The 72,089-nt window shown below is 38.3% G+C and overlaps 2 protein-coding genes across 4 annotated transcripts; one reads left to right on the top strand and one right to left on the bottom strand.

The window, feature by feature from the left end:
• The first annotated feature begins 26,547 nt into the window (after positions 1 to 26,547).
• LOC110735098 (DNA (cytosine-5)-methyltransferase DRM2-like) lies at positions 26,548 to 36,751 on the top strand. 2 transcript variants are annotated; one of them, XM_021915245.1, is made up of 10 exons: positions 26,548 to 26,655; positions 27,232 to 27,268; positions 27,389 to 27,520; positions 28,865 to 28,961; positions 29,049 to 29,095; positions 34,141 to 34,359; positions 34,594 to 34,693; positions 34,909 to 35,009; positions 35,193 to 35,906; positions 35,997 to 36,751. In XM_021915245.1, exons 2-10 carry the CDS (start codon positions 27,266 to 27,268, stop codon positions 36,429 to 36,431), a joined length of 1,848 nt encoding a protein of 615 aa, XP_021770937.1. In that variant the 5' UTR covers positions 26,548 to 26,655; positions 27,232 to 27,265; the 3' UTR covers positions 36,432 to 36,751. The 2 variants fall into 2 exon arrangements, with proteins under 2 accessions (XP_021770937.1, XP_021770938.1); XM_021915246.1 differs by lacking the exons at positions 26,548 to 26,655; positions 27,232 to 27,268 and having other exon boundaries at positions 28,870 to 28,961.
• Positions 36,752 to 38,001: 1,250 nt separating this feature from the next.
• Positions 38,002 to 44,176, bottom strand: LOC110735100 (ureide permease 2-like). Of its 2 annotated transcripts, XM_021915248.1 has the most exons (9): positions 43,814 to 44,176; positions 43,193 to 43,293; positions 42,678 to 42,962; positions 40,826 to 40,964; positions 40,526 to 40,700; positions 40,379 to 40,422; positions 40,201 to 40,304; positions 39,355 to 39,729; positions 38,002 to 38,919 (listed from the first exon to the last, which is right to left on the bottom strand). In XM_021915248.1, the coding sequence occupies exons 3-9, from the start codon at positions 42,912 to 42,914 to the stop codon at positions 38,677 to 38,679; spliced, it is 1,317 nt and encodes a 438-aa protein (XP_021770940.1). In that variant the 5' UTR covers positions 42,915 to 42,962; positions 43,193 to 43,293; positions 43,814 to 44,176; the 3' UTR covers positions 38,002 to 38,676. The 2 variants fall into 2 exon arrangements, with proteins under 2 accessions (XP_021770940.1, XP_021770939.1); XM_021915247.1 differs by lacking the exon at positions 43,193 to 43,293 and having other exon boundaries at positions 43,814 to 44,173.
• Between the last annotated feature and the right edge of the window lie 27,913 nt (positions 44,177 to 72,089).

Genomic DNA, 72,089 nt, shown 5'->3' with positions numbered 1-72,089 from the left:
TCAAAAGAATTAGCGTGGCACAACAATTTCTGCCGTGACACGGTATTTTTATCGAGGCATGATACTTTCCAGTTTTTACACGTTTTTAAAAATTCGATAACTTTTGATCCGTAACTCGGAATAAGGCATATAATATATAGTTGGAAATATATTCAAGTCTAATTTCCAATCCAATTTGAATCAGGTCAAAATCGTTTTTAGATTTTAAGATATGGCCTTTTTAGTGTAAGGGTGTCAGTTTTGGGCCGAATTTTTGTGTTTTGCTCATATCTTCTTCGTTTTCAATCGGAATGGGGCTTATGATAAACCATTAGAAAGCTTATTACAGGGCCAAGAAATCAGTTTATCTTGGTTTTGTGATGTGGACACAAAAAGAGAAAAATAAGTTATGGTTTGGGGAATTGGCTAAGAATTGGGTTGGTTTATGAAATGTATTGGATTGAATATGGATTTAAGCACTCCAAAGATTAAATACTCAACCCGAACAATTATGGCATTGAAAGATTGTTCATCATTGGGTTTGGGTTTGGGTTTGGGGAGACATTTCTAGATGTCTATAGAGCTTGTTTCAAACCATAGAGTGATTTGCGCAATCTGCAAAGCAATAAGGAAGGATTCGAACTTTCAAAACCTGGTGCAAATTTCTTGTAGACTTCCTCATCAAGATCACCATGTAAGAAGGCATTATGAACATCCACTTGGTGTAGCTCCCAATTCTTCGAGGCGGCAATACCAACACAAGTGCGCACCGTTATCATTTTATCCACCGGAGCGAATGTTTCATCATAATCTACCACCTGCCTTCTGGTGATTTCGATAAACAACCAACCGAGATTTGAGACGCTCAATGTCCCCATTAGACAAAAACTTGGTCTTGTAGACCCATTTACTACCTAGAGCTCTTTTTCCTAGAGGGAGATGCTTCAAGGTCCAAGTACCATTGTCTTCCAAAGCTCGAATCTATTCTTTCATAGACTTATGCCACCCATCATACTGCATAGCCTCTTAGAAAGTTTTCGAATCTTTGCTTTGAACAAAGGCTGAAATAAATTTTCAATAGTTCACTAAAAAATTCTCACAATGCATATAATGTGCTAAAGGATACAGAGTACCTGAAGACTGATTGGAAGGCGGATACGGACTTTTAGCAAAAACCGTGTAACATAATCACAAAACAAAACTGATGGAAATTTATCTCGAAAACCGCGCCCCATATCGAGCTGATGTTATATCGTAGTGTTTGCGGTGTTGGTCCCTAGATGTTGTGGTGCAGAGCTAGAGGCCTGTTGCTGTTGTGATGCTTCGTTGTTGCTGCTGTGTGGGGTGCTAGAGCCAGCCCCCACAACATTCCCAGCGGGCTAGTCAGTAGCTGGTGGTGCAAGCTGGCTTGCTGTCCCTGCGCCCGCAGCATTCCTAGCGGGCTAATCAGGCCTGGGATGCTGGGAGCTTGGCGGGGAGCCTACGACAACTGACTCGGAGTCAACGTTAACCCCCCTGTCGTGGGCTCCCCCTCATGAGCACCAATATTTTTGCAATCTTCTTCACAACACCAAATTCCGCAAAGTCAACATGAATACCATCCGTTACATCAAACACATTCAAATCTATATTCACATCATCCGAGCAACCAAACGGAAAGACATCTTCCACAAATTTCACATTACGAGAAACAAAAAATTCCTTAGTGTCAAGAACATACAACCTCCAACCCTTCTTCCCAAAAGGATACCCCAAGAAAACACATTTATGACTTCTACCAGCAAACTTATCCCCTTTGCTCTTTTGATTATGAGCAAAACACAAGCACCCAAAATTATGAATAGCATCAAAAGAAGGAGATTAATGAAAGAGAATTTCGAAAGGGGTTTTATTTTGGATAAGAGGTGTTGGAGCTCGGTTTATCAAATGAGCTGCCGCTAAAATACATTCCCCCAAAAAATAAATAGGCAATTTGGCTTGAAACCTCAAAGCTCTCCCAACATTAAGAATATGTTTGTGTTTTTGTTCTACTCTCCCATTTTGTTAAGGAGTTCCCATACACGAGATTTGAAAAAGAATGTCATTTGCAACAAAATAATTAGTCAAGCAATTGAATTCAGTTCAATTGTCACTTTGCAAAATTTTAATTGTTTGATTAAATTGTCTATCAACCATAGCAACAAAATCCATAAACATATAAAAAATTCGGTCTTATCAATCAACAAATAAATCCAAATAGCTCAGGAATAATCATTAACTACGGTAAAAAAAAAAAAAAAAAAAAAATAACGAGCTCCACCTGACGAAACATGTCTATATGAACCCCATAAATCAAAATTATTTCCTCAAAAATTCTACTAGATTTATTTTCACTCAAAGGAAACTTGTCTCTAGGATGTTGAGCACGAAAACACACTTCACATCCCTTTGCTAAACTACTTTTATTATTTCTAATATGAGGAAGCAACTTAACTACTCTCTCCGAAGGATGTCCTATTCTTCTGTGCAGAGCTCAAAATCTGATGTCGCTTCAACCACAGACACTTGCTGCACCACATCTGATTTGATAAAATAATAAAGTTTGTCCCGCCTAAGTCCCGTTCCAATCAGCTGCTTCAGTCGGACCTGTATGGCACACATATATGAGTTAAATTGGACAACAACATTTAATTGATCACTGATTTGTGAAACGAATTTTAAAGTGCAAGTAAGATGCGGCACAAAAAGGACTCCGGTAATAGGGATTTTATCAAACAATCGAACAAAACCTTCCAAAGTAGCAAACACTCTACCACCATTCAGCAAAACAATGGGACATTCAATATTGTGAGTGCGTGTCAAATAACTAAGATTTGTTACCGGTAACATGATGCGTTGTTCCGATATCAATAATCCAACAAGAATCATCAAACTTACCACTTAGGCGATTTTTAGGAATATGTGCATTACCCATAAAACCCAAAAGTGTCTTCCATTGTTCAATAGTGAAAGCCTGACCCAAGGGAGAAGTCACACTCTTAGGCATGGTTTGGTTATCCCTGCCGTGGCTACATTTACCAGCACCCCCCCCCCCCTCGACCTTGACTAGTCAAACTATCATGTTGATGGCCACCTGACCATCCGCCTATGTGCCACACCACTTCATAGCAGCGCTTAGGGTCATGACCCTTCTTCTTGCAATGAGGACACGATGAACAAAACTAACAATTCGAGACTTCATGTTCCGGCTTCATGTAGTGAGAACACATCGATGAGCCGCGGCCTGAGCTAGCACGAACAACAAATCCAAGAGCCTCATAGGGTTTGGTCTCGGATTCCTGTCTAGGCGTGCGAACACGTTCATCCTGCACCACAAGCTGGTATGATCTATCAAGGCTCGACAAAGGATCATGCGGTAGAATATTTGTTCTGAGAGATGAATAATAGTTCGAGCACAGCCCCATCAAAAAATATGAAGGCGTGATTGTTCTCTTCGTTGTTCATGAAGTCGACCCGCCGTACACGAAGAGCAACAAGCACAGGAAATTAGAGGTTCATGGTGGTCTAGCTCATGCCAAATAGCATGTAATTTGCCTTAGTTTATAGAGACAGACATCGACTTGGTCTGCTTGCACTTGGCAAGTGAAGACCGAAGCTGTTAGATACGAGGACCGTTAGTTTGAGCAAAACGCTTCTTGTAATGGTCACAAAATGGCTTGACTTCCCTGAACTACGATAGAGAGGATTCAACCTCAGGACCAATGGTATTCGAAAGCCAAAAAATTAACATAGCATTGATGGCAGTCCAATCGAACATGGTACATTGGGGTTTAGGTTCGGTAATCGTACCATCTAAAAACTCAAATTTTCTTCTTGCTTCTAAAGCAATCTGTATATTAGCTGCCTATTCAACATATTATCGCCTTTGAGACGAGTAGGTGTTATAGGGAGAATTTGGTTCAATTTTAGGTGGTGGTGGCAGTGGTGGTGTATCATCATCGACCATTGGTCATCATGTGAGAAAAAAAATAAACCTGCTCTTGATACTAGGGGTGAGCATGGGACGGGTATTAGTACCGTTAGTATTAACGGTTTGGGTAACTGATAACCAATATCACTAAAAGTGATATCTATAAACCGAACCGATAAGTTTGGGTACTCGGACTTCGGGTACCCGAATTTTCGGATCGGTTATCGGGTACCCAATAAGATTTCCAATGATGATGATTAAACTTAATAATGTAGTTATTACGATAACATTTAACACTAATTAACAACAATACCACATGATCTTGACCAATTTATTAATAATATTACTAATCATTGATATTATAAAGGGATTTTGAAGTAAGTAAGAGTTTAGATTTTGGAAAAGTAGATTTAAGTAGGAAAAAACAAAACAAAAAATTGCTTATCGGATCGGATCAGGTAACCGTTAATTTTAAAATGATACCCAATAACCATACCCGATAACAAATTATCAGAATGGATACACAAATCGTTATTGTTATCGGATCGAGTACCCTAATCTTTGGAACGGTTACAGATCGGATTTTCGGGTTTTCAGTTTTTCGGGTAGTTTTGCTCAGCCCTACTTGATACCATGAAGAAATAGAATGATAACGGTTTGCCTTCTTATTAATCACGATGCAATATATATATAAGCATTACAATCTTCCTAGCCCTATAATCAAAGATAATCTAGAGTCTTATGAAGTTGACTAAAATATACAAGATAATATTTGCTAAAATATATCCTCACAAATATAGAATAATATAATATCAAATAATATACAATCATATCTCATTAGGTATACACAATAAGTAAACCTAACATAATAATAATATTAGAAGTAACCTAATATACTAATATTACAAATAACAAATAAACTTTATTATAATATAAAATTAGGTAATAACATAAGGTTACTTTTAATATTATTACCTAATCGTACCTAATATTATTACCTAATGTTACAAAAATTTTATTTCTTTAATATTATAATAATATTTACACTATTATTAATTTATTTATAATATTAACCTAATATTATCACCTAATAATCCAAGTAAAAGTAAAATAATAGTGAAAGTTCTGTTTACTTGGAATAATTAATACTATTAACACTATTAAATAATAATAATTAACACTATTATTAATAAGTAAGTAATACTTAATTATTAATAATAGTGTTAATAATACTAATTATTACATTAAGTAAATATTTGTTATAGTGTTTGTTATAATATTATTACCTCAAAGTAAACCGAACTCTTACTATTAGTAATTATAATTAATATTACTAATAAGGTTAATAACCTCATTAGTAATATTATTACACTATAATTATAACAAACATATAACAAATAATTACTATTATCAATTAAGTATTTGTATTATAATATAACTTTACTATTTTATTAGAGTTTATTACCTAGGAGGTTATTATTAACACTAAGGCTATAAAGAATATTATCTTAACCTCACATTAACTATTAGAATAGTGTTTATTAAATTATTTTAACTAATATTAAAATAAATAATTATTATTAATTGATAATAATAACTTTATTATAAACACTAAGGTGAAATATTACTATAATAAACTTAATTTATACAAAGGGAGTAGAAGGTAAAAATAAAGTAATTCTCCAACTTAAGCATATTATTATTATATTTATAGTAAATATGCTATAGTATAAAATAAGTTTATTATAATAGTGGTTAGATATAATTACTCCGTTAGTAAGTCTTGTCGTTAGTATATTATGGTGTATTATTAATTTATTATTGATAAAAGTTAATTTTATAACTTTTGAATAACTTTAATCCTCCAACTTTACAGTAGAAAGTTTATTAGCTCAAAGTGTTATACCAACATAATTATTACCTCAAAGTAGAAAGTTTAACGATCAATAATTATTATTAATACCAACTATAACTCGTTTACAGTAGGAACTCGTAAGAATACCAACTTGAAGGTTATAGTGTTTCTTATTATTTCTAGACTAAAGTTCATTTGAATATCATGCTATAACTATTACTTTTTCTTTACGAATATTCATATATAATAGTTGAAAAACACGTTAAATTTAATCATAATTAAATTAGATATATAAACAATAGTAATGATAGTAATTTTAGACTACATATCATAAGATGTTGATTATACAAAATTATATGGAAAAAAGGGACACAAAGGAAGCTTGAAGCGCTCTTGATTTATTTACCAAGTTAATTTATTTAATTAAATCAAGACGATTTACGAGTGTGAGGCAACTATACGATATACGTACTTAGCACTTTCGTAAATAATTAACATATTGTGTTTCAAGGAAGAATATGCTTATACTAGCTATTGTTATTATAAATAATTCAAAATAAGGAATGGTGAAAAGGAGATCACTTATGTTAATAGATTTACTTTAAAGATAGAAGAGATAGAAAGTAAAAGCATTTACTTGGGTGGCATAGCCTTACAAAGTGAGGTGATAGATGATAAACAATAATTAAAAAAAAAGGAAATATAACATTAATTACACTGATTTGCCATGTTTTTGTCATTCATTCCTAAATTAATACTAAATAAGGAAAATTATCAAATGCTTATTCATAGCACTAAGAGCTACATATAGCATTTTTGGAAAATTAAAACGTAGATATTATAAAAATAAATAAATAAAGTGAATACAACTTTAGAAAATTATGGATAATAGATATTTCGAATGTATTTTAATTTGGCCCGAGCTACTATTCCCAATATTTTTTTCCTAATATTTATAATCTTTGTACAAATTGAGGGATAGTTTTGAATTATTCTCAACATACATCCTGTATTTCCTTTTAGTTGACACGTTTTGACTTTTTACACTATTCATAAGCTTTTTATTGATTTTGCATTACTTTTGGACTTTTAATCAACTTTGTGGTTTTAAGGGGATCAAATTTAAAACTTAATATTAATAGAGTATAAACGTGCGGATGCATGACGTCAAATATCTACATTTAGGAAAAAAATTATATTAAATCTCATTATAGTAGAAGAAGTTATGTGGGAAGTAATTTTTTAATTTTAACTAATTTATGTAGGAGAGGGGGGGGGGGAAACTTAAAAAAAAAAATATTAATTTCACGAAATATCAAATATTTAGTATGTATGCCTCTAATAGTTAGAGATATTAATTGTCAAATACGTAAGTAAACAAATGTGCATAACTAAACAATAACATAGAAAAGAAATAGATGCAATAATTTTTACTGGCCTACATTGATTATTTCTTCATCTTATCTATTAAATACTTAATTTTCTTTATTTTGGAATCAAATCATTATTTAGATTGGATTACTATAGCACGTAAAAATACTACTGTATCTGTCTACAAAATCACCTTTTGTTTTTACAATATATGCCACTACTTAAGCTACTATATCTGTAATTTTTTCCTTTAATGCTTTTCTTACAATCCTCTTAATTGTATTTTCTAATTTAATCATAAAAAATAGTTTAAAATCAATTCTTATGTAATATTGCTAGCTTAGCTTCAATGTGTGTCAAATTTTTAGGATATTTTATTAATTAATGATTGAAAATATTAATAATTAAATTTATGCATTTGCAAACATGAAAATAAAATATGTGTTAACTCAAAAAATAAAAGAAGTGTATTACACTATGAGTACATATTCTTTTACATACCCTTTTTATCCCATAAATGTAAGTGCTTATTCCTTATAGGGGAATTAAGGGTAGTGAAAGAAGATGTAATATTCTTAAAAGTAGAGAGATTTTTATATGAAAAAAGGTAAATAAAATTCAAAATAAATAATGACATTTATAATGAATAAGATTTGAAAGTGAGGTAATTTATATGGAATTTTTTTATTTTTTTTTTCAAAAAAAAAAGGTATGTATGTAATGACACAAAGATTTGGGAAATAGAGGATTACTTTAAAAGGAAAAGGTAAAAAGTACATTATGATTAAATTATATTATAAATATTTTATTTTAAAATAGCTACTTAGGCCCTATTATCTTAACTAATTTATTTTTACTAATCCTCTATATTGCTTGATACTAATTAAAATTTATTTTAACTAAATCGATTTATTTTTTGATAGAATTAACTTTTGTGTACTAAACTGGAATTAATTTCATGGAATATAATTTAATTTTACTCATTATTATTTGAAGAAGATAAAAAGAAAATAATCTTAATTTTGTTACACACAATTACAAATTCAGTCAATTAATAATAGAATAAAGTAATTTTATTTACCTAGGAAGTTGGTTGATGAGTGTGTAGCACGTGCCGATCCAACTAGTAGGCTATAAAAATATTTACTTCCTATCCTTATTAATTAAAGGTATACATAATCAAGCCTACATCATCGAAATTCAAGTAAAGATATGCAAAGCGTATCTTTCTTAATAATTATTTATAATCTGTAGGATCTTTGACTATAAAGTTTGTAGCATATAATTGATGTACAATTATATAGTATATCCCTATCCCTACCTTATTAAAAGTTATGAATAGTGGTTTGACAATTATATACTCTAAATTGTTTATTTACTTATTTGCCCTTATTAATGTCAAATGCTTTTTATTTAACTTTTTATATCCTCTAAATTGTTTATTTACTTATTTGCTCTCATTAATGTTAAATGTTTTTTTTTTAAAAAAAAACTTTGAAGGATAGTATGCGGACATTTATGCCCCTAAAAAATATTTGTTTATATGGATAGTACGCGGACATTTATGCCCCTAAAAAAATCTGTTTATATATTATCCCTCATTAACGGTATCAATAACTAAAGTTGTGACACAAGGCCAAACTAAAAGAGTTCACGAGCATGGCTAGCTATGCGCGTGCGTTAGCTACCTTAGTTCATTTCAAAATTACATAATCCCTCCCTACTTCCTTATAAAAAGTTTAAGAAAACTCTTATGAATAGTGTAACGACATTTATATCCCTAAATGTTCTTTTATATATTTGCCCCCACTTGATTTCAAAAATCTTATAATTGTCTCTTAAATTCCCTAAATTGATTTTAAAAGCTAGGTTCAAATCCATTTTAACTCTATATTTGTTTTTGTTTTAATTTTCCTATTTAGAATTTATTAGACATTTATATATCTACATTGAACTCAATATCATTTTACCGTTTAATCACTAAATCAAAGTAGCTAAACTAAAGTTTAGAACATTGCATAACCACACAACATCCAACACATTTATCATCTATATGCAAATAGTTTTGATAAAATATTATACACACCGGCATAGGGCATAAAGAAAATCGATAATAATTCTTCTCAAAAGACTAACTATACCGCACGCATCGCATGCGTGTTTTGCCTAAATTTTTATCACAGGTTCACATGTTCGTAGGTTGCCAGATTGCAGGTTGCAAGTTACATCACTGTAATACTCCGTATTTTTATAATATTTATATATATAAATTATCTATTTTATTTATTTTTATAAATTAAAATGATTTATTTCATTTTAAAAAGAAATTAATAATTTAAATATTATGTAAGTGTGTATAAAATAATATGAGTTATTAATTGAGGCAATAAAAGTGTTTTGAATTGAGTCATCTTTATTTAAATAGTTGCATCAACTTGATGGAAAATTAAGGACAATGAAGAGCCTAACAAGTTGGCCCAAAGGAAGAAGTTAAGGGGAAGTAGGATTGAGTAATATCAGTCTTGTAATTATGAGTTTTTGTTTCAAAAGGGGAGTATAAATACTTCAAAACCCCAAAAGTTTTCTCTTTATTTTCTCTCTCCTTTTTCTCTTTATTTTTCCACGCCTCTCTCTTCCTCTTTTCCTCCCTTCACGACCGACAACCACCGGCGGCCAGCAGCAGCAGCCAGCGACCACTGCCGGCCACCCTCCTTCTGTCTCCTTTTGTTTTTGGTTGGGTATTATTATAAAAAAAATAATAATAAAAAAAAAAATCTTTTTCTCTTCCTAATTTAATCTATTGTTTTTTTATTTTTAAAGCATGATTTTGATTGTGTTTTGGTATGAATTTGATGTTGTTAAATTATTTACATAATTTTTAGATTTTTATTCAATAAAAAACCCTAAATTACAAACCCTAGAATTTGGGAATTTATGGTTAGGGTTTGATCCTAGGTTATTGTTGTTGTTGTTTAATTAATGGTTTAAACATCTTTGTAACGAGTTTAAAGCCCTCAAATTAATGCTGGAATTTATATATGCACACTACTTTTTAATTATTGTGTTAGGGTTTGATTACCCATAAAAGGGGAAAATGTTTTAATGATTTAAATATGATTTCCTAATCCATTAGTGATGTTTTATATTAAATAAGTATGTTAGAATTTAATTTAAATCATAAAAACTAAGCCTTTTTGAAAGGATATGAAGTACCCACTTAAAGAAAAGGTTTCATGGCTTTATGTCATTAAATTGGGTTGATTAGTAGGGTTTAAAGTGTATTATAGTTGCTGGAAATTTGTGAGAATAGTAGATTAATTATAGCTATGTATTCTCATTTGTAGGAAGCTCCGAGCTAGGTGATTTCTAGCAAGTGTGGCCGAGTTTAGACATTATTCAAGGTACGTATGTGCACAAGAATATTTGTGTATGCGTAGTATCATGCTAGGATTGTAAAGTATGATTTAAGTGATGAATTAGTAGCATGTTTGGTTGATTATATGCTTAGAATTGATGTTGGTTGAGCATGAATTATTATGCAAGCATGTGAATATGCTATTTGAGGCATGATACAAGTTGAATATGTAGGAATCATAGAACTATGTTTTATTTTCAAGTATCAAGAAGGCATGTAATTAATAAGCAAGGCTTATATATGAATTAAAGAGTTAAAGTTAGAATTATTGAGCATGATTCATGAATCTATTTCTCACCCATTTATTATTAGTGTTGAGTTAATAAGTTAATTTATTTATTTACTCGCTCATGCAAGTTGAGTTCGAGTCAAGGAGGTTTAGTAGTGCATTTTATGCACCAAGGTAGTAATCATGTAATTTTGTGCACAAAACTAGGCAACGAACCTTAATTAAAATAAATAGTATGCGCTCACTAATTAATTCAAGAATGAATTGAAAGTATGTGTTGATTGTTGTCATGTTTATTCTTAATTGATTGGTTGGAGTCATCACAAGTTAAATTGGTAAATCACGTAAAGTGTAAGAGGATACGCACCAAAACTCTTGGAACGTATATACCTTGAGTATGAACATATGGGGGGAGTTATGGGGTTTTATATTTAACCATAGTTTCTACAGGGTTACAGGGCGTTGTACTTTTTTTTTTTATTATTTATGCGTTGGAATTCGGTCATAAGTGTGACATAGTAGGTGCCAATTGGGGTAGCTCTCTGATTGGAAGCTCAATATTTAAATGAGCTATTTTCAAGGAAGGAAACCCATTCTGTTTAGGGTAAAATACCCTGTCCATGTGGCCCAATAGCATGCTGACACGTGTCAGCCTCAGAGAGGCCCAAGGGGATTCAATCCTCTGCTGATACGTGGCGCTTAAATCCTAAAAGGGGAACTGATCCCCTTTCACTATAAATAAAGGAAAATCCTAATTTATTACACATTCATAAATACAGACACAAAAAATCGAGTAATATTAATTGCAGAATTCTCTCTGAATCAGAGAGAAACCTTTACATTTCGCACCTTTATACATTCGGAAACGTTCTAACTTGATCGTCGGAGGCGGAACTCCACCCAACCGGAGTTTCCGTGGTTTTGCGGGTACAGATGGTCGACGCGCATTCTTGGAATTGTAACTCTCCCGAGGGACACCAAAAGGCCCGAAACATTTGGCGCCGTCTATGGGGAGAGTACTTTTAAGATGGCATCCGAATCTGTAGCGCCTGTTGAGGGAAAATGACCTATGACCGAGACCGAGGTCCACACGGACCAAGATAGTGGTGACGACTTTGAGGTCGACACCTACGTGGCCCCAGACGGGTCATTCAGAATAAGACGCTCCTGTTCCAAAGAAACAAGGGAACGGGGCAAAGATAAAGCTGGTCCTAGCAGCCCAACCGTCAAGCCGGCTGGGAGACCCCAGGCGGTAAAAGGAGATGCCCCCGTAACTAGAGATGAACTCATGAAATTCATGACAAGTTTCAAAGGGGAGATTAAGGACCTGATAAGCAAGTTAGCTGGCACCAACAAGGGTCAGCCGGCCAAGAAGTCTTCTCCCTCCAGGAAGAAGCATATCAAAGATCGTGTGCCTACTCCTCACCCTAAACCAAAAGGGGCGGACGGGCCCATGATCGACCTATCCAAACTTTGTTTCCCTGAATCAGGGCGAAGGAAGGGCATCCGGCAAGTTCAGCCGGATGGGTAAAAAAAGACTTACTCAGACGCCCGGATGTTCATCCAGGAGAAGAGAAGTCAACAATTGTCTGAGTCGGCCTCAACGTCAACTTACCCAGACAGTTTTCGGAATACTTCAATGAAGTATTCGGAAACAAACCGAGAGAGTCAGTCACACGGCATGTCTGCACGTACTGGCCCTCAGATTATCAAGCCGGCTCTGTATGTGCCTCAACAGCCATACATGACGTATGGATCACCATACATGCAGTCGGTCCTCTTTGGGGGTCAGGCGGCACAGCAGGTCCAACCCATGGACTAGCAGCTTCGGCTGCTAAACCTTAGGGAACAGCTGTCGGCGTTCTCTAAGGAGATAACCGAGGCGGATAAGCCGACCAAGGTTAAGAACGTGTTTATTGGTACCTATGATGGTACCACCAACCCGAAAGACCACCTCATGGCTTACACCAACCTCATGTACTTACAGGGGTTGGATGATGTCGCATGGTGCCGATGCTTCCCGGCAACATTGAAGGGTATAGCCTAACGATGGTTTGGCAATCTGACAGCTGGATGCATCAACAACTTCAAGACGCTAGCATACCAATTCGCGTCCAACTTCTCCATGAACATCCCTGCCAAAAAGACAAGTCTCGACTTGGGGCTATTCAGCAGGGAGACAAGGAAGCACTAAGGTCTTATGTCAGGCGGTTCAATCTGATGAGAATTCAGATCCAAAGGCTGTCTAATGAAGTTGCCTATACAGAGTTCTTCAAGGGTCTGAAGGACGGGTCAACCTTTAAGTCCGACCTAGTCAGAAAGAGGGTTGCTACCCTCCAAGAGGCGTTGATGGAAGCCGAAGCCTATATATAGGCGACGGAGCTCTGTGCCATCGAGCACTCGTCGGACCCTAAAAAGTCTAACAGAAAAGAGAGTCGGTCTACTCAGTCGGCTAAAAAAGAAGAGAGCAAGAAAAAAAGAAGTCTGGGCGGCAGACCATTCTAGTCAGCCGTCCCAGAAGAAAAAGAGAGAGTTGAAGCCGTACGTCCGCAAGTACAAGTTCAACAAGGACTGCTCCTCCATCCTCATGGAGATCAAAGACCGGTTGAATATTGAAAAACCAGCAGCAATGAAAAGTCCCATCAAAAGTCGGGACAAGAGCAAGTACTGTCAATTCCATGAGGATATCGGCTATGACACCAATGGCTTCTATAGCCTCAGGCGGCTACTAGACCGTCTGGCTGATGAGGGGGCTTTGAAGTCCTATATGATGAAGTCTAAGGGTAACCCCAAAACAAGCAATGGACAACCGTCCAAGAAGCCGATTGTGAGCTTTGACACTGATGAAGAGCAAATCTTCACCATATTAGGCGATTTTGCGGGAGGGGGTCCTACCATCCGAGGTACCAAGGACAACATCAGGAAACTGGTCAACTCAGTGGATGAGGGCCAGGCGTTGAAAGACACCTTCCCTGAGGTCCTCATCACTAAGAAGGATCGGGGCAAGGTCAGGCGGCCTCATGATGACCCTATAGTCATCGAATGCAAGGTTGCCAACTAACGCGTAGGCCGGATTCTTATTGATACCGGGAGCTCGTCAGACCTTATAAGCTATCAGTGCTTGGCGAAGCTCAAGTACAAGCCTGGCAGCATGCACAAGGCCTCTCACCCCTTAGTTGGCTTTGGGGGAGGGCTAGTGCATCCGGTGGGGAGGATTGACCTACCCATCCGGCTAAGTGAAAAGGGGGAAGGACGGCACATAGTCATCAAGTTCTTGGTGGTCGAGGAATTGACCACCTATAATTTGATTTTGGGCCGTCCAACCCTCAATGAGTCCAAGGCAGTCATCATCCCATCCCTCAAATTTGAGAGGGATGATGGAACAGTGGGTTCTCTGAATGGGGATTAGAAGACGGCAAGGGAGTGTTATCTCTCAAACGTCAAGCCTACTGTGGCCGCAGCCGACCAAGGTGAAGAACCCATCGACCTTGATGACTTCAAGGAAGCCGCGCCTGCTCCCAAAGCAGCCGACAAAAAGAGAAGCAATAACAATCACTGATTGGGGAACGATCCGATGATCTCCTTCCCTATCCAGCTGGTGAAAATATTGACATTGTTCTAGATGACAGCCCTCCGGAAAAAACTGTCAAAGTGGGGACGGTTGCTTTTGCCAAGTTGGGTGCTGATTTGCACCAACTGCTGAAGGAATTCAAATACATTTTTTCCTTTGAAGTGGAAGAGATGCCAGGCGTCAGCCCGAATCTTGTTGTCCACAAACTTGCCGTGGATCCAAAAAAGAAGCTGGTTAGGCAAAAGAAAAAGAACCACGACGAGGAAAGATCTCAGGCGGCAGCCGCCGAGGTCAAGAAGCGACTGGATGCCGGGTTCATTCGGTAATGCTACTACCCGGAATGGGTAGCAATGTTGTCCTCATGAAAAAGTCGAATGGTACTTGGTGGATGTGTGTTGATTACACAGATCTGAACAAGGCATGTCCGAAGGATAGCTATCCACTTCTAAAGATCGACAATTTGGTCGACTCTACAGCCGGTCATGCCTTGATGAGCTTCATGGAAGCCTATTCAGGCTTTCATCAGATACCCTTGTGGAATCAGGCTTCCATCAGATACCCTTGTGGAAAAAAGATCAAAAGAAGACGACATTCGTCACTGATCAAGGGTTATTCTGTTATACGGTGATGTCGTTTGGGTTGAAAAATGCGCCTGCTACCTTCCAGCGGATGATTAATACGATCTTCATTAATCAAATTGGGAGGAATTTAGAGGCGTACATTGATGACATGATAGTCAAATCTAAGCTTCAGACGGATCACCTTGCTGACCTCCGAGAAACCTTCACCACCCTCAGGCGGCATAAGGTCATGCTTAATCCCAAAAAGTGTGTCTTTGGTGTTGAGTCTAGGAAGTTTCTCGGAGTCTTGATTGATCAAAGGGGGATACAGGCCAACCCGAAAAAGGTACAGGCGGTGATTGACATGAAGTCACTCCACATTGTCAAGGAAGTCCAAAAGCTTACCGGTTGTCTGGCGACATTGGGGATATTCCTCAGCTGGTCAGGCGACAAGTGCCTCTACTTCTTCCAGGCAATAAAGAAGAAGACTAGATTCGAATGGGGGGGAAATGCTGAGGCGGCATTCCAGAAATTGAAGGAGCACCTTCACTCATTGCCACGGCTAGTCAGCCCTCTAGCAGGAGAAGTTCTCTATATGTATTTGGCCGTCTCAGATCATGCCCCCAGTGCCGTTCTCCTAGCTGAGAGAGATGGCATACAGCTCCCGGTCTATTTCATTAGCTATGTTCTTCAAAATGCTGAGCTACGGTACCCCTTGGTTGAAAATTTTCGCCTCGCCCTGTTCATGGCAGTCAAGAAATTGAAATCATATTTCTTGGCACATCCGGTGGTGGTCTACACAGATTAACCCCTCAAGCGGCCAATGACAACCTTGGAGTCATCCGGCAGAATGCTCAAGTGGGCTATTGAAATGCAAAGTCTGGAAATCACCTTCAAACTAAGAAAGGCAGTGAAGGGTCAGGCGTTCGCCGACTTCATTGTGGAAATGACAAGGCAGGCTCAGCCGGAAAATGTTGATCAGGTCTGGAAGGTTTATGTAGACGAGAGCTCTACTATGAATGGTTATGGTGCAGGTGTAATTTGCAAGTCTCCGGAAGAGGACCAATATGAATATGCACTACGGTTCAAATTCAAAGCCTCTAACAATGAGGCGGATTATGAGGCCCTGCTAGCCGGTATCCGCATGTGTAAGGCGGTAGGGGCAAGAAAAGTTGACGCCTGCTCAGATTCTCAGTTGATCGTTGGCCAATACCATGGTGACTACGAGGCCACCCATCCGGCTATGATCAAGTATTTGCAGGCAGTCAAAGATGAGACCGGGACACGTGACAAATTTCATCTAAGTCAGGTGCCCATGTCGGAAAATAATTAGGCGGATGCACTGTCTAAGTTGGCATCGTCCGCCACTTGTGATGCGCCTAGGTCAGTCTTTTGGCAAGTCATGGAAAAAAGAAGCATTGAACATGATCCTATTAAAGTTCTTGACCGAAGCTCTACCTGGATGGATGCCTGACAAGGGTAAAATCGATCGCTACAATCTAACTCTCAATCAAACAATACTTATACGAACACCCTATAACCAAGTACAATGGCAAATCAAGGTTCGGTCCACGAGGAACGAGAGTAATTGCAAATCAATCTTAAACCTAAGCTAGTTCGAAATCAATGGAAAATGGTGTTCTAAAATACTACTAATAAGATGGAATAAATCAATAAACTAAGACACTAGAGAGAACGAGAATCCGCCTAACCATTGGTAACTAAGCAACAAGGAATCACAGAGACAAACGGGATATGCAAAGACTATATGTCTGATCAATATCATGTGGTAGGAAGACAACGGGCAATACCAAGCTTGGATTTCTCATGCACTTAACATTACTCGATACATAATCAAACCACATTCAACAATGAAATATACTCAATTCACAATCTCTTGTTCAAACCAAGAATAACATACAATCAAATTCAAGATTCTAGGTTAGCTACTCCTGTTATAGTAAATTAACATGCAATCGCATATAATCAATTTAATCACAATCCGTTTATCAAAATCAAAGCTTAATTACGTAGATTACCTAGGTCCGGTTTCATCCCGAAACCCTAGCTAGGAAACTACTCGCACATATTCATAATCACAGCAATAATAGATTCCATAAACATCATAGATCTAAACATAAATTCTGATTAAGGAATAATAAAGCTAGATTAATAAACAAGAATGAATAATACCAATTGTATTGATTCGAATCAATGGAAAAGTTCAGAACTTTGATATCCGTCGTCAATGAATAATACAAAGAATCTTCACAAATCTTGCTTCAAATCAATCCAAGAAACTAAAATCGCTAGAATAATCTTTAAGAAAACTAATGAATCTCTAATACCAAGAACGTTCTCCAATAACTCTCTAAAAAAGCCCTCCAAAACTATCTCTAAAACTGTCTAAAAACGCCCCTTAAAGTCGGACCTTATATACGTCTTCTAATTCGGAGAAGTCAAGCGCGCAGTCGACCCTGGATCAGCACGGCCGTGCTATATTTGGCACGGCCGTGCTAGCTTGTCAGTAGCTAAACCGGATTTCTTCTTCAATTTGGCACGGCCGTGCTAGAATTGGCACGGCCGTGCAGCTGCCTGGCACGGCCGTGCTAAAAATGACACGGTCGTGCTGAATATGCTCTAGCACGGGGCTCATACTGAAACTGACACGGGCACGGGCAACATCTGGCACGGCCGTGCTGGTGCGTGGATACTGACACAGCCGTGCTATTGGCTTGCACGGCCGTGCTGCCTTGCCTGGGGCTGCTTGCTCATAGGCCAGCACGGGTGTGCCTATGGTGACACGATCGTGCTTCCTGTGCTATGTAATCAATGCACGGCACTTGAACTTCCTTAACTCCTCGGACTTCGGTCAAGGCCAGCTCGGTTACGCATCAAGGGCTCGGGATCCGACTAAACTCGGTTGATATTACCTTAAAACACATCAAAAACAAACCGAAAACCCGTGAAGCACGTAATATAGGGGACATAAGCATAACAAGGTAATAATCGGCTAAAACGGCCCCAAATACATCCAAAATCATCCTAAAATATGCTCTAAAGCGCGCCCTAAAGTGCGCTTGTCAAAACATCCAGGATTATTTGGCAGACGACACTTTGCCGCATGCCCCTTCAGAAGCGGATGCGTTAAAGTGAGCCTCAGGTTTTGAGATCTACAAGGGGGAACTCTTCAGGAAGGGTTACCTCCAGTCGTTGCTGAAGTGTGTTACCCCTGAAAGGGGGAAAGAGGTTCTAGAGGATCTGCACTCGAGCTTTTGTGCATCACATATAGGCGGCAGAACTCTAGCAAAAAGGGCCAAGCGGCAGGGCTAGTTTTGGCCCACTCTTGAGGCAGACGCCATGGAAATGGTGAAGATGTGCGATAAGTGTCAAAGATTTGGCCAGCTCATACACCGACCGACAACTGATTTGACGGCTATCTACAGCCCGGTTCCATTTGCAAAATAAGGCGTGGACATCCTAGGTCCATATACACCTGCTACAGGCGGACGGAGATATATCTTGGTTGCTGTAGATTACTTCACCAAATGGGTTGAGGCAAAGGCGGTCAAGGGCATTAAGACAAAGGATGTCATCTCCTTCATCTAGAGGAACATCATCACCCGGTTTGGAGTACTTATGTTTATGGTCTTTGACAATGGCCCTTAGTTTGAAACGCCTACCCTCAAGAGCAGGTTGGGAGATCAAGGGATCTCACATTGTTTTGCATCAGTCGGTCGTCCCCAAGCAAACGGCCAACTTGAAGCCTTCAACAAGCTCATCTCAGACAACTTTAAGAAGAAAATTGAAAGGGCTGGCGGTCTATGGGCGGATGAGTTGCCTCATGTCTTATGGGCCATCAGAACAACTAAAAAAGGGGTAACCGATGAAACCCCGTTTCACATGACATACGACACTGAAGCCATCGTGCCAATTGAACTTTATGAGCCAAAAATTCGAATCATGCTCTATGATGAAGAGGCAAATTGGGAGGCCATGCGTTTAGCATTGGATTCACTCCCGGAGCGCAGGGTCAATGCCGCCTTGCGTCATGAGATATAGCGTCTGAGAATGACGAGGACTTACAACAAAAGAGTACACAAACGACCCCTAAAAGTGGGGGACTTTGTGTTACGGAAAATGGAGGCGATCGGTAGGGCAAATTAGCAAGGAAAGCTAACCCCTAATTGGGAGGGCCCCTACCGGATTTTTGAAGAAGTTAGAGGCGGCACCTATCGCCTGGAAACTCTAGACGGCAGACAGCTAGCCAGAACCTAGAATGTAGATAACTTAAAAAAGTACTACTTCTAAGGACTTGTAATTTTTGTAAATAGAGTATATTAATGAAAGGATGCTTTATTTCCATTTTTTGTACAAAGTCCCATCTGTGCAATGCACAACTGGGCAACCGTCTGCTCTAAACTGAGTAGACGTAGGCTAAGTATCAAACTTAGCTATTCATAAGGCCAATGGCCGGATATATCTTAAACCACCTGCTCTAACATGAGCAGGCAACCGGCGACGCCCATTCGGGTGAATTCGTCAAAGAGAACATCTCCCATTGGGGTGGTACATTGTTCTATAAATCATAACTCAAACGGCTTTAACCGACTGTCTAGGTTAAAGATAACTCACGGTCGTTTGAATGATTAATTGAAACCAAGATGCAACTGGTCATTGCTTCAAAGCAACCGGTAATTTAAATCTTGGTCGAATGTAGTCGGTCTTTGCTCAAAAGCATTACAGCCGGTTACAACCAGAATTACACAAGGTCAAAACCTTAGCATTTAATCCATAACTTGGTTATGATGTACACGTTCGGCCAATGGCCGCCTGCATATCAACAAACGGTAATGACGGATACTCCAAGAGTAATCCACAGCCGGTCAAAAGAATAATCTAGGTTAGCCTTAGCCGGTACCGCCCGATAATCCAACTTGGAATAATTCTATTTTAAGTACGGTCAAGGACCGCCTATCTATTCGTCTGGATGCTTGTATGGATGGCTGCCTGCTTATAGTTGGATAATTCTAAGCAAACAACCGTCCAGGGGCAGGTAGGGCCAATGCATCCGACATACCGCATGTATCGAATCAAATTGCAAAAAGAAAAAGATTTGTACGAGCAAAAATTGCAAAAATTAAAGCAAATAATACCAAAGGCAAAACCAACTCAGTCGGCAAATATATTAAAAATAGAAGATTGTCAGCCGGACCTATGTCCGAGGAAGGAGAGACAAACAACTACACATCTGTTGCTGTTGCTGTTGCTGTTGTTGTGATGGCTGGCCTTGGCCGGAAGGAGGAGCCTCTTGAGTTTGCTGGGCTTGGGCTTCGTCAGCCCCACCCAGCATCTGATCTTCCGCCTACTGCTCTTCCTCCTCGGGAATGTCGGCCCACTCTTCAAAGAGCGTCGGCTTCTTGGTTCCGAGAACCTGGGTGTCAAACAAATCTGTGGCGTATTTGTACCGCAAGTCCAAGAAGGCATAGTCGGTGTCCGGATGGATCATAGACCAAGCCATCTTCATGCACTCTTCATAGTCGCGCTCGTACTCGGTAACGACCAGCCAGTCTTGTTCAGCCGCCAGCTTTTCCTTGTGGTTCGCCTGGGTATGGGCCAACTTGTTTTTAAGCCGGTTGACCTCTGCTCACAGCTCAGTGTTCTCCTTGTCAGCATCCCCCAAGTCTTTGACGTCAGCCTGAAGGTTTTTGACTTGGAGTTCAAAGTCGGCTTCTTACTTATTGGATGTATCAGCAGTAGCCGTGAGCTCCTTGATTAGCTTCTCATGTTCATCTCCCGACTTTTAGTTTGGATTTCATACATAAGGGAGTTATATTGGGTAACATCAATGAGTTCGGTTTCCCGTCTCTAGGCATCCCTTACCTCCTCTTGGTTTTTTCGTAAGGGGACCTTCTCCCATCTACCCTCAACATCACCTGCAAAGTCACCCGAAAAGAAGTTAGTTTTCCAATTACGCTACAATCGGCAATGAAAAAATGGCACAAAAGCACCCCAACCGGTGAATAACCTCAGCCAACAGTGAATTGATGTGGTTAATTTTAACCTGGTTTATACTCGGTACCGCCTCCTTCTCGGACCGGGTAAGGGTCCTCAGCATTCTCTTGGCGTAGTTCTGGAGATCCAGCCAACGAGAGAGGCATCTACATCAATAGATTTATCGGTTATTATTGAGCATATGAAGCGCCTATATCCTATCGGCTGCCCGAAGAATCCCCTGACTGGGTAGCTTGGGACTTGACTCGCACAGGTCTAAGCGGCCAGGGGGGATCAAAGGTGAGAGCAGTACCTTGATTTTTCAGGCTGAGGGGTCACTCCACCCCAAGCCGCATTGGAGTCGGATGCAACAGCAAGCACTCAACTTGAGGGAACTTCGGGTTCCCTAGTTCTGACCTCAGCCGGTCCTGAGCCCAAGCCAAGATCTTTCAGGCTTTTGCCTGCAAAAGTAGGCCTCTTAGGCGCAGGCGGCCTTCCGGTAGAGGCAGGGGCAGCCGGAACCCTCCGGCTTTTTGAAGCAGGCTGGGAGGGCTCTTCTCTCGGTCTCTTCAGCATCTTTGTTAAAGAACGAGGAACATTCTTGCTCCCCGTCTGCAAAAGAAAAAAACACAACCGGTTAGTATCAAAATAAGCTACAAATCATGCAAACGATAAAAGAACTCAGCCGGCGCTTACCCCATCATCTTTGGCCGCCAATTGGGCCCTCTTCTTCTCTAATTGATCCTTCTGGATCTCAGCAGCAAACTTAGCCAATGTCTTTTCGGGAGGCACCATCTCTAATCCTTTTTCTGCAAGGAAGAAAAAACAAAAAATTAGAAACCATTCAAGCATGATACAGACGGCATAAAGTGCCGGTTAACAATCAACATACGTCTACTCCAAAATGTGCTAAGGCCATAGGCGGAAAGGAACGCCTCGTCCTTAAGCCAGTCCGGATGAGGGACCTAGTGTTTAGGGACAATGACTTATGTCCCATCATCCAAAGGCAAGGTGGTCTTTTTGAAAAGACCTATCTTCATTATTTGATCCCATGCCGCCTCCGGTACTTTAGGAAGGGCGCACTTCTTTCCAAGGAGAGTCGGGTGGGTGTTGTAGCAACGCAGCTGGTAGTTTAGTTGTAGAGAGGGGGAAGAAACCATATAAAACTTGCTCTTCCAGCTACTTCGCTTAGACGGCTTATCATATATTCCGGATGCGTGGTTAATGTATACCACGCATTCCAGCCGCCTGGGGCACGACTGAGGTAGTGCATATGTGCAAACGCCTCCCAGTTAGGCGTTATGTCCTGCATCTCGCAGGCGGCGATGTATCCAAGTATATTCACCCAAGAGTTGGGTGTTAGCTGCCAGACGCCAAGGTCATAACCACTTATAATGGCTTTTATTATGTTGTGGAGGGGGAACCAGAGGCCGGCTTTGAATGCCGCCTCATAACAGCCAAAATAGTCATTGGTGTGGTCATGGTCGTCATCCCAAACGACGGATGCCTCTACAGGCGGCACAACAATCTCCCATCTTTTACCAACCAGGCGCTTTTCCAAAAATGCCGAAAGGGTGGTGTTCAAAGTGACCACATCCCGGGCGGTTATATGTGCCTCTGTTGGATTGTTGATAGAGGGCCACTTATATGCCTCCTCATCCTCTTGAGGGGCATCTGGTTGCATGGTTCACCGTCTGTACTCTCTGATTCCTCCAAGATCTCATCTCCGGGCGTGCTAGGAATGCCCGGTTGGTCATAAGGTACATCCTCAGCCGGAGCTGCGGCTGAGCCGTCTGACTGATATTCGGGGTCTACAGCCGTCCGTCTCGTCCGAGCCATTCTGTCCTGCACATGAATAGAGACGGTCGGATTCGCAGAAGAGTAAGGGTGGTCCAAACACCCCTAGACGGCATCCCCAGTCCTAGACTTAGCCGTGTCTGGTGACCGGCTGACAACTGTCATAGGTCGTGCCGTGTGTGTGTTGGGTGAGTCCATTATTGTTTAACAAGCTATACAACCGGAAAAAGCGTAAAAAAGTTACAAGGGGCAGAGACGGTACCTTGAAGTTGTAAAAATGTGAAGACGGTTGACTCCTTGAAGTCAGCAGCCAAAAATCTGATTTGTTGCTTGGTGTGGTGATACCCCAGACGGTAGCCCGGATGTACCCTCTTCAAAGAGCAACTGAAATTCTGAAGCAACCGAACCGTTTCTCTGAAATGTGGCTTGATGATACCCCAGACGGTAATGATCGACTATGGGTGTATTGAAAGCTAGAAAAAATAAAAAGGGGTAATCAGGCGGTTTGAAGAAAGTGGCTTGAAGATGCCCCAAACGGTTATAACCGGTTGCGGGTATATTGAGAGCAAAGGGAAGAAACTTGACTATGGTCAGGCGGTATCTGAGAGTTTTGAGCAAAGAACACTCAGACGGAAGCCGGATGAGTGAAGAAAGAGAAGATGGTTGTGAATGCAATAGCGCAGCCGGTATCAGAGCGTTCTCTCAGAATTCTCTCAAAAACGAAAAAATTTGCAAAGTGTGAAAATGAGAGGAGGGGGACCTCTACTTATAGAGAACCCCAGAAGGCGATTCGTCACTTCCCATTCAAATTCGAAATTCGAATTAAAAAAAAAAAGAGAGAGAGGGAAAGAGACGAACTATCACCTTCCCAGAATGTGACACATGTCACAGGTGCCACGTGGAAAGCCACGTCACACCTGTGAGGGACAAATGTTTAGGGTAAAATACACTGTCCACGTGGCCCAATAGCATGCTGACACGTGTCAGCCTCAGAGAGGCCCAAGGGGATCCAATCCTCTGTTGACACGTGGTGCTTAAATCCTAAAAGGGGAACTGATCCCCTTTCACTATAAATAGAGGAAAATCCTCATTTATTACACATTCATAAATACAGACACAAAAAATCGAGCAATATTAATTGCAGAATTCTCTCTGAATCATAGAGAAAAACTTTTACATTCTGCACCTTTATACATTCGAAAACGTTCTAACTTGGTCATCGGAGGCGGAACTCCACCCAACCGGAGTTTTCGTGGTTTTGCAGGTACAGACGGTCGACGCGCATTCTTGGAATGGTAACTCTCCCCAAGGACTCCAAAAACCCCGAAACACGTTCGTTGCGTAATCCAAAATTATTATTAATAATTAATATTGCCAGTTATGAGTCAAAGGTAAGTTGACTTGTGATTGTATGGCGAGCATGTTTTAATAATTATTTTATTTTGATGCTAGGATATTCATGTTAGTGTAGTGCATATGTACTCAGCTTTTGCTGATTTGTACCTTTGGTGTTTATGTTTAGCTTTCCTTTAGATTGACCCTACTATGACCCATTTATGTGGTGAGTAGAGGGTTGAAATAAAGAGGAAGTAACAGGTACTTGAAGCATGAGGAGCATGATGGGATAGAGTGCCGAGAGTTACTTGTTATGTTTCTTAGTTTGATATTTTTGAATTATTGGTTATTGTTTATGGACTAACAATATTGTGTTTATTTTTAATTGGTTTTTAAGAGAGACCATGTTTGAATTGGTTCCAACTTGTGAATGTTTTATTCTACTTTTGTTTTGAGGTTGTGAACTCAAGTTTTATTATTTTAAAAGTTGGTTTTTATATATTAAACTTCCGCTGTGAGACTTTGAAAATTAGCGTTAGCCGTTATCACGGTGGCGGTAATATTTTGGTTATTTCCTAAAAAGGGTTTTATTTAGAGTAAAATGAGTATTTTAAAAGAAGGATATTTCCAGGGTATTACAATCACAATGTCAGCAATCAGGTTCTTAGTAATCAAAAGAAGTTAAATGAAGACTCTTCCAAGGAATATTCCAAGAGTACCCCAGTTGAATGAGTCAAAAGAAAGTGCCAAAAGAATCAGAACCATGAGCCCCAACTTGCTGTTGATGAGGAATAATTCAAATTGTAACGGATAAGTGCAAGAGGATTATGGCAAGGAAATCGAAACTACTCCAGACAACTAACTCCGGATTCCACGGAATCAGGAAGGAAGCCATCGAAGCCTTTCAAAGATGATCTCTTTATTATAAATAGGAGAATAATCATTGTATAAGGGCATCACAAATATTCGAGCCTTAGTATTCATAGCATTTAACAATTATTAGCGATTATTAGCATCATTACAAATCTGTTCTTAACCTAGAGTGTACTTTTATCAACCTATCTACCTAGTGGATTGGTGGACTCATAACAATCCGTAGTTTTTACCCTTATTCGTAGGGTTTTTTTGCGTCATCACCTTGCGTCTCTTCTTCCCTTTCCCCTTAGCTCATTTCTTGCATATCATTCATCTTCATTTCTTGAATTTGCATTGTCATTTGCATCCTGATCAATCTAGTTGTTATTCAATTGAGCCCGGTCTTATCTAGCATTCATATTTTGACCTAATTAAACAGCGCGTTGGAATCCCTAGTACTTATCAAAATTATTGTGATACTTATCAAAATGGTATTATCTGTATTATTTTTTGGAACATTGGATGTAAGGTTAATGAGAGGAGAGCAAACTCAAAATGCTCTCCTCCTAGGGTGCCACATCAGAAACCGCGTGATATCTCATTAAAGACAATTATGTTTATAACACTTTTGATAACATACCGATTAAGCATGAAAAAAAGGAAATTATCTTCAATTAAATAAGCAATAAGATATTTTCAGAAGACTTTAATATTGTTTCCTTTTACAATTGATATGGCACGGGTGCATTCTAGTTGCAATTATTTAAGAACGAAAAAAGCATAGATTAAAGATGAAATCATGTAGGTTGTGTAGAAATCCAAATATTATTTTTTGACAAGGTAGAAATCCAAATATTAAAGAATGAATACTCTGAGAATCATTCTAGTACAATCCTTTTGTCTCTAATTATTTGACATATATCTTTATTTTTAGGTAATGTTATATGTAGCCCCAAGAGCTAAAAATTAGCATTTAATATCTTTTCTAATTGATATTAATTTAGGACAACATAACAAAATCACGCACAAATCAGTGTAATTAATGTAATTATTTTCATTTGTTTTTTTCCTTTTTTAATTTTTTTAATATATAGCCCTAAGAGTTATGTATATCATTATCCTCATTTTTTATTCATTTCATTAATTTTGACCGTGAATTTTCATTGATAAATACATAGTACGAAGTAAAAAATAAAAATAATCACGAGGATCTTACTACCGTAGATTCCCAATTTGGAGATTGTGAAAAAACAACAATAATGACGCAAACTCAATACTTCCTCTGTTCTAATAATATGACAACAATTAGAATTTTACACTACTTATCATGCTTATTTGACTGCATATTATGATTTTTAAGTAAAGTAAGATATAGTCATCTGGAGTCTTGTTAAATTAGTCTCGTATAATACTTTCACAATATCAACTTTTTATAATTTTTACTCTTATATAAATAAATATATTTAGCATATAAAATATACTTCGTAATGCGTAATTTTATCCTTATTACAATAATTGTGTAACAAAGAAAATATAAAAGTAATCATATACGTTGAGCATTTCCATAAAACAAAACTTAAATGAAAATGAATTTTGACCATTAACATTATACGCGTGTCATTAATCTACCTCTTACTTTTTCATTTGTTTTCATTTAAAGTTTCTCACTCTTATGCTGCATCTTTCTCTCTCCTCCATTAAAGCTGCTTCTGAGCTTTTTCTACTCCATTGAAGCTGCTTTTGAGGTAAGATAATCGAATCTCAATTTCACAATCTAGGTTTTACTCTCACACAATCGTTAATTTGATTGTCAGTACATTCAATTTAGGGTTCTTCTAAGTTGAATTGTTGAATTGTTTGCTATAATTACTGAAGTTATGGAAGATTATAACGAGCGATTGTATTATTTGAGTTTTGCATGTGCTAATTATTTTGATGTTCTTAAGCGAGAAGAATTTTATGTGAATTTTGGAGCTTTATTTGATAATTGAGTCAAATTGGTTGCCAATGTGCTGCATTTTTTGAGCCTATTTGATAATTGGGTGAAAGTTTGATGTTGTGTTGCATTTTTCGAGTGTCATCGAGCTCACAAGCCGAGCCGAAAAGTTTTGAGGCTATTGGAAGCCCTAGCCAAGCTTCGGTTTTCTGGCTGGTCGTGCTTCAAGCTTGATCTGAACCTGTTTAAATTCTATTGTGCTCAAATATTGGGCCCTAATTAACCCTTTTCAAATGTGTGTGCTTTTTTTAAATGCCTATTGATTATTTTGTAAATAAGCAAATATGATATTGTTATTTTTTTTTTCTGCAATGTGGAAAATTAGGTGTTGATGCGCAGAAAAATTGGTCGTGTGAAAGATGGTAATATATGATGCTCCCTCTTCATTTACCTGGTGTCTTGTTTATGTTCTCTGAGTGCTTGTATTGATTGAATTTTCATATCTTACGACGGTTCATTACTTGTACTGTTAAAATATGTAGAGTGGGAACCTCACAGACAATGAAAGTGAAAACTTTAGTTGGAGTAGTGATGATGACGTAGGAAAAGAGAAAGAAGTTTTTGATACAGGCTCTTCTTTGACTACTCTCAGTGCATTTAATGGCACTGCTGAGGTGAGTTATATATTTTCTTCTTATTCTATCCTTGCTAGACTAGCTTCATTTAACCTGTAGATTTCATTTGAATGTATACTACTCAAAGTTCTCCCCCTGTGTTTTGCCAAATTTGTCAACTTCCGTGTGGTTTTTTCAGATAAATCTCTTTGTACTCAAATTATGCTTTTACAGATTATGGATCCTGCTTTATCTTTCCCATTGATTGGCATCCCATTTTTAATGATAAAAGATATGTCCTCTTATGTAATATTCTACATAAGTAAATGACAATTAGATGTTGTATGCCTGTACACATCCTTACCCCGTATCTATAGCAAACCTCTACTTCAACTTTTGTACGCGCTTGTTTCATACCATGTATATAAGTAACTAATATTCTGTTTTTTTTTTTTTTTTTTTATGTTTTCCTTGTTTTGCTTACAACTTAGTACAACAAAAACACATATTCTAATGTGCATTGTGGTAGCTTTTTACCTTCATTGGGATATATTTTTAGTAGTTACCTAATTAAATGTGGCTTTCATACTGCACTTTTTCCAGTTTATAGTCAGTTCTCATGTTACTAGCCACTAAAGACTTTTTCTTGCAGAGATCATGCTTATGATACCACAATAACAGTGCCTCTATGGTGCCAGTTTAGTTCCTTTTTACCAGTATAAAGTAAAATTGCTAATTGCCCAAAGTGAGAGTTATTGAGAATTTATATTTGGTTTTAAACAGTGGTGATTAAGTGGATAATGTTATTACAAAAACTTGTTTTGAGTTTTGGGTTTTAGGTGAGGTATCTTAAAACTACTTTCTTATAGGATCCAATGATAGTTTTCTGTACAACTAAATTTTCTTTAGAGTAATTGTATTGGCGACTTGGCGTTCAAAACACAAAGGTGATAGTCACATTACATATTCAGAGATATAGACTCATCTTTGATTTGGTCAACTAGCTTAAGTATTCAGAAGGTTAATGGAATTTTTGTAGGTGCAAAGGTTTAAAGATTTTGCTTTTTCCACTTTGCTTATCATGTGTCTAAAACTTGTTAGTTAGATATTTGGACTGGCCAATGTGTTGTTCTTAAAAGTTAAAATGTTCTCTTGTAGTGGTCAAACATGTATGTACATGCTCCAATTTTTTCTTGTGATGTTTCTATTAAGACTGTTAGTGGACAATAAGGCTTTGCTTCTTTGTGGATCTGTGCCCCACATTTCTGAGAGAATTGAAGGTTTCCCGATTACATAAGCATATTTTGGTCTGTTTGTACCCAAAAACAGAGGCATTATATTATTAAAGTTCTTGTTTGCAATATTTTCTGCTGTCAACTAAGCTTGGAATCTCTCTCTTTTAAGGGAAGCTCCTCTTCTGGGCCTTCCTCGACTTTGTTTCGCCATTTTGTTGGAGCAGGTTTCTCCGAAAGTTTGGTTGCGAAAGCAATCGAAGAAAATGGTAATTGTGCCCCTTTGTTTGGTTTATTTAATTATGTTTCCATGAGCCATTTAGCTTGCTGAATTGTCTTTTATTTGATTTGAGCAGGAGAAGGGAATATGGACTCCATTCTAAATGCTCTTCTTACATATTCGGTTAGTTACTGACTCGCTTTATCCCTACCTATTTGTTAGAATATTAAGCCTTATTTTCATTAGTAATTGTTGGTTTTGATTTTCGAGTTCGAACTTTGACCATCAATATTATTATGGTAAATATCAATAAAGTTTATATACATTGATTTTCAACAAATATTGGGTTTCTGACAGAAGGATAGGTTGTCTCTTTCAGACTTAGAAGAAGAAGAAAAAGCAGATGTTGGATATTGGGTTTGGTTTTCTCACAGGACAAAATATAGCATGAAAAATGTCTTATCATGTGATTTTATGGGAATGACATGTTATTTTGTGTCCATGTATGTCAAATACTTGGATATTGATCTTTAACTTTGGTTATGTTGAATGTTGATCTCTAACTATAATAGTAACTGTAGACGAGACAGTCGTGACATGTGTGGTACCCCTATAGGAAATGGAGTTAACATGAGAATGGTGAACCCGAACACTATGTTTAAATAGAGAGAAATGGTGGGAAAGGAAGAGGAGAAAAAGAGAGATGCATCATCCTTTATTTGGATATCTAATGCAAGGAGTGAAGGGGAGAGAATTGGAAGGATCCGTTTTCCTAACCCTTTTAATAAACCAAATCCCTCCATTGTTGGAGAGATTTGTAAGGACAATGGAAGGTCACCTTCTCCCTCCCCCCACCTCCCTTTCCCTTCCCTCTTTATCATTCCCCTCCCTTTCCCTTTAGTATTGTTATCCAAACTTAGTGTTAAGGAAAATATGAGAACATGGAATTAACAAATGATTATTGTATGATTCTCCCCTAATGTGACTTCATACCATTAGATCTTTAAATCTCCTACTTTGAAAAGTCTATAATCATTTATGTTTTGCTCATAATTTCATACCAAGCATTATTTGATTTTCTAAGTTAATATTTGTGGATGTATGCATTTTTTGGTTGATGGTGCTAAACTAGGATTAAGAAAATAGTTAAGGGAGTGATATTTAGTGTGGATCCACATCACTTCAAAAATAGAGACTGAAATAGAGCTAGCTTCACTCTAATACCCCCGTGATAAAAATTGTTTTGTCTAATATCAATACCCTCTAGTGTTTCCTAACCGTTGAAACATTTTAAAAACAGGTTATTTATGGCCTTAACACTACATGGAGAAGTGGAAACAAAAAATGTCTTAATAGGACATAATTACTAATTAACGAGTTTCTTAATAGTAAAAACTCATAGCTAATCATTTATAATGATAGTAGAATATCTCAAAAGTTACAAAGACATTATTCCTTGTGTTGGTGGTGTCATTACAGAGAAAATCAAGAAGGATCCAGTATAATGGAAGTTGGGGAGTGGGTCACCATTTATATGAGTAAGAGACGAGAAAGCGAGTATATTATGCTTTCAGAATTTTGTATTGAAGGGAGTTATGTACTTTTATCTGACAATAAACATATTGTGACTCACCAAGGGAAGGTCAGTGGGTAAACTACCTCCCAAGGAAGTAACACTTTCTACAGTTGATTAATACATTGCCAGCCAAACACCAACTTCTGCAAGGACTTTCCAATAAGTCTTGACTTTGTTCATTATTTTCTTCCAACCAAACAAGCAATAAATTTCCCAAAACAATGACATGGATTTCACCAGTCTTGAACTTCCAATTATTCTGTATCATTCTCTAATCTCTATCGCTTAAGAAGAACTTTGCCATTAATTTTGAATAAAAAAAGTATTGAAATCTATGCATTTGGTCTTGCATCTTTTGACTCTTCTCCTTCAGCAAATTTGTAGTAGCTGGGCTGCAGGGATACTTCAGGGACATTGTCCTCTATTGTGTGCTTAATGTGATTCCATCTTTTGTTTCAACTGGCTGAGGTTTATATGGTTTGGTTTGTTGTGCATCTAGCCTAGACATTAACCTAAATTTGTTTTTTTTTTTCCCTTCACTCATTCACACTTCCATTTACCTTATGCTTCTTAAGTCGGTGAGGATTATTTGCATGCTTGAACCTATTAAAAGTTTCCCCTATATGATCATAGGTCTTAATTTCTAATCCATTAGGTTAGTGAGTATTTTATTGGAATGGGTTCCACTATAGGCATGCCAATCCCTCATACTAGTACTTATACAGAACCGATATCCTCAAAAACATATAGGATATCAGTGGATGATACAGTTTTTGGAGGATACAGTTTGTAGACGATAAACCCAAATGGTCTTTCAAACAAAAGGCTAAAAAATTGAAAGTGTTTAGACTCATACCTATATGCAGCATCAAAAGAAGATTTTCAATTAATATATGATCTGAAGAAAGTAGGATAAACAAGAAAAAAAATAGATGTTTGCTCAATGCTGCATCGAGAGGGATACTAGCAACAACAAATTCAGTTGCCTGTGGAGATTGCAAATGATAAGTGCTTGTTTCTGATTGAAATTTTTTGCCTCTAAATAGAGGGCTAGGGGCTCACATTGATCTGTTTTGCTCAAAGCGCTTGACAGCTTTTTTTAATTTTTCCTCTGACTGGTTTTCTTGGGCACAGTTGAAATTTAAATAGATATGATTTATAGGCCAATTCTTAAAGCCAAAAATGAACTAGAAATGTGGTGAGGGACGAGTGTTTAGAATGATGTCAGACTGCACTAAAATGCTAATTTGCAATCATCATAGAAGCTGAATACAAGTCATCATCTATCATGAAGGGCTGGCTTGTTTGGTTTAGAACCTGCTCTGATTCCAAATTAATGGAGATTAGCTCTTAGGTTGAATCTAAACTTTATTTTCAATCATTCTTGAAGTGTGAGGAAGGTAATTGTGCTTCTTCTCCCATGGGTAGACAGGGTTTTGAATTGATTTGCTCTTGGTGGTGCTTCTCTTGCTTTGCTATCATCAGCAAGTGTAGAACTGTAGATCAGATAACTGTGTAACAGTTATATTCTTTGAAGCATATTGGAATGGGAAGTTCAATATTTGAAATCATGTACTAATTATATCTATTAGGTTTTGATGTTGTACGCCTTATGTTAGTTTTTATGTATGAATTTGCGTTCAATTCAAGATGATATACCGTGGTGCCTATGTTTGTGGGTGATCTTGTGTTGACTTATGAGACAATTGAAGGCGTGGGAAGTAATTGTGGAAACAGTTCGGAATAGGCAACTAAGTAGAAAGTTCAGCGGGAGTTAGAAATAGGGAGGTAGGGGTATATTTCTTCCAATGTCCAGGATCTATTTTTCAAAGGGAGGGAGATTGGATGGAGATGTTGCTCATAGAATCAAAGGAACATGGTTGAAGTGGAAAAATGCTGAAGGGTTTTTATTGATTTTGTAAAGCTGGCATGCCCTATAGATTGATGGAACATCTACCACACCGCAATTAGGCCTACATTAATTTATGGTACAGATTTTAGGCTGTGAAATATTGACATGTTCTTAAGATGAATGTGGCGTTGGATGTGTGACCATACAAGAAAGGATTAGTTGAGGAGCACGATAATTAGAAAGAAAATAGGGGTTAAATCTCTTGAGAACAAGATACGGCGGAATCGCGTAAGGTGGCCACGTAATCGGGCAAGCAAGGCTCCGGTAAGGAAAATTGAAGAGTGGCAAAGCGATGGGATCACGGAGGATAGGGGAAGACCTAAGAAAACTTGGAGGATGGTGATTGAGAGTGATTTGAACTTTTTGGAGATTATGGATAGGGTGGTCGAGGGAGAAAATCTACGCCGAGAACATGTCATGTCTTTATATGTAAAATAATGTCAGGTTTATAGAATATCTATGCTGAAGACATGTCATAAATGATGATAAGTTTCAAGTCAGGATTGCATGTATGTTCCCACCCTGCAGATAATTCTTCTGATTTACTATCTGGTAAGCTGGAGGTCCGAGTTTGGCAATGTTATTATATGCATCCCTCATAAAAAATGCATCCAACTCATTCCCTTCCTAATTGAAAATTTGCATGTGCAAATTAAACAAAAAAGTTGTGTAGACAATATCATTGTCAAGAATTAACTTTAGCAAGTTGTTTCCTGGATTTATGTCTATTACATCTGAGGTCAGGACAGTGTGTTAAATGATGCGAGGCTGTTATGTTGTATGTGTGTTTGTGTTTATAATCATGTAGACACTAACACATCTAGAACTATTCCTTACTAATTTACTATCTTCTTTGAACCTCAGAAACCACATTTCTCTAACTAGTTAGTTATTTTTGCTGGATATAATTTTATAATATCTGATGTCAATGCAGTGTATTATATAACGTGAGGCATGTTGATGTTCTTGGAGTTGAACTAATGTTAAAGCTTAGGCAGTTGGCCTAGACCAAGCATAGTGTACATCTTGATTGAATCATGTTGTTAATTTTACAAATACTATGGGGTATACTATGTGAAATATATTCTGAAGGCTAATAAACTTGTGGACTTTTTCATATTAAAATTAAGAATATATCATCTGAAAAGGTGGGTTGTGATTTATCTTTTTTCTTTTTTATTAATAACTCGAGAGTACAAAAGTCAAGAGGCATTCTTGTCATGGTAGCTCCTTGAGGTGCTCCAACAGTCTACACCACGTGCAAATTACCTTCATTTCTAACTCTCATATTGTTATGCTCCCAGAATTATATACTGGTAATATGTTAAATTGGTCATCACTTGCAAGGTTTTGTTTATTGTGATCATATGCATTTTGTTCTTGAGATTTGAGAAACCTCTTTGATCTTGATGAAAAAAATCCATTTGGTATGAATGTAGAGTCTCTTGCTGAAATTAAATATTGCTGGTAGAGTCTCTTGATTAGTGCTATTTTTATATTTTATGTTTTGGTGCTGCAAATTTGGCTTTTGTCTGTCTTATATTTGATTTCCAACTTATTCATTTGGTACAAAAATCTCCTTATGTGTTTCTGGAATAATCTGATTTGTCTTGATTCTTTGATTTTACTAGCGGCTTTGCAAGATGCTGTCATCTATGTATCAGCAATTTGAATGGAAATAGCTTCTTGATTTTTGGCATACTTTTTAATTATTCGTATTGACTTGTCATTGATTATTAGGCCTTGGAAAGCTCTCCCTCTGATGTGCTAGATATTGAAAAATCTTCAGCAACAGAGCAAAATGGGGATTTGTCTGAGAGAATAGATGATGTGCTTGGTCAGACTAATAATGGCCACTCTGATCAGAAGACTGACGCAGATTCTGACTTCTGGTCCTCAGATTATGACGAAAATATTCCTGATGATTTATCTGATTCAGATAGTTGTCTTGGAATGGAGGTGACTCTCGTATTCACTTGTTTATAATGCTGTATTTCTTCATTTCCCTAGGAATACATTTCTTGAATTTTCCCCAATTCTTTACTCATCTATAATCACGATGAGTATATAATATCATATGTTCTGGGGCATATTTTGTTGAATTATGGATTTGCTTACCTTCTCTTTCTTAAAATCCTGTAGATTGTAAATAGTCCCAGCTTTCCATTTTAACCATATGTTTGTCAATTGCAGGAAACATCTGGCTCTTTGTCAGAGAAGGATCAGAAATTATTGTTTTTGGCTGACATGGGTTATCCTGTGGAAGAAGTCAAAATAGCTATAGAAAGATGTGGTATGTAGAGCTCTCAAATGATTGTCATGCCATAGTTAGTTGTACTCCGTACTTTTAGTTCTTTTGTATCTTATTTCTTACCCCCTTTCATTTATTTATAAGTCATAGTGTAATTATGTATTGTGATGCACCATAGTCCATAGCTTGTTTCTTGATGCATCATAGCATGTTTCTTTCGCACATGCTTTTGCTAATCTTTTCTTCTTCTTATACAGGCCCAGAATCCTCTCTTGAAGAGTTAGCTGATTTTTTATGTGCTGCTCAAATGGCAAGAGCATCAGATGCTTCATATGTAGATCCACCAGCCAAACCAAAGGTGGTGTTCGTAATCCTTTAGAATGTTCACGTCACATTGATTCATATTATAGTATCTATCTTAGGCCAGTATTTCACAATTAAATTTACTACTGCTAGTTATGCAAATTTGCATTTTATTTTAATCTTATTACGCTCATTTCTGATGAAACTATCTATCATGCTCGTTTCTTGTTTCAAGCAGCTTTATAGTGATTATGCTAAACATAAGAAGAGGAAGTTGCTTGAGTATGAGATGAGGAAGAAAAAGCAAAAGGGACTTTTCGAGGATGATGAGCCAATTCGCCTCCCCAAACCAATGATAGGGTTTGGAGTTCCTACCGAGCCATGTCTTCCTTTTCATAGAACACTACCAGAGGCAGCCATAGCTCCTCCATACTTCTATTATGAAAATGTGGCTCTTGCCCCTAAAGGAGTTTGGGACACAATCTCTCGCTTTTTGTATGATGTTCAACCTGAATTTGTTGATTCAAAGTACTTCTGTGCTGCTGCAAGGAAGAGAGGATATATTCACAATCTTCCCGTGGAAAATCGATTCCCTCTTCTTCCTCTTCCCCCTCGCACCATCAATGAAGCATTGCCCTTGACTAGGAAATGGTGGCCACATTGGGATCCGAGAACAAAGCTTAACTGTTTGCAAACTGCAATTGGTAGTGCAAAGCTGACGGAGAGAATCCGCAAGGCACTTGAAGATTATGAGGGCGACCCTCCTGACCATGTAAAGAAGTACGTCCTTGATGAATGTAGAAAATGGAATTTGGTATGGGTTGGCAGAAATAAGGTTGCCCCTCTTGAACCTGATGAAGTAGAAATGTTGTTAGGATTTCCTAGAAACCACACTAGGGGAGGTGGAATAAGCAGGACCGATAGATTTAAGTCACTTGGCAACTCATTTCAGGTATGACAGAATTTGCTAGCTTTAATATTGTTCTGTTGATTGCCCTGATAGTGAAGTCTTATTTAAATATTTTTTTTTAACCTACTTCAGGTTGATACAGTTGCCTACCACCTCTCGGTCCTCAAAGATTTGTTCCCAGGTGGCATCAAAGTGCTTTCTCTTTTTTCTGGAATTGGAGGTGCTGAAGTTGCTCTTCACCGTTTGGGAATACCATTAAAATTTGTAGTGTCAGTTGAACTTGCTGAAGTGAATAGAAATATTCAAAGGAGTTGGTGGGAACAGACTAACCAAAAAGGTATTTTGATTGATATTGTTGATGTGCAGCAGCTGACTAGTGATAGGTTGGAGCAGCTGATAAATAAATTTGGGGGCTTTGATTTGGTTATTGGAGGAAGCCCATGCAATAATCTAGCTGGTAGTAATAGGGTAAGTAGGGATGGACTCGAGGGTAAGGAATCTTCACTTTTCTTTGAATATATCCGTATTTTAGACTCAGTCAAGTGTATCATGGGGAAGAAACGATGACTGATTGTAATCTCCATTTTTCCAGATGTAACTCCATAAGTGATAAGCCCCTGGCTATTAATTTCTGAATAATCTGATAAAATAGTTGGTTAATGAACATTTCAAAGTGTTAGTTATGTCCTAGCACCATCTTAACTTTGGTGAAAAATCTAGGAATATATTTTTTTTTTCTTTTTCTTTTTCCTAGTGGACTTTTAACCAATTCATTGCCTCGGGTTATAATTTTTACTGAATTCCTGCATGGACAGAAGCAGATTTCAGCATGTAAGACGGTGAAATTATTTGCAATAATCTTATACATTGTTTCCTTTTTTAACTAAGTCAATTGTGTTAATATTTTCAACGTTTGTAACTGCGGACTTAAGTAGTATGAAAAGTAATTTACCCTAATATGCAATTCACAAATAAACGTCTCTATGTTTTCTACAAATTTGCAAATGTGATATGAACTTGACTGATAGCAGTGTAAATACTTCAGACTGCGAATTTGTTGCTGTATAATGAATCAAGAGCTGGAAGCTAACTAACATTTTTTACTTTCTGACATTCCATCATTTTTTACTCTCTGCCATTCCATCATATGATTCATATCTTTGTGAACTGATGTTCATAGCTTTTTTTGAATATTGGCGAGTATCTCCCAAGATTAAACATTCCAAATTGTGATAGACTTCAAGTCTTCAGAGCTGCTTGTTGCTCTAGTCATTCTCAACGCCATTTCAGAATTCATGTGCCCCAAACTTGAAAGGAGTGTTGCTTGAATCATTTTGATGTTGTCAAAGTGCATATTTTTTTTTTTTTTTTTTTTTTTTTTTTTTTTTTTTTTGTGGAAAAAAGACTAGTGTAGCTTATCAAAGGAGCACCTTCCATTCAAAAGCAGCACAAACATCAAGAAGAATAACAAGTATTTGTCTATAAAATACAATGATTGCCTCTTCAACTATAAGTCGGACATAAGCTAAAGGGACAAGATAAGGACATTGGTCGGTCTTGATTTACTTATAGGACAATTATCTATGTTAGAATGTCGTGTCGTGTTGAAGTATCAGAGGATCCAACACCGGACGCTCGACTTATAGCAAGGTGTCGGAGTAACATAGATAATTACTTTACGGGGCTTTTGGTATAAGAAAATTACTTTACAGGGCTTTTGGTATAGAATAAGGTTAGGAATTCATTACATGGATCTATAAGCTACGTGGACAAGGACACTACGGGGCATTTGGTACGCGATGGAGATGAGGAAAAAAAGGGGATTATCATGGTGAAGTCATTAATTTGTAAGGACAAGGTCATTATTCCAACCTAGTTACTATCATTGGAACCACAGGTTGGAAGGGAAGTTTCTCAATTTACAATTCAATTGAGAAAACAACACTTTTAACTGCATTATTCTACCAAGTATTTATTAGGCAGGGGTTAGTTTCTTTTATGATTGAACAAGCAATTACTAATGTGACACGTCGCATCATTTGATGCCATGTACCATTCCAATAATTCGACTCTTTTAAAGGGCATTAACAGTTAGAATTTAGAAATGCTAGCATCAATTATTCCAGTAGAAAATGTGTTCTAAAATCTTAAATGTGGCTTTTAATGATAGTTGACATATTATAATATGCATACTGTTCTTTATAAGCCTTGTTACAATAAGTTCTCATGATGCCCTATATGCTCGAACAACACCACAAGCTACGGCACAGTAGGATTCAGCATCCCTCTCAGCAACCGTAGCATTCTTCCAAAAGACAGAACCAGAAGGCTAGCTGATCTGACTCAACAGATACCATTTAAAGAAACAATTATAACGAGCACCCCACGTTTAGGCTTTTTTTAAGGTAAGATGGGGGTTGGGGTGGGAGTGTGGCAGGATGGGCAATTGGGCATTACCAACCTTTTGAACCATAGTCCATAATTCTTACCAATGAATGATGCACTCAACTTCCAGATTTTAGAATCAGGCTTTCAAACCTAAAAGCCTCTGCCACCAAATTACAGATTCAAGCATCCATATTGTCTAGCTCACTCTTATTTTTAATCAGACAATCGATCAGTTGATTATTACTTAAAAACCCCATTGCCTCCATCATTCCTAGACATGCATAATGTGCTCTTGAATAAATAATTACAAGTAGAATCTGACCTACACTTGACACACTCAGAGTGCAACCCCCTTATTTGTAAATGCTTACACAACTACCAAGCAGCAGTTGGAACCAAGAGGAACAGCTAGACCGGTAGCCATCTAGAAGTCAAAAGTGCCATGGTTGTATTTTTCCACCGGTTGTCTATTTTGGTGTTGTATACGATTGATCTTTGCACCTTCTCCAGCTGTTGTTTTTCGTTGACCAGCTGAGGCAAGAAGCAATCCCACAGCCACGCTGAACATGACAAGCATGCTCACAAGTAGCAAATAAGTCCTTTTGGATGACCTCCTGTACTCGCCAAAGAAGAGTATGCCCCAGAAGGTGCTCACTAATGGAAGTGCCTGAAATAAAAAGTATAAAGTCAGGCAGAAGGTTGTAGAGATCCATAAGCATTATTACAGGAGTACTTGTGATTTTGATATTTGCAAGTCCCTGACATTGTTGATCATTATTTCACATTTTTGCCTTCAACATAGATTTTTTGTTTTATAATTCTTGTGATTCTGCAATACACAATTCAATGGAATTCAGATAAAATATGCAACTATCAAAACAGGCTAAAAGTTAATCAAGTGTACAAAAACTCTCCAGACAGAGTACAAAGGCTCTACAAATGCATAGCTAATTCAACATGTAGCCAGTTCTAAATTCTTTATACATACTGTTTCAAAATATTATATTGATTTTATAGGAGCAAGTTAACATAAGTAATGAAAAGACCCATAAGATTCAATATAATATATCCTCTTCAAGATAGAAAATTTGTAACTACTAACCTGAACTGCATCGGCAGCTGCATAGCCAGCAGCCTGGCCCCCAATGAACTGAAGACCATTCCCAAAGCCACACAACAACCCAGCCGCTACAGCCCATCCTCTCCCATTTCCATCTCTAAGGTATTGCTTAATAGATGATTTAGGCAAGTTTAAGAGAGGATAGTACAAGAAGATGACATTTAAAAAGACCGCCATCACAACAAAGGCCAGTGAGAAGTAAAAGAATGCAGTATAGATGACCAAATGAGGAACCCCCCCCTTCAAAAAGTGCCATTGATCATTTGTTGCGAGGTTGAATGCTGGTGAGAAGAGAGCAAAACATATGCCAGCAAAAAGTGTTATGCTCATGCCGACCAATTTGCTTTCGCCAACCACCTATCGATTGAGAAGTTTAGACTTTAGATATCATTAGTGCAAATTTTTGATAAACTACCTCCATCTTGTTTTCACTTATGATTGTCGTAGTTCTTATTTATGTCTGCCCCCGAAAGATTGTCATGTCTAGTTACTTTAACGCGGTCGCACATAGGTGGACACCCATATTCTTCACTAATCGATAACTGCAACTAACCGGCAATTTGGTCAGTAGCACTCATAACAAATAAACTTCACTTTTGATGATAAATCTTTTTATTCAAATCGCACATGTACAATTATATGTTTCTCCAAACAATGATCATTTAAACTACGACAATCATAAAGGGGTTGGGGAAGTAATTGAAGAAAGTTAATTTTATAGCGAATTCAAAATTTTCCATTATGATCGAAAATTCAAATTAATGAGTTCGCTTTGCCATTCATTACTGGTTTGACTAGTAAATCAAAATTAATGGCAAAGCTGCTAACCTTAATAGCTCTTTGGTTTTCAACAGCGATAATAAAATCAGCTGTTCCAGCCTTTTTAGCTTGCTCTGCACAGACATTTTCAACATCCACGTTCTCCATGATATCTATACATTTTTGTACCACAAATTAGGATAGATCACAAAGGCTAATGTAGTCGCAGGATTTTTTATTTACTTACCTTTTGCAGACGGTGCTGCTTCATCAGCTAAACTCTCGGGCACTCTGCAAAGGGTTAATTGAACCAAAATTGAGGACAAAATTATATGATGGAAGGACATAAAGAAAAGCTTCTGCTCACAGCATTTCAGAAACTTAAGTAGCATACTTTTCCGAATCTTTTAGGTTATCATGGAAGCTTCGAAGCTTAGCCACATTATCAGCAGCATTAGAGGAGTGTACAGAAGACCCAAGCAACACAGCTGTGAGAAAGCATGCTACCCCAGGGAACAGAAGGCTTGCTTTGTTTATTTTGTCGTCCAAGAAGTAATTCAATGTTGTGCCTGGTGTAATTGAAATTCTTAGTTTCCAGCTATGAAACAACCATTTAGTATAACTCTTACCATTGCAAACCTAATGTTTATATACACAAAAATTAGGGGTCGAAATAGGAAAGAGAATTATTTACCAATTACAACAGCAATGCTAGATGTGACCACTTGAGCGACTGACAGCCCAACAAATGCCCAGGCATATTGTATTGAAACATTACCAAAGCTTAAGAACAATCCACCAAGCATAGCCATCAGAACACATGGCCATGTATCCTACATTTAGTAAGAAAATTTAACGAAAGGATTAGATATTGTGTTGTCTTTAAGTTGATTCACCCAGCAAGTTCAGGTCTTTCAAGACTTACGGTGTGTTTGGATTGAAGGAAATGGAGGGAAATGAAGGGAAGGGAAATGGAGAGATGTAATATCTTTCATTTGGATAACAAATGAGGAAGGAAGGGAATCGAAGAGGAGAGAAATGGAGGGATTAAATTGTGGGAAATTAATCCCTCCAACAATGAAGAGATTTGGAAGGAAAACTCACCATTCTTCTTTCCCCTCCCTTTCCCTCCCCTCCTCTTCTCCTCCCTCCCCTTCTTTTTCTTCCTCATTCTTTATCTAAACACACTGTTAAGGTCATCTAGAAAATGTTTACACCTAAACACTAATACTCCATGACAAGTATCATGCTACGAGTAGCAATATAATTAGTTGAATTTCAACCATTTTCCCTCTATATTAATGGAAAATAGTATTATAAATATATCATTCGAAACATTATTGCTAAAAAAACAAGAAATGGGCAATAACTAAATAAGAGAAGTGTCCACACGTTGCGACAAATATAGAGAGAGACAAATTATAAGTTTCATATATGGGGTTGTGTCAAAATGAAGGGAATTTGCTAGAAAAATTCACAATATATTGACAAGTTCAGAAGTTGCTCATTTCCTGTTACTTGGTGAGAAAGGACAGACATTAATCAAAAACTCCAATTGCAACATTTTCGGCCTGCCTCTTCATTTTTTGCGGCATTTAGCCAATTAACATTCTCAATAGCCAAAGTAACACATTAATACAATACTGGTAATGCTACTACTCTCTCCGTTTCATTTTTAAGTGTCTTAGTTTGACTTTTGCATTATTTACATACACCTCTTCGACTAATATTTGCCCTTAAAGATTATACAAGTCAAGTAGGTACTAGTTAGAATCATCTCGATGTATAGTTTTCAAATACTCCCTCCGTTTTTAAATAATTGCTCCACTTTCCATTTCGGGCCGTTTTTAAAAACTTACTCCATTTCCTTATTTGGAAAACTTTTACAATATTTAATTCATTTCTCTCAACTAGTGGACCCAACATAAATAAGATTTTATTAATTTCATATTTTCTCTGCTCTAATTCCCTCAACTACTTTTGGTTTTTACAATTTTTTATCCTTCCACCAACCCCTCTACCTCCATATTTTATTACTTTCTCCGATTTCTTCTAAAACTCCGCAAATGGAGAAATGGAGCAAGTATTTAAACATAGAGGGAGTATTATTATATTTTTTGATAATTTATAATTGTTGATAATTAAAGATGTTATTAGTCAATGTTCCACATTAACATATATGCCGGTCAAACTGAGATATTTGTAAAATAGGCTACTATTTACTAAAAATTGCCAAGGTTCCAAAGCCAAACAGACCGAGGTTTTGGCAAACCAACTACAGCTTATGTTCCATTTTATACATAATCTGATAGTCATGATTCATTTATGAAGAGAAAAGTAATGACTTTAACTTCACACAAAATGTCCTATACAAAACTTCATTCTAATACATCTTTACTACTCAGTAGTAATAATCCTTAATCACAAAATTACCACTTTTGCCAGAATTCCACAAATAAGCAATTCACACAACACAATAAAATTCTCCTGTGTAACCGGAAACCCGAACACGTAACAACGTAATCTTATAAAGAAAAGGCGAATACCTGAGTAAGCTGGGTAAGGAAATTGGGCATACTTGGTGTACTACCACCAATCTGGCCAAATGTGAGAGCAATAGCAACAGCTGCCAGAAAGTTTGTAATGGAGTAATCAAGATAAGTATGCTGAGGAAGCCTTCCCCTCCTTTCTAAAAGCGTTAAAATTGCTGGCCATGTTCCCAAAAATAGAAGGGACACCAACATACACACTATTGCAGCTGCTTTGCTCTCTACCAAAAACATGTTTTTTATTTTTTATTTTATCTCAACTAATTCTCCTGATAAATCTTCCTGTTAAATCATTACACAAAAACATTATAGTTAGCAAATTTGAATTAAATCATGATTAATAATTTATATAGTTTTAAAAAAAAAAAAAAAAAAAATATCTGATAATCTGATCAAAGAAATAAAGTCAAGATCAACAAAAAAAAATTACATGTATGACAAATATTAGATCAAATCATACATGAATTTACCACCACTTTACAAGAAGAAAAAAAAATAAAATTAAATCTTACTTAATTAATGAGAATTTTATCTGAAATCAAGGAACATGTTAAACATAGCCCTAAAAGATCAATGTGATGCGTATGAAATTGACAGTGACAAACGAATCCCACTGTAAAAGGAAAAAAAAAAAAAAAAAAAATTTAAAAATCTTACTAAATCAAGGAGAATTGTATCAAAAATCAATTTAAGTGAAGTGTTAAACATAGTCCTAAAGGATCAATATTATGCGGAATGAAATTGACAATGACACACGAATGAATAATTCACAAGTTGTTGAACGATTTGTAACCTCTATAGTTAACTAATTGAAAAAATCAAATAACTGACAATAAAACCATACATTAAAAAAAAAATAATAAATAAATAAAAAATTCCGCATAATATTGATAAACCCATTAAAAAATTCAGACAAACACATTAAAACCCAATTATTTCAGGTGTCTCATTATAATATCATCATACCCAATCAAAATTCAATAACGTAAATTTTGATAAACCCATAAAAATCAAACAAACACATACAAACCCAATGATTTCAGATAATAATATCATCATAACCCAATAATAATCAAATCACAAAACACAAAACAAATCAAAAAATAAACAATAAAAAACCATTAAAATTTTACCTGAATTATACTCTAAGAAATTATGGTTCAAGATTCATGAATAACAAGAACACGGCACAAAAACAGCAAGCACATCCCTTGATAACACTGAACCGAAAAACCCAGTGGAAGAGAGATAGAATTTGTACAAACAGAGAAAAAACGGTAAGATTTGGCTGAATGTGTAGTAACACCCATAAAAATCACATCACATAAATACTAATGATACACTATAGTTTAAGGAATGTAATAATATTCATGTATATAAAGAAGATTATAGAGTCAAAGTAGTGGATGGCATAGCATAATATCGATCGTTGAATATGTTTCGCCGAAACTTTTGGACCGTTTAAAGTTTACAGTCAAGTGAGATGGAACACATAATATTTGTTGCAATCATGATTATTTCTTTATTTGATTGATTACATGTGCGTGTAGAATTGTTTGGTGTGACACATGTAAGCTAAACATAGCTTCCGTTTCTTTCTTTACTAACTTGTATGAAATTGAATGATTTATTTTTAGTAGATGGGGTGTACTCTATAATAATTGAGCCCATTGTTATGATTTCAGAGGTGACATTTTTTTTTTTTTTTTTTTTTTTAATAAAAAAGTTTGAATCATTGCATAGATAAATGGTGGTGTAAGATTCAATTTGAACCATAGATTGTGAGTTGAAGAATGTGATGGAATTATCTTTTGTCCAATAAAGGTGGGAAATTGTAATATTCACCTCATTGTTTTGTTGTGTTTTCTAAAATAGTTAATTAGACCCTTCGCGTGCTGTGTATGGACTTTTTCATGTGGACATTTTTGTTATTTATATTTTAAGAAGAATTCATGTGATCAGGAAAGAAATAGAGAGAAGTGACAATCAAATAATATAATGTCCTAATATTTCTAATTTGTACGTAATAAAATATTGTTTTTGAGACCAAGCAAAAAAGAGCCTTATATTGATAATTTGTCCATCAAAACATACGAATAAAACCACTCTAGGGCTATGGTTCTCCCAAATTTGTTCACAACCAAAAGGTGTTAACTAAGCTAAGTTGTGGGCAACAACATTCCCACTCCGCTTAACGTGGCTCCAATTTACAGAAATAAAAGAGGAACTAGAAAATAAAATATTATTCAATATAGCATCTAAATCAGAAAAGTAAACGACTCCCTTGCATAGACGATTTATGAGGATCTCATTGTCAGACTCTAAGATTATGTTTGACAGCTCGTAATGTGTGGCAAGCTTAACAACAAGTGCAGCAGCCTTCCCCTCTGCGATAGTCGGAGGCCAGTATGCTCTATTGCGGCGAGTAGGAGCAAAGAGTACTTCACCTTCACAGTTGCTAACAACCACTCCTAACCCAATCCACCCATCTTTACTTAAGGAGGCATCACAATTGATTTTAATAGTCCCGGCTGGAGGAGCCTTCCAAGTCTTCGAACTTCTGCAAGTGCCTTTCTTAATCCCCCCCATTAATCTTCTTCGTATATGCCAAACAATCAGCACCAATTCGAAAGACTCGCTCTGTTATCATGGGGTGATAAACTTCTTTACCATTGAAGATCATATCGTTCCTCCTACTCTAGATATTCCACAAAATAAACGCACCTCTGCACTTCTTCTTTGTGTCCAATTTAGACTAGGAAACAATTAAGTCTAAAAAAGACATACCTGAAGGCCATATGGACATCTCAGCACAATCACAATCCAACCAAAGGTCACGCACAGACGGGCAATCGAACAATGCGTGTCTCACTGTTTCAGCGCTACCAACACACCAAGGGCAGTCTGTGTTGTTGGTCATATGTCTGTAATGAAGGTAAGCCCGATTAGGGAGGATACCAGTGCACACTCTCCAAAGGAAGTGACGAACCTTCGGAGTGATATCCAAATTCTAATTTCCACCCAAGCTTTGTGAAAATTCTCAAGGTTGCAAGATTTCCCGAGCATATATGCCATCTTCATTGAGTAGTTGCCATCCATTGAGAAAGCCCACGAGATGATATCTGGACTACCTATAGAGCTTAATAGCAAGGCAAGGATACTACGCACATCACACTCATTGAATAAATTCTGAAATCCGCTGGACATCCCATTCCCTTGAACCATGATCAATTAAATCACTCACCATCGAGACATTATCAGAGTTCATGGAAGTGATAAATCTGCTCTCTCCGTTATCAACCCAAGGATCATTCCAAATGTTCACTGAAAACCCATTTATGATGCGCCACAATAACCCCTCCTTAATTAAGCTTTTCGAAGACCACACACTTCACCATAAATAGCTAACCCCCACTCCAAGTCTTGCGTCCAGAAAGCTCTTCCCTTTGTAGTATTTTTCTCTAAACACCTTGTTTAATAGAGAGTTCAGGTTGCTAGTAAGCCTCCAAGCTTGACGGCCGAGGAGGGAATCATTAAACACCTTCAAGTCTCTTGAGCCCATACCCCTCAAACATTTTGGAGTACAAAGATCCTTCTAACTTTTCCAGTGAGCCCTTCGCTTTGCCTTATCCTAACCCCACCAGAATCGGGCCATCATGGCATGAATATCATCAATCACCCCTGCTGGAATTTCATATAACCCCAAAATGTAAGTCGAAATGGCCTGAATTACTAATTTGAGAAGTACTTCTTTCCCGGCTCTTGACAAAAATATTTCTTTCCACCCTGATAATTTCTTCCAAATTCTGTCTTTGAGGGCCGAAAAAAATCAACTTCTTAGATCTCCTGATAATGATTGGCACCCCAAGATAATTCTCATGCTTATTAACTCGTCACATAGAAAGGATTCCCAACAACTCTTCTTGAACTGTGTCATTAACTCCTCTACTGAAAGAAACCTCCGATTTTTCATAGATAATTTTCTGACCAGAAGCTTGCTCGTATATGTTGAGAATTTAAACAATCTTCGAACACTCCCTTCGATTGGCTCTTGCAAAGAGAAGACTATCATCCACAAAAGAGAAGATGGGAAATAACTTGACCTCCACGGCTAACCTTAGCCCCATGAATAGAGCCATCAAACAAAGCTTTCCGTAGTAGTCCTGACATTTGCAACTAGAATAAACATATACGGGGATAAAGGGTCCCCTTGTCGAAGACCTCTAGAAGGCACCACCGAGCCATACACATTGCCATTGATGATGAATGAATATTTGACTGAGGTCACACAATCCATAACAATTTCAACCCATCTCGCTGCAAATCCCATCTTCAGAAGTAATTTTTCAAGAGAATTTCATTCTACTCTGTCGTAAGCTTACTCATATCTAGCTTCATAGAGATCGTACCTTTTTTGCTCTTACTTCTCGATTTCATGGTATGGAACGATTCGAGGGCGATAAGAGCATTATCAGTGATAAGACGACTCAGAATGAAAGCACTCTAGTTCTCCGAAACAATGTCATGGAGAATTGATTTAAGTCTCATTACAATTGCTTTTGAAGCTATCTTGTAAGGAACATTACATAGAGGAATATGCTTATATTCAGACATCGTAGTGGGGGACTTGGCTTTCAGGATAAGAACAATGTTAGTAAAATTATCATGGCTAATAGACTCATTACCCTGCAAAACATTACTAACATATCTAGAAACATCATCACCAACAATATGCCAAAATTTTTGAAAAAAATATTGCATGCATACTGTTAATTGGGTCCTGGAGACTTACAAGAATGCATCTGATTGAGAGCCGCAAAAATTTCCTCCTTCGAGAAAGGGTGCAAGAGCTCAGCATTAATCTCTGGAGTGATGAGCTGCTCTGTAGACTCATGAACCTTGTCACAAGCTTCGACCGAAGGAGTACCCGTTGTGAATAAATTTTGGTAGAAGCTCTGAAGAACCTTCTCCAAATCTGCTTCTTCCTCACGCCAAGTACCATCCGAGTCAAAGAGCCCCAAATTCATTTCTCTTTCTTCTCTATGAGGCTTTGTGATGGAAATATTTAGTGTTTCGATCACCATCCTTAATTTTCCGAGGCTCTGGACCGCAAATACCAATAGGCTTCTTGCTTCTCAAGATCATCAAGTTTCTTTTCAAGCTTGGTACACCTTGAAAGAAAGTAATCCAACACTGCCTCCCCCTGCGCCTCTTTTAATGCTTTTTTTAACTTGTCAATTTGCATCTCAAGGCCTTGGAATTTTCTCTTACTCCAGGTTTGAAGTTCACCAGCCACACTCTTTAGTTGATTCTCCACACACCCCCGAACCATGCCATGCGCTACGAACAATCTCACCACATTCCTCCTCCAGCAGCCACCATGTCTCAAATCGAAATCTCTTTTTTTTCTTTTTCTTCTTCTTTCTATGGGCACCAAACTTGAGAAATATTGGAGAGTGATCATATTTCATACGAGCCATGTTTTCAACAATCGGATCGAGAAGAAGGTTTAACCATGGGCCATTAGCAACAAATCGATCAAGCCTCTCCTTGATAAGGGTCGTGATGGACAACCCTTTTTCCTAAGTAAACCACTGCCCCACAAAATTAAGGTCCTACAAATATCACAGTCTCGGAGCGTATTACGAAATTCACGAATACATAGGCAACCTCACGTTGGGGTGCGGCCGTAATAATAATACATTCACTCATATTCTCATTCATTCATAATCATATCAAGGGATCTCCAATGCTCATCCCTATCCATTTAGAGCTAGACTTGGGGGCTTGATCCCTACTTCATTAGCTTACCCAGCCCAAGATTCACCATCATTTGGCTCTTCTTAAAATATTTTTTCCACACCTCTAGCCTTTGCAGCCTAACTTTAGTGTCACTTTCACACACATCACAATTACATAGCCAAATAATCCTGCCCTTAGGAATCCTTTGTCATGAAATCTTGGTACGACTTTGAGGCACACCTTGTCATCTTAGAATCACTCATTATCATAATCATCATCGCATCACAAAGTATGAAGTACTTAGCCTTCGCGTCTATGTTACCCAAATACTTTCATCATCGAATCATGAATTGAGATAGTTTAGGATGTTACAATCCTTGCACCATGAGATGCAACATTAACGCATACACTTGATTAAGCAAACTCAACATGCACCATCGCTTGATTCATTCCTTTCCTTTTGAGGAAGTTAAAAAAACTTCATTTTTCACCAACACTTTACCTCTTTTCCTTTTCACGTCTTTCTTTTTGGGAAAAAGTCGATACCCTCCACAAAAATGACGGAAAATCTTTGCTTTTCTGCATTTTCGTGTTGCACAAGCACAATCACAACACAAACACCACATTGAGTTGAGTTTATACACACGAGTCATGCACATTGAGTCACACAATGAGTTGAGTACACTAAGCCTTGAGTCAACCTTAAGCCAACCAACCAGAATGAGTCAAGTAACACCAAGCCTTAGGTCAACCTCAAGAAAACTATAAATATGAGCAAATTCCTATAGTTCAAAATATAGATACAGGTACACCAAGTCCCTGGCGGACGAGTAATCTTTACAAAAGATTTAAGGCAATTTGATTAAGTACAAATGAGCAAAAGGCGCGAGCAACAGCAACAAAGCTGAACAATTAGAATGAATTTAAAAAACTCTATCCTCGATTCCAGCGCAGCACGACGGAAACAATCGCAGCGCGATACACCCTGACGCGGCGCGACAGCACCATGGCGCGATGAAACCTGACATGGCACGTCGGACATGAATTCCTGCAAATCGATTTGCTAGACAACAATTATCTACTTAAACCTCTTGATGAGCAATCCATTCTTTCCAAAGGAGATGATTATGCATTTGAGCCTCTTGATGAGAATTTGAGCCTTTTTAGCATCGTGATGAGCGATAAATAATTTGATTTGATTAGTAGTCAGCCCGATTTTTTAATTGATGATCGGCCTAATTGTGATCACCTTATTGATTTATTGAGTACGCCTAAGCATTGGCTAAGCACGTTCAAGTCCCCCTGAGCATTGGTTGGGCACATTTTAATACACCTAAGCATTGGTTGAGTCAGCCTAAGCATTGGTTGAGCACATTTCGATACACCTAAGCATTGGTTGGGCACATTTCGATACACCAAAGCATTGGTGGAGTACATTGATTGAGTAGTAATCATAAATAATTCCTAAGATGGAAGATTTTTACAAAAATAATTTAAAGCTCGGTAAAACCTTAAGAGATGGGGTTTTTATGGCAAATTTTCCAAAACCGGAGAGGATGCCACTTCTAGGAGTGAAGGCAAGAAGATTTGAAGACGGCGACGCACTACGGTCTTTGACAACATTCCTAGATAATTTGGAGGTTATCCCCCTTGATTTGTAGATCGCGAAGCACTGCGATCTCCGATGACTTTCCCTAATAATTTGGAGGTTGTCCCCTTGATTTGAAGATGGCGAACCACTGTAATCTTTGACAGCACTCCCTGATAATTTGGAGGTTTGTAACACTTGAGAAGATGGTGAAGCACAACGATCATCGATAGCACTCCCTAATAATTTGGAGTTTGATTCAGCAAATTGATGTCACACTGAGACGTGTACCCGACGGTGCAAGATATGCGTTTCTAACTCCTTTATTTGTAGAACTAACGTTTTCAGCAGGTATCGGCGTTAAAAAGGATGATTTAGGATCGCAGAACATTATGAATCATTCTCCATCCCTATTGAAATAATTTGACTTTTGTTTTCAAACTTTCATTTCTCCAAACTCAGTCAAAGTGGAGGATTCTATAGACACCTGATTGTGTCTCCCCAAAAACCAAACCTAGTGATGAGTACCTTTCACGTCTTTAATTATCGAGTTAGGTGAAGAGTTATAGAGTCTCGTGAATTTCCCTTTAGGCTTGACTTTTTCTAACCTTTCCTTAAATGTTTGAATCAAAATCATTTATTTCGTGTCTTTAAATCCAAATCATTCATTTCGTGTCCTTAAAATCATTTATTTCGTATCCAAAACTTAAAAACGTCCAAAACAAGTTATTGTTGTCCATAATATCGGTCCAATAATTGTGTAGTTGGATGGGGTTTGAAAAGGGCTTTCCAACGATATATTATAAGCCCAAATCCGAATCATAACGAAGAAGTTATGGCCAAAATACTACACTGAGCCCGAACCAAGCTTTACCTGCGACCCATTGACCATGTGGAGGGTCCATTAACCTTAACCTCATTCCTAAACTAATTAGAATTTATTAAAAGTTTCTAGAATCCCGTAGAAGGTTGTTTTCGATCCTAAATCCTTTAGGATTTGTTAATAGCTTCTAGAATCCTCGCTCTAGAAGGTTTTAATTTATCCTGTTTTCAAAAAGAAAAAGGTTTAAGAGTTTTACATCGGAAAAAACATCTATTTTTCAATGATCGTAATCCCGGTCAAAATAGAATACGTACGGATATCCGGTTAACCCAATCTGATTGGGAATAAAATTCCATATAGATTCAGTCTTTCAAAAACCATCGCTGAGCGACAGCACCATCGCACCGCGATAAGGCTATCGCGTCGCGGCAAGGCTGTCGCCCCGCAACAAAACCTATTTACTTTGATTTGAATTTTGACTCTTTTCTGATCCTTCGAACCTCTCTTTTCCCTATAAATAGAGGTCGTTTCACTCCATTTTCAGTCACCAACAATCATCATCTAATCCTCTCTCTAAGCTAAAAGCTTCTATCTCTCTTCTTTGTTGACTTCTTGCCTTAGCCTAAACACATCCCAACATGTCCTCACACATCTTTTGATACTTTTCCCCAAACAAACACCTTACCTCCTTCATGAGCTTTGAATACTCCTAGGCAATCTCGAAGTTGCCTTCGACTTCGACTTGAAAGGTTGATAGTTATGAGGGTTTGGTCCCAAATCTATATTTCATTTCTTTTTTAATTTATTTATTTGATCTAATCTTTCTTGAAGTTACTGACGCGTGTATTGTTTTGATAGAAAGAGATACGAGGTATCAAAGTAAGAAATTCAATTACTTAATCGTTCTTTTGATATAGGAATCATGCTTAGAGTCTTATATTAATTCCTAGTATCATGTTAGGATGTTGTTTTTGATTCTTAGTATCACGTTAGGATGTTGATATTGATTCCTAGTATCATGTTAGGATGCTTAATTAATATTTCTAATATCATGTTTCTAGTATTACGTTTAGGCTAACGCTTTGATTATGATTATTAGTGACATGCTAGGGTTTGTTATTAATCCGTTTAGTATCATGCCTAGGATCTTGTTATTAATCATGTTTTGATGATGATTTGTTGTGTCAATAATTATTATATATTACTTTATTATTCGTGATATTAGTGTTATTGGTTGATCACGCCCCTTCTTGCAGGTTTAAAGAGATTTTGTACTTGAGATCACGCCTAATAAGATAATTAATAATTTGATTTTAGGGATAATATGATTTTAATTCAAATGATCGCTAATAATAGATTTATGTAAGCATTAATAGTCAACCAACGTAGATTAAATATGCTTAGGATTATCTGATGGATGTATGTTGACCGGAAAGCGCACATGAATATCATAAGAATTGAGTAGAGGATAATTTAAGGCGGGTTCAATCTCTTTTAGGTTGGATTCGTACCATCATCCGCGAATATTCAGTCATGATTTCGGACCACTATGGAGTTAGCGATCTCCGTGATCGTGAATGGGGTGTAACCTTGACACCCGTGAACGGTTCACAATATCCTAAAAACTTGTTGGCGACTTTTTTATCTCTAGCTTCCTTCCCTTTGGACGCCACCATGCTTAAAAACATGATCACAGTGAGGCTCAAGGTTATATTTGAAAAATTCCCTACACATACATATATTGTTTAAGAAGTCTCTCATTGATTGGTATTTGCTTCCTCTACCATTATCCAACTCAAGAGCTATTTGTGTTTTTTTTTAATTTCTTGATTTTGAATGGTTTCCCTTGACTTAGGTTGTTAGAGTTATGGGTTAAGCTCTTTTGGAAACCCTTACGAGACCTCACTCATCCTCATAGACGACTTTGGGGTTTTAAGGGCTTGTTGTAGCTAAAAATAACCGTGATTCATACGTTAGTGAGTCTTAGTGTATATTCTCATCTCTCCTTTTTTTTTTCTTATTTGAATAATGTCATCATTTTCCCTTGGGTTTGATTTTGTTTGGTTCGAGGACGAGCAAAAGTTAGCTTGGGGGAATTTGATGAGTGTCATTTATGGCACTCATATAGTAGTCTTTTAGGTTATTTTTGCCTTATTATCGCAGCTTTATTTCCTATTAATGCTTGATTTAGTCCTTTTGTTCCTTAGTATCTCTACTTCTTGCTTGTTTCATGTTTTTTTCCCCATTTCTATAGATTTTCTTATGGTTCTCTTTTATTTGGTTTTTCCTCCTCTATCATTCTTTCCTTGGTGTATTATGTAGGTACTTAAGGAGTTGGCTTTGGAATGGAATCAAGAGAAGCAATAAGGAAGAAGAAAGGCACCACGGTGTGCCTCCGGAGAGGGTGCACAACATTTGGACTCGCCGCGGGCGCTCCAGCCATAGAAGCACTTTGGCGAAAAATGAGGCAGAATAGGTGTGCGCCCTGACCGCGCCTTAGCCGTGGGCGAACAACATTTGGACTCACCGCGGGAGCTCCAGCCATAGAAGCACTTTGGCAAAAAATGAGGCAGAATAGGTGCGCGCCCTGATCGCGCCTTAGCCGTGGGCGCGCTGACTTTGGAGAGAATGCGCAAGTTTAGAGAGGGTGCGGACCTCTGATTCATCTTGGAGGCAGGGCAACTAGCGCGCCCTCACTGCGGGCACAACCTTAACCACCGCAGGCGCGGCCCCAGACACCGTGGGCGCGACACTTACCCAGATAGGGCACGATGTTTGTTAGATGCTCTGTGCCTTTATTTCCACGGGCGCGTAGAGTTCTGGAGAGGGCGCACACAACTGTACATTGTTCTTTCCTTATAAATACTCTTGTAAATCCTTTTTGGAGAACAACTTAGAATACTTCATTAGCTTAATCTAGAGAGAGATTTTAGAGAGAGAAACTAGAGAGAAAAGTTGTAGATTTGAACATTTAATCTTCAATTCAATCTAATCCAAGTTTAATTTCCTTTTGATCTTCAAGTTTGTAAGATTTTCTTTCTTCTTGCTTTCAATCATTGCATTTAATTCTTGTTGTTGATGAAATTTGCATTTGATTTTTCTTGTCTGAACTTGATTAGCTTAATTGATTAGATTTTTTTTATTAAATTTGCAATTTTGATAATGATAATGATTAGTTTTGTTTTGTTTCTTAAATTCATGATGATTAGTGAGTAGATTTGTTAGCTAGGGTGTTGGGGAAGCATGTATGATTGACAAATTGTTGCTAATTTAGGGATTTTGATCAATATATTGTTTTGATTTAATTGATTGATGGATTTGTGCATGTGTTTAGTTTGATAGGATTGATCAACCTAGATTTCTAAACTTGATTGCATTGATGATCGTGATGACATGACCACTTGATTTGAGTTTGTCAACTTTCAACTTGTTTGAATTGTGATTCTACTAGATTGTCATCCATAGTGGAATTCTAGCTTGACAATTAGTCTAGATAGCCTTTTGAACTCTTTGAATGCAAATACCATTAGTCCTTGCAACACTCATTGGTTCAATTGACCCCCAATTTGGCACCTCTATCATGATTATATGTGGAACCTAATCCCTAGCATCTTTGTGATTGATTCTTTCTCTATTACTTGTTTTGCTTGATTAGTTTAGTTCACAACAACCTCACACACTTGCTTCGAGGTAGCTTGACAAAAGACTATAGTGATAGACCCCCATTCCTCGTGGTTCGACTTAGACTTGCCGCTATACTAGGAGTAGGTTTGGTTATAAATTTAGTTGACATAGTAGAGCTAGTTCAACGACGTAGTTTCAACCCTTGTCACTAAGGCATCAGTGAATTGGTTCTGTTCTCTTGGTAAATATGTGTAATCTATTTTGTCGAGTTGATCGGTGAGAGTTTCTAAGTCAGTTTGATATGGAGCTAGACTTTCATTCCTCACCTTCCATCTCTTGGAAATCTGGTTGATGATAAAAATGTTCAAAGCTTTTTGACACCAAGTTTCAATGCTGTTTCGAGGCCCACTACACACGCTTCATACTCTGCAGCATTGTTAGTCACATCAAAGTCAAGTTTTATCGAAATCGGGATATGTTCTTCACTAAGTGACACAAGTAGTACTCCTACGCCACATCCTTTTTGATTTGATGCGTCGTTGAAGTATAATATCAAATTGTCATTCTTAGTGACATGTGCTCTTCATCCGGTAACTCATTTTCTTGTATTGGTGTTGAGTCTTCAAGTTAAAAGTCAGCCAAGAAGTCAGAAACGGTGGATCCACTAATGGATTTTTAGGGCACAAATTTCAGATCGAATAGGGCTAATGTGACTATCCACCTTGAAATCCTTCCGTTAATTGTGGATTTAATACTTAAGGGGATCCTGATGAGAGGTGAATAGCTAGGTCGTTGGACTAACTACCCTCTACCAAACAATATTTATATACCTAAACCTACACCAAACAAGTCTAGTGATAAGTAAAGGGTCGATCCGCAGAGACGGCGAATTATTGTATACACTACCGCTACTAAGCTAGGTCAAAGGATATAGGGAAAGAGAGACTAAATCTAAAGATAGTAGACTAAAAACTAAGGAAAGGAACTAAGAAACTAAATCACTAGGGAAGAGGAATCAAGGCAATCAATGTGACAAGCACAAGCATAGCAATGAACACGGACATTCTCAATAACTTGAAAGGGGCGAAGCTCAATCATCTAGGTCTCTCCCGAGCACGCTACACAATCAAGCACCCAATCCCGACCAAGGGCTCGTGATCAACTCAAAGGGTTCACTTCTACCTAATTCGCTCTTTCCAAAGCAACTAAATGGGTAGCAATTAGATCATGCATTCAACTGGCCAAAGCAAAAGCAAGCATTACACACCTCAATGAGCACATCCAAATCACTAAGAATTAATCCGCACACACCACTATACTAGCACTAATCAATCGCAAGCAAACAATCATCAATAATCTAATTGGTCAAGTCGATAATATGGAGAATTGCCTAACAACCTAGGTCACTCCCGCACACACTAGGCCATTAAACTCTCAACCCCGCCTATGAGCTCGTGGTCAACTAAACAATGAAATTCTTCTATTAAGCTAGCTCACTCCCGCACAACTAGCACAATAGCGATTAAATCATGACATCAATGGGCTAGAAAGACATCAAGCATTAAGACCTTCATTTTTAGTTCAATACATCAACAATTCCAATTAAACCATCAAGTAAGTGTTCATCTTGCTCATCAATCACTAATCATCCCTAACCCTAGTTAACAATCTACTCTAACATAATTAAACTAACAAAATCAAAGACATTAACACAAACTAAACTAACAAGAACAACAAACATTAACCAACAAAGAGGAACAAGAGAGAGACTAAGAATAAAACCCAACAAGAAGAACAAATTACCAAAACTACTATACTAATCAAGCAAATAACTAAACAAAGCAAGAATTAAAGAAAACAATAAATGAGATAGAGTTTAAAATGCTCATTAGATTTATAAAGAGTAATCCAAAACAATGCACTTTGCATCTTCATCTTCTTCAATCCTCCATTAAAGCTCTTCACTTTCTCTCTCTAAAATACCCTAAATTACTCTTAATCTACATTACAAAGTATAAAAACAAAGATTAAAACTAAATCTAAGCCTAATTGATGTGAAGATTGATGGAGAGATGTTAGGGTTTAACCCCTCAAAGAGGAGAGAGAAAACCCCAAAGAAACCCCCAATAAAAACTTGGCCAAAAAGAGGAGAGGAAGAAGCGTTTAACAGACCCGTAGCTGCTCGTGCGCGCCCGCGATAGAGGCCTGCACGCCCGTGCACTTGGATTGGCCTGGCAGAGACATTCATTTTCTAGGAGGCTTCTGGGGGAGTGCGACCTACCGTTGGAAAGCTCTTCAAGTCTAGTTTTCAATTCAACTTGAATCACCTCAATCCAATTTGTAGATCAAAAGTTATTGCCAAAACAGTGAGAAAAGGTCGGTCTGCGCGTGCACTGCGCCTGCGCGAGCCATCTACAGAATCTTTAACACTTCATACACCATTTGTGCGCCCTCTACAAGCTCTCTCACTCCTATCTACAGAAAGCTATAGCCTTTGTCATCGAATTGCTTGTGCACTCTTTCTCGAGGATCGTGTCGGGCCTCCCGAATGGGCTCCTGAACCTTCCGAGGTTTCCTATTTTCCCGATGTCCACCTCTTTGGCCTATAAAACGCAAGGAATAACATTAAAATAGCACAAATTAGAAAATAAGAGGGGAATACGAAGGGATTAGCATAATGATCGGAAAAACGGGGAAAACCGATCGAAATAGGCTTACACAAGCGACAAGCGTAGGGAAATGACATGGAATTGAGGCCTAAATAGTGGCATAAATGCCACTTATCAGATCCATTCGAGATGCACGTGTACCGTGTGGGTGACCATGTAATGTCTCAGCTTCTTTGTGGCCCACATGAGTGTGAGGCACAATTTTTCGAGTGGTGTACAATGAACCTCATATTGAAGCATCTTTTTGCTTAAGTAGTAGATGATGTTTTCTTTACCTCCTACTTCTTGTGGGAGCATAGCCCCCATTGTTTCTTTGGTGACTGTTAAGTAGAGGCAAAAGGGTACGTTCGGTGTTGCTGGTGCTATTACAAGAGGATTTTCAAGATAGGATTTGATTCTATCAAAGGCTTCCTGACCCTCATCGTCCCATACTACCGGTACATTTTTCTTGAACTTCTTGAATATTGGTTCACATACTGTGCTGAGCTTTTATATGAATCAGCTTTTGTATTACAACCGACCAATGAATCTTTGAATTTGTTTCTCGGTCTTAGGCGGTGGCATGGACATGATAGCCTTGGTTTTTGTGGGGTCTATTTCGATCCCTCTAGAGATAATTATATAGCTTACAATTTTTCAAGAGGTAACCCTGAATGCACACTTCGCTGCATTTAGCCTCATATTGTATTTGCAGAGCCTTTTATAGAATATTCGCAAGGCTGTTTGGTGACTTGGCTGATCTTTGGACTTAACAATCATATCTTCCACGTATATTTCGACTTCTTTATGCATCATATCATGTAGCAGGGCAGTTGCTGCTCTTTGGTATGTGGCACCCGCGTTTTTCAACCCTTATGGCATTACCGTGTAGCAGTAAGTGCCCCATACCATTGTGAAGGTAGTTTTTTCCATTTCTTCTCCGGCCATGAGAATCTGATTGTAACCTACGTACCCATCTATAAACGAGAGAAGTGCATGATTTGTTGTATTGTCTACCAGAATGTCGATGTGAGGTAGAAGGAAATCGTCTTTTGGGCTTGCCTGGTTGAGATCCCTGTAGTTAACACACATTCTTACTTTACCATCTGTCTTAGGAAATGGTACCACGTTGCGACCCATTCTGGATACTTGGAGACCCTGATAAAACTTACAGTTAATTGTTTCATGATTTCTTCTTTTATATTAAGCGCTACGTCGGGTTTCATTCGACGTAGCTTTTTTTTACAGGTTTTATTTCCGGAATTAGAGGTATAGTATGTTGAGCAATATCTTTAATAATGCTAGGCATATCCTCATACGACCAAGCAAAAACAACGACAAATTCAGCGAGTAGATTAATTAACTCCGCTCGTTCATCTAGATATAGAGTCAAATCAATTTTAACTTCTTTCTTAATGGTGGTGTCATTTGAAAGGTTAACAGTTTCTGTCTTCGATTATTGTTGTTTTGTTCACAAGTGCTTCCATTGCTTTAATTATTTCTTTGTTATTCTCATTATTAGCAAAGCAATACTCGTCATCAGGGGTAAGGGAGTAACACCATTCATAAGCGAAAGAAGTCATATTATTAAACACTTGAAGCATTACATCAAAAAGAGAGTGGTTTGTAGGGACCTTGTTATTAACTATCCTAGGGGTAGACTCTATAGTAAGATTGATAGTATGAGGTGCAACAATAAGAGATTTAGAAGGTTCAAGGGTAGAAGCACCTAAAGAGGACTCAAACTCGGAATCAGACTAAGACTCATACCTAGACAACTCAGACTCATCAAACATGGGGCCTTCGCCCTAGTTATAGTCATCTTCTTCCAACTTGGTGTGGTCACTTTCACGGTCTTACACCATCCCTTGAGTAGCCTTTCGACAGGAACAATGAGCTTGGAAGGGTCAAAGATCTCGCTTTGTAGGACAGTCTGTACAAGTGTGGAGTTGTCGTTGACACACTTAGGCTTGTTTGTCTCATACCCAAAAAGGAGGCCCATCGCTTTAAAGTCGAAGCACGGCGGCACTGGTTCCCTATGGGTAGGATTAGGATTCCCATCCAAAAAGTTGAAATTCAAGAAGATCTCGAACCTAGGCTGCCGTCTTCCATTCCTAACAAGTGGTTCAGGAAATTCATAGCATGGGTAATTCTTGTCCTCTTTTATAAATTGTGAAAGGAATGGTATCCTTCGAACAAGTGTATTATTTTGATAGAGGGTTCATAATTATTAGGAAGCTAATTATTCAGTGAGGTCAAGTGATCGGAATGCCTAGTTGGAGGCCGCTTCTGATCAGTATTATTAATGCATAATTAATATTACAACTTAATCTTGACTGAACCCTTCGGGTCACACCCAATCGTGTAACCGAATTGAAACGACAAATTAATTTGAAGGATTATATGAGTCAATAGAATACTTACGAACAAAGACGTCGGATTCCGAGCTAAGAGCGTCGAAACCGAGTGTTATAAGTCGTGTCGATTTCAGGAATCGACGAAGACGAGAAATCAACCAAACAACAAGTTAAAATATAGCCCTGGCCTCGCGTTGGCCTAGCCGAGCGAGGGGTAGGCTATAAAGGGCTGCTAGCTATAGCCGCTAGCAAGGCCGCAAGCCCAGCTGCCCTACTCGGGTGCTGGCCGGGGCTTGCTGGCCGAGAAAGCATGCTAGCAGTGCTAACAAGGCCATCCATAAGCTAGCTCTAGGCCTCGCTAGCAGCTGCTAGCGCTGGCTACCCGGATTAGCATGCCTAGGCACACGCATCACAGCAACAACGCCCAACAGCGAGGAATCCGGTTTGTGGGTTTTGCTTGGGAGCAAGGGGAGGGTGGTCCCCCCTTGTGGTCCTCACCTAACCCCTTTCTCTCCTCTTTCCACTTGTTGTTTGGTGATTTATTTGGCTTTTAATTTGATTTTAGAATTAAATTAAATTGTATTTTGCCTTTTTACCAACTCTCCCACGTTGATGGGAGATGGGATTTCAAGGGCTTCTTTCCCTATAAATAACAATCATTTGGCATTGGGAAAGAGCATTTGAGTTGGTGACTTGAAGGGATCTCGAAAGAGAGAAAACCTTTGTTTTAATACTCTAAGTAATTTTTGGTCTAGCCTCGACTAAGCTTCGGGTTAGGGGCTAGCTCGGTTCGGTAACGAGGGTGTTATCTGTTGGAGGTTCGCGCGTTTGCAAGACTCTTCGCTTTCAAGTCCGAGCTCTAAGTTAGAGCGAAGCACGCTACAAGGGTAATGATTCTTTCTCTCTCTTCTTGTTAATCATGTGATTAAGGTTTTAATACATGCTTAGTTACTTTAATTTGTGTGCGGATGTTGGGCGGGTTTTCTTCCGCATGGTGTTGGACATCACGAAACCTAACAGCGATATCAGAGCCGCGTTCATTTAATTATTGTAACTAATAATTAATTAAGGTGATTCAACTGGATTTAAATTTCTACTTTCGCTGTCTAATTAGATTAGAAGCTCGTTTTTAATTAGTTTAATCTTGTATTTTTGCTAATTTTGGCTAAAGAACCCAGATTTTGACCCAAAACTAGTGAATTTTGGGTGGAATTGACGTTCCAAATCGTTTTTGACTCACTACGTCGATGCTTCAGAAGCCAAAATCCAACCAAAAACATATTTTTCGAGGAGTTTTTCGTTTTTAATGAAATTTTTTTAAATCTTTAAACCTTGATTAATTATGGATGTTAATGTTAGATTATGTGTATGGTTACACCATTAATCTATTGCTATAATAATCCTTATTAAGCATATTTATGAAGTCATATTTGGTGCTTAATTTGGTGAGTTCATTTTTCACATAAACTTGCAATTTCACATATTTGCAAATTAATTGCTTCAAGTGTGAATGTTTATGGTGAATTTGTATTTTTGAAGCCCCTAAAATGTTAAAGATCCAATCTTTAATTGTTTCTTTGGTTGGAACTTAACTTTCTAAATTCCATGTTGAATTAATTTTTGATTTTAATCATTCTTGAGTTGATTAAAGTCTTAAAAGTTCAAACTTGTGATTGAAATTTGATTACTCTTCATATTGTAAGGATGTAATTTTTCAAGTTTACACAAGTTAGTGTTGGAAAATTTTTCATTGGATGATTGTGTTTATTTTTCCAACTCCTTTTATTTTGTCAAATCTCATTGTTAACTTATATTTGGTTAAATTAATTGTGGGAATAGCCCTTAATTTTTGTAGCATCAAGTTGAGCCAAAAATAATTTATACAATGGTTCTTGAATTAATTTTGGTTTGTGCACTAAAAATTGAATTTATTTAAGTTGGACTTGTTTTATTTTCATTTTTGCTCAATATTGGTTCTAAAAATAATTTAAAATTAATTTTATGTCACATAATAAAAAAATTGAGATAAATTCTCGAGGTACAAGCATGCAAATCGAGGCACAAAGCCACGAGCACTACCCTCTGCCAATTGGGTTGCTTGCGCAGCCCGCATGTGGCTGCCGAGGAGTGCGGGCTTCTTGTGCGTGTGGTGTGTGCGAGCAGCACCTGCGTTGGTGCGGTGCTAGTGCGTTTGGTGCGGGAGGCTTGCGTGGGTTGCGATGTGAGGCTGCAGCCAACACGAGCTCGTACAGCAGGAGGCCTTTGAGGCCCTCACTTGCGTGTGCGCAAGCATGCTAGTGTGGCCAGCATAACGCACTTGGTGCGATGTTGTCAGCCACATGCAGGTGCTTGGCGCAACAAGTGGGTGTGCGGGGGCAGCAACCACGTAAGGCAGTCGTGGCTCGGTGCCTAGCAAACCAAGCCTCGTTGCTTGGTGCTAGGCACTCGAGCATCGTAGGGTTATGAGTTTTGCGATTTTTGTCGTTTTTTAATTATTTATTTATTTATTAGAATGAGGTTAGGCCTCGGTTTTCGTCGCACTTGCAAAATAATTTTGGCAAAATTTGGGTAAACCGGCTTAATTAAATTAATTGGATTAATTTTAATTAAGTTGGATGCGGAATTTAGTGGGAACTTCATTAATTATTTGAGCTAATTTTATTGCGTTTAATCACATAATTGTTTAACAACTTTGACTAGTTTTAATTAGGCGTGTTAATTGGATTAACCACCTAAATTAGTTACTAGTTTGCGAGTGTTTTGCTTTATTGCTTGTTTTACGTTGCAAAATGCATGGGCCATTCACGTTAGTAAATGGATGAATGGAAGAATATTCTATCACAGGTTTTACAATATGGCAACTAGTAGGGCCTGATTATTATAATAAATACGGACTGCGATCCGTTATGTATTTTTGTAAATCTAAATACGGTCTACGTACCGTTGCGTATTTTTGTACCTTAATATTTAGATTAGTCCTAGTTTTAATTATTAGTAGTTGCATTATTAATGGCGATGTCTCGAAGATGGCGATTCTTAGAAGACGAGGCCAAGATGATGTGATGAAGACCCTTGAAGACTTGAAGACTCAAGGGGTCATGCTAGTTTCCAAATGCATCTTTAATTATGCTTTGTATATTTTTCTTATATAATTGCGATGTTAGATGCATGTTTAGGATTTTTAATGTTGAATGATTAATTTAGTTCACTTAAATCAAACAACATAGAAACCCTAAGTCCCAAAGAAAATTGAGTTAAATCTGCTATTCCAAAATGACACTAACGAAACTAATGAGAATAGTAATGGGCTATGCTAAAGCAAGGCATTACTACTTTCCTAGGGAAGTAAGGTGTGTTGATGCGTTTGCCAAAGCAAGGCATCACATACACGTTAGTTTTGGTTAAAATCAACGATGTCAGTAAGGAGTCCTTAGATGTCGTGGCAATGGAGATAAACGTCAAGGAAGCATTGGATGCGACGTTTTATCAAACCAAGAGTAGCTTAGAGCTATTAGCAATTGGATTGCTTACCTTAAAATATTAAGTGCTAAGACAAGCCTAATCATGCTTAATCACTTTTTGATTTTTGGGGTCTTGGAATCGTTTTATTCTTGCCTAAAAGGGACAAATTTAATGTGTGGATAAAACGCTTAATAAGCTTGAAAATTTTGCATGAATGCTTTAAAATTTAAACTTATTGGTTTTATAAATGGTTTTTCATTTCAAATTCATCAATTGTAGAATCATGTCTACAATTAATAACAACAACAACTACATGTGTCCGGAACTCCTCGACAAGTTGGCTTTTAGCCTAATCTTGGTCAACTTCAAGGAATGGGAAGAGGAACTCCGGAAAACTCTTTGGAATTGTTCCATGGAGTACATTCTTAATACTCCTATTCCAAGCTTCCACTCGAATGGAATCATGAGTGATGAAAGTCATGATGCATGGTCTTTCGATTGCAAGAAAGTCTCACAACTAATGGTTAATTCCATCCCGGAAGAATGGAAGGAAAAGTTCTCCTCCTATTTTCCAGACATTTTCCTCAAAGCACTTGAGGACATTGTTAATGTGAGAGTCACCAAGAGTCTCAATGGAAATTATGATGGACTTGTATTTTACGTGACTAGGTCACTTTCAAACATGAAGAAAAAGCCACTAAAAGAGGGTTGCCTTGCCAAAGAGAGGTACCGGCTTTGGTCGAGGGTCTACAATACCAAATTGAGACCCGGTATGCCCTTCCAACCTCATGTGCTTAGAATAACTAGGCTCTTCAAGCACATGGAGCTTCTTGGAATCCCATTGGAGGATGAGATGGCGGACCATACCATGTATGACTCACTTTATGCTCCCATTTTCAGGGACCAAGTGAGAGGGCTTCACAAGTGGATGTGAAACTACGAGCGAACAATGAAGATGGTCTTTCTGTCGTGCTTGTAGGCACATTATTTGTCTTTGGCTTGTAATAGAACTAATTCTTGTTTTGCTTACCATTGAGCATATTTTGATCTATGGCATTGGACGCCGGGTTATTTTGATCACAAGACTAAAACAACAGTTGCTTTAAATGTCTTGCTATGAGATCACACATTCTAAATGTGACAAGACAAATGTTAATGATACCATTAAATGAGCTAAGACCATTTAGTTGAATCAAATCTACTTGTGACATTGTCGTCTTGGCCACATTAACATCAAATGCATCAAGAAACTTCTTCATGAAGGGATTTTTGATTCATTTGACTTAGAGTCGTTTGAAAACTGCGAAGGATGCTTACTAGGCAAGATGATAAAGCAGCTATTCTCCAATTTGGGAGAAAGGCTAGTGACTTATTGGGTCTTATACACACGAATGTATGTGGACCAATAAGCACAACCGCAAGAAATGGTTATCGCTATTTTATCACTTTCACGGACGACTTTAGTAGATATGGCTATGTCTACTTATGTCGCACAAATCTGAATCTTTTGAGAAATTCAAAGTGTTTCAAAATGAAGTGGAAAATCAGCTGGGCAAGAAAATCAAAGCACTTCGATCGGATCGTGGTGGCGAGTATTTGACCTACGAATTCGACGATCATCTGAAAGAACATGGAATTCTCTTAGAATTGACACCTCTTGGAACTCCACAATGGAATGGAGTGTCCGAAAGGAGAAATCGAACTCTGTTAGACATGGTTTGAGCAATGATGGGTCGTAGCGATCTTCCTATCTCTTCCTTGGGACATTCACTTCTAACCACGACACTTACACCGAACCGCGCTCCATCAAAAGCTGTCGAAAAGACTCCATATGAATTATGAACGAAGAAACCTCCACGGTTGTCTTTTCTTAAGATTTGGGGTTACGAAGCATATGTTAAAAGACTCATATCCGACAAGCTTTCACCAAAATCTGATAAGTGTTTCTTTGTGGGCTATCTAAAAGAAACCAGGGCTTATTACTTCTACAAACAATATGAGAACAAAATAATTATTGCTCGAGATTGTGTCTGTTTGGAAAATGAGAATCTTTCCAGATGACAAGTTGGAGGAAAATCGAACTTCATGAAGTTCGAGAAGGTGAGTAACAAAATCAAACTGACAAAACTGACAATCAAAGTGCTTTGGAAGCAACTGTTGAAAATGGTCAAAGTCAAAATGCTCAACCTATTACCCTGCGTAGGTCGCAAAGGCCAAGATCTCAACCAGACAGATACCTCAGTGTTGTCTTAACCAAGAATCAAGACATCCTAGTTATGTATGAAGTTGAGCCAGCGACATATAAACAAGCTATGACGAGCCCCGACTCTGCAAAATGGCAAAAAGCCATGAAATCCGAGATGAACTCCATGTTTGAAAATTAAGTTTGGGACTTGGTTGATTTTCCCGAAGGTTACACACCTATCGGTTGGAAATGAATTTTCAAGTTAAAAACTGACAAAGATGGAAATGTATATGTATACAAAGCTAGATTGGTGGCAAAAGGTTACAGGCAAATTCACGGCGATGATTATGATGAAACCTTTTCACCAGTTGCAATGATTAAGTCCTTCTTGATTATCCTAGCAATTGCCGCATATTACGATTATGAAATTTGGCAAATGGACGTCAAAACCGCCTTCCTTAATGGGATTTTGGAAGAAACTGTGTATATGACATAGCCGGAAGTTTTTGTTGATCTAAATAATGTTGGGAAGGTATGTAAGCTTAAGAAATCCATTTATGGATTAAAGCAGGCAAGCTAAAGTTAGAATATGTGATTCGATGAAGCCATTAGTGAGTTTGGTTTTATCAAGAATCTAGATGAGTCTTGTGTTTACAAGAAGGTCGGTGGGAGTGACATCGCATTCCACGTCTTATATTTCGATGACATATTGCTCATTGGAAATAGCATTCCAATATTAGAGTTTGTAAAGGCTTGGCTTGGAAAGTGTTTTTTAATGAAGGACTTGGGAGAGGCACAGTACATATTGGGCATCAAGGTCTATAGAGATTGATCTAAGAAGAAGATGATGGATTGAGCCAAAGTACTTACATCGATAAGGTACTGGAACGATTTAACATGCAGGAAGCCAAGAGAGGGCACCTACCTATGTTACATGGCATAACTCTCAGCAAGAAACAGTGTCCTCAGATACCTGATGAGCGAGAGAGGATGAATCAGATTCCATATGGTTTGCTTATTGGATCGATCATGTATGCCATGATATGTACTAGGCAGGATGTATCGTAAGCCTTGATTTCTACGAGCCGATACCAATCAGACCCAGGAGAGACGCATTGGACTGCGACAAAAAATATCCTAAAGCATCTGAAAAGGAACAAGGATAAATTTCTGGTCTATGGTGGGAGTAAGGATTTGGTTGTTGAAGGTTACACCGACACAAGCTTCTAGATTGACAGAGATAACTTCAATTCGCAATCAGGGTACATACTTTGTCTAAATGGAGGAACATTTAGTTGGAAGAGTGCTAAGTAGAGCACAATACAGATTCTACAACTGAAACCGAGTACTTGGCACTTTAGAAACAACTAAGGAGGCAGTTTGGATTCGTAATTTCGTTGGTGAACTTGATGTTGTACCCTCAATCAAGGGTCCGATAGATCTCTATTGCGATAACAATGGAGCTATTTCTCAGGCCAGGGAGCTAAGGGAACATCAGAAGGTCAAACATGTCAAGAGGTGATTTCACATGATAAGAAAATAGAAGTCCGAGAGTGAAATCAGAATTAGTTAGATTGGAATGGATGACAATGTAGCCGATCCACTCACTAAACCTTTACCTCAAGTGAAACACAACAAGCACGTTGAGGCAATGGGAATCAGTCACGTTGGAGATTGGCTTTGATTTACCTATTTATGTGTTTTAATTAAATTTTTGAGATTTTAATGTAAAACACTATGTTGATGTAGGGTTTCGTAGTGACCCGACACTACGCGGAAGGAAACCCACCAAGACCCGCCCCTTAATTAAAACAATTAACAAGCATATTAAACTTAATCAAACAAGATTAACAACAAGAATTATACCTTTGACGCGTGCTTCGCTCCCAAAGATCTCTTACTTCAAAATCCCGAAAACACGAGATCTCCGACGGATCGTACCCTCGACTTGACCCGAGCGTCCTAAGTCTTGAAGGTTAGTCAAGACCCGGACAAAATAACTATGAGTGTTACGAATCAAAGGTTTACTCTTTCTTAGAGTTGCCTTTTTAATTCCACTCAAGGTTGTTTATTTCCCAATACCTAAGCATGGTATTTATAGGGAAATGAACCCTTGGTTTTTCATCCTCCACCAATGTGGGAGTGTTTAAAATAAATCATTTATTTAATTTCCAAATTAAATAAATAATCACGTTAATCATATTGCGACAAGTGGCATGTTCTCATGGAAAGGAGTAGTGGCCAAGGTTAGGTGGGGGACCATATGCCTTTCTCCCCAAGGGCTTGACTTGGTCCCCACAACCTTGAACAAACCGGGTTAAGGGAGGGCTAGCTGGCTGCCAGCTAGCGTGCCAGCTGGGCTGCCAGCTAGTAGTGCCCTGCTCCCCAGCACCCAGCCATCCAGCCAGTGCGTGCTGGTGTTGGGCTGGTGCTGGTGCTTGTGTGCTGGCGTTGGGCGCTGCTAGCACATAGTGCTGGCACTGGCCCTAGTAGCCCACGCACACCTCCTCTGCGCGCCATTTCTAGCACAGCCAGCATGCGTGCTGCTAGCGAGCCACGCATGCTGGCCCTTCCCTCGCATCATCCTACGCACCACGCACCATGTACCACGCAACGCTCGCACAACCATCAGCCAGTGCCTAGCACTGCTATGCTTGGTGCGAGGCAAGCACACACTTAGGTGCGCTGTGCTTGGTGCGTGGCCTGCTATGGTGCCCATGCACGCAAGGCCAGCGTTGCTTGCTAACTCGCTGTGCTTGGTGCTGCCACGCGAAGGCATGCACAGAAGCACACAGCTACGTGCTGCTGGGCGATGGTTCACACGCACATGCACACACACATGTGCCTAGCACTGCGATGGTGCTGTGCGTGGTGCCATGCTGCTGCGATAGCCTGCCACATGCACCCAGGCACCCAGGCTAGCACGCTGCTAGCTGCGATGGGTTGCCTGGTGCTTGTGGCGCTTGCAATGGCTTGCCATGCGCACCCAGGCACCCAAGCTAGCACGCTGCTAGCTGCGATGGGCTGCCTGGGGCTTGTGATGCTTTGCGATAGGCTTCCATGCGCATGCCTAGGCTACGATGGTGCGCCTTGAGCTTCCGATGGTGCGCCTAGCCATGCTAGGTGCATGCTAGCTCGAACTAGCCTAGCATCGACATGGTTAGACCATTCTGGTGCTACGGCTACACTCGTACTTGTCGCTTGTGATTTTGCGACGCTCGGTCTCGACGCCCTAGGCTCGATTTCCGACGTCTGTATTCGTAAAACTCTGCTGACTCATTAAATCCTTTCGGATTAATTCGTCGTCTCGGATCGGTGGTTAGATTGGGTTCGACCCGAAGGGTTCAGTAAAGATTAAGCTGTAACATCAATTGCACATTGATATTACTGATTGGAAGCGGCCTCCACTTAGGAATTCCGATCACTTGACCTTACTGAAGAATTAGCTCCATAATAATTCTATAACCTCTATCGGAAGAATACACTTGTTGGAAGGACACCATTCCTTTCAATCTCCCACTTGTCCTTCCGGACAAGTGTGCATACAGTGTATAGCCCATTTCCTATGTCACTTAATGTTTCTTCGTGAACTATAAGGTAAGATTCTTTGTCATCCTTATTACGTTCAGAAGTGTTTCTCGATCTCCGAGTTCGACTGTCAATAAGCAGATGATTTCTAAAATCCATCTGAGCACGGTCATGCATTTTCACAGTCTTGCTCTTCGAGCAGCCTTGTAAACAACAAATTTTTTTTCCTTATTGTTATTAGGGGGACAATCCCAGTCTTGTATTGTAAGTTCTTCTTACTAAGAGGACATAGTCTCCTGAGTGTTCCCGTTATGATCCCTAGTTACGGTAGACGTTTGGAAATATCAAAGAGTCTAGTGCTCAAACAAGAAAACTTCACAGCACTCATGGTCGGAGGAAACAAGTTCCGATAGTCATAATGAGAAATGTACTTATGACAAAAATTTAAATTTTCTTAAAGTACTCTCATAGGTCTTATCCAATACAGTTCCAAACTGTGCCTGTGCAAATGATTTATGACCGTCACGTCCTCGCAGCACAAGAAACGGTGCTGTAAATCATACTACACACTAATCTATGGCGGTCATCAATCGTCCATCTGTTAAATGACCTCGATTAGGGATAATTTTCGATTTAATATTTAATGTTCACTTAACAGGTGTTTCTTTATCCAAGACATGGTCTTGATACCCTGTTTTGAATATTTCCGTAAATCGAATGGACTCATTATTTAATTCTAAACCACAATTAAATAGTAATGGAGTGAATGGTAATTTTGCATAAAAATTAATTACTCCATTAATGAATGGTTTTAATACAGTGTCTTACATTAAATATCCTATTTAATTAAAACACATGTACAGGGAATTTCAAAGTCAGTCTCCAACATGCTTGATTCCCGTTGCCTCAATGTGCTTGTTGTGTTTCACTTGAGGCAGCGATTTAGTCAAAGGATCGGCTACATTATCATCTGTGTTAATCATACTAATTCTGATTTCACCTTCGGATTTCCATTCCCTTATCACGTGAAATCGCCTTTGCACGTGTTTGACCTTTTGGTGCTCTCTTGGCTCCCTGGCCTGAGCGATAGCTCCATTGTTATCACAATAGAGGTCTATCGGCCCCTTGATTGAGGGTACAACACCAAGTTCGCTAATGAACTTGCGAATCCAAACAGCTTCCTTGGCAGCTTCTGAAGCGGCCAAGTACTCGGCTCGCTTCAGTTGTAGAGTCTGAAGTGGTGCTCTGCTTGGCACTCTTCCAACTAAACGCTCCTCCATTAAGACAGAATATGTACCCCGACTGTGACTTGAAGTCGTCTCTGTCAGTCTAGAAGCTAGCGTCGGTGTAACCTTTAACAACCAGTTCTTTATGGCCTCCATACACCAGGAATTTATCCTTGTTCCTTTTTAGGTACTTAAGGATGTTCTTGGCCGCAGTCCAATGCGCCTCAACTGGGTTCGATTGGTATCGACTCGTTGCACTCAGGGCATATGATACATCTGGCCTTGTACATATCATGGCATACATGATCGATCCGATTGGATCTGATTCATTCTTTCTCGCTCAACAGATGCCTGTGGACACTGTTTCTTGCTGAGAGTTACGCCATGGGACATGGGTAAATGCCCTCTTTTGGCATTCTCCATGTGGAATCGAGCCAGTACCTTATTAATGTAAGTACTCTGGCTTAATCCAATCATCCTCTTAGATCTATCCCTGTAGATCTTGATTCCTAATATGTACTGTGCATCTCCTAAGTCCTTCATTGAAAAGCACTTGCCCAACCAGCCCTTTACGGACTTCAACAATTTTATACAGGACTAGGAATGCAATATCACTCCCACTGACCTTCTTGTATACACAAGATTCATATGGATTCTTGATAAAACCAAACTTGCTAATGGCTTCATCAAATCGCAGATTCCAACTTATGTTGGCTTGCTTTAGTCCATAAATGGACTTCTTCAGCTTGCAAACCTTTCCAACGTTCCCTGGATTGACAAAACCTTCTGGCTGTGTCATATACACAGTTTCTTCCAAAATTCCATTAAGGAAGGCGGTTTTGACATCCATTTGCCATATTTCATAATCGTAATATGCAGCAATCGCTAGGATGATCCGGACGGATTTTAGCATTGCAGCTGGTGAAAAAGTTTCATCATAGTCAATCCCGTGGATTTGTCTATAGCCTTTTTCCAACAGTCTAGCTTTGTATATCGATACATTTCCATCCTTATCTGTCTTCACTTTGAAGATCCATTTGCAACCAATGGGTGTATAACCCTTGGGCAAATTCACCAAGTCCCAGACTTGATTTTCAAACATGGAGTCCATCTCGGATTTCATTGCCTCTTGCCATTTTGCAGAGTCGGGGCTCGTCATAGCTTGCTTGTATGTCGCCGGCTCATCACCATCCATAACTAGGATGTCCTGATCATCAGTTAAGACGATATCGAGGTATCTGTCTGGTTGAGATCTTTGCCGTTGCGACCTACGAAGGGTAATTGGTTGAGCATTTATATTGTCTGTTTGATTCTCACAAATCTTCTTAGATGCTTCCAAAGTATCTAGATTGTCAGTTTTGTCAGGTTGACATTGTTGCTCGTCCTCTCGAATTTCGTCGAGTTTGATTTTCCTCCCACTTGTCATTTTGGAAAGGTGATCCTTCTCCAAAAAGACACCATCACGAGCAACAAATAATTTGTTCTCGGATTTATTGTAGAAGTAATACCCTTTGGTTTCTTTTGGATATCCCACAAAGAAACACTTATCCGATTTGGGGTGAAGTTTGACCGAAATCAATCGCTTGACATATGCTTCGCATCCCCAAATCTTGAGAAAAGACAACCTAGGAGGTTTCTTAGTCCATAATTCATATGGAGTCTTTTCAACAGCTTTTGACGGAGCTCTATTCAGTGTTTGTGCTGCAGTTTATAGCGCATGTCCCCAAAAAGAGATAGGGAGTTCACTAAGACCCATCATTGATCGAACCATGTCTAACAAGGTCCGATTCCTCCGTTTGGACACTCCGTTCCATTGAGGAGTTCCGGGAGGTGTCAACTCTGAAATAATGCCATTTTCTTTCAAGTGATCGTCGAATTCATGGCTCAAATATTCGCCACCTCGATCCGATCGAAGTGCTTTAATTTTTTGCTAAGGTGATTTTCAACTTCTTTCTGAAACTCTTTGAATTTCTCAAAGGATTCAGATTTATTCGACATTAAGTAGATATAGCCATATCTACTATAATCGTCGGTGAAAGTGATGAAATATCGGTAACCTTGTCTTGCGGGTGTGCTCATCGGTCCACATACATCCGTGTGTATTAGACCTAATAAGTCACTTGCCCTTTCTCCCAACTTGGAGAATGGCTGTTTTATCATCTTGCCTAATAAGCATCCTTCGCAATTTTCAAACGACTCTTAGTCGAAAGAGTCAAGAACACCTTC

This window comes from Chenopodium quinoa, unplaced genomic scaffold (genome assembly GCF_001683475.1).
Source record: "Chenopodium quinoa cultivar QQ74 unplaced genomic scaffold, ASM168347v1, whole genome shotgun sequence".
NCBI lineage: Eukaryota > Viridiplantae > Streptophyta > Magnoliopsida > Caryophyllales > Amaranthaceae > Chenopodium > Chenopodium quinoa.
This window is presented reverse-complemented; position numbering and strand designations above follow the sequence as displayed.

Coding starts and splice junctions, on each gene's coding strand:
- LOC110735100 (XM_021915248.1), bottom strand. CDS start 42,914: ATGTTTTTGGTAGAGAGCAAAGCAGCTGCAATAGTGTGTATGTTGGTG. Junction 40,701..40,825: donor TAGCATTGCTGTTGTAATTG/GTAAATAATTCT, acceptor CAATTACACCAG/GCACAACATTGAATTACTTC. Junction 40,305..40,378: donor AGCAGCACCGTCTGCAAAAG/GTAAGTAAATAA, acceptor AAAAATGTATAG/ATATCATGGAGAACGTGGAT.
- LOC110735098 (XM_021915245.1), top strand. Junction 28,962..29,048: donor GAAAGCAATCGAAGAAAATG/GTAATTGTGCCC, acceptor TGATTTGAGCAG/GAGAAGGGAATATGGACTCC. Junction 29,096..34,140: donor ATGCTCTTCTTACATATTCG/GTTAGTTACTGA, acceptor ATTGATTATTAG/GCCTTGGAAAGCTCTCCCTC.